The sequence below is a fragment of the Aquarana catesbeiana genome, linkage group LG01 (genome assembly GCF_042186555.1).
Source record: "Aquarana catesbeiana isolate 2022-GZ linkage group LG01, ASM4218655v1, whole genome shotgun sequence".
Lineage (NCBI taxonomy): Eukaryota > Metazoa > Chordata > Amphibia > Anura > Ranidae > Aquarana > Aquarana catesbeiana.
This window is the reverse complement of record NC_133324.1, coordinates 631,386,798-631,458,886: the sequence shown is the minus strand read 5'-3', so window position 1 is coordinate 631,458,886 and position 72,089 is coordinate 631,386,798. Positions and strand designations below refer to the sequence as shown.

The following is a 72,089-nucleotide window of genomic DNA, read 5'->3' as shown; positions in this document are numbered from 1 at the left end:
CCATGTGGTGATCCTGGTCATCCAATCTGGAAAAAATATTACCAACAAGTGGACTGACTGCATCTTCTGAATTCATGGCCTTCGCCTACTGTCAGAAACCGTGAATCAGAGAGAGACAGAAGTACAGTTAATCACACTTGTTTAATAATAATAAAAAGGTAAACAGAGTAAGTGTAGTCAATACATAGCCAGAGTTCAGTAACCAGATCGGGTAGTCAGCCAATGCCAATGTCAGAGAGTCAGAGATCAACGTAGTAGTACAGCAAGCAGGATCAGGAGCCAGAAGGGACGTCAGCCAAGCAAGTCTTCAACAGGAATGCAGAAAAAAATCTCTGAGATGTGACCAAAGGCGAAGGCAGAGATGAAGTGAGCTGGACAGCTTTAAGTAGCCAGGACTGATGAGCAGATGATCATCAGCTGAGTCACTGTGGAGAGAAAGGAGCTGGCAATTAGCCGACAGCTGAGCAGCCAGCTCAGAGAAGGAAGGGCTGAGCCCAGCCCTGACAATGGCCTCTTCCTCTACAGATTTCTCCTCTGAACCAGCAGTGCTCCTTAGGCGTTCAAGGGGCTACGCAAGCACTCAGGCAAAAGGATGCCATGCGGTGCTTGAGTTGGCCTGCTTAGGGGACAGGAGCCACACTGGGGCAGAGTTTCTGTCAGCTCTGCTGGGGCAGGCTCAGAAGTGGTTGACGCCATGCCAGCTTCAGCCAGGAACGGTTGTATGAGACAATGGCACCAACCTCCTCTCTGCCCTCCGACAGGGACACTTGATCCATGTTCCCTGTTTGGCTCACATCCTGAATTTGGTGGTGCAGCAGTTCTTGAGCAGGTATCCAGGCTTACAGGATGTCCTGAGGCAGACCAGGAAAGTCTGTGGTCATTTCCACCAGTCATATAATGCCAGTGCTCGGCTGGCTGACCTTCAAAGAGAATGCAACCTGCCCAAGAACCGCCTCATTTGTGACATGCCCACCAGGTGGAACTCAACGTTGACAATACTTCGGCAGCTGCACACGCAGCAGAGGGCCATCAATGAGTACCTGTGTGAGTATTGCACCAGGACAGGACCAGTAGCTACTGATCAAGGATGCATGCACTGTCCTGTCACCATTTGAGGAGGCCACGAGGATGGTGAGCAGTGACAGTGCATGCATCAGTGATACTGTCCCTCTTGTCTTCCTGATGGAGCACACGGTTCGTGGAATAATGGACAGGGCACTTGAGGCAGAACAGCGGGAGGAAGAGGAGGACTTCCTTACCTCTCAAGGCCCCCAGATAGTATTCCTGCGGGCCCACCGATCACACAGGAAGAAGAAGAGGAGGAGGAGGATTGTGTCAGCATGGAGGTGGAGAATAACACTCAGCATCAGCAGCAGTCTTCAAGGGATCATTTTCAGTCCCCAGAAACCCATGGAGTTGTACGTGGCTGGGAGGAGGTGGGTGAGGATCATGTGATCCTTAGTGACTCAGAGGACTCAGGAACGAATGCCTCTGCAAACTTACGCTGCATGGCCTCCCTGATCCTGCAAAGCCTGCGAAAGGACCCTAGGATTCATGGTATCAAGGAGAGGGTTACTGGGTCTTGAGGATGGACCACTGGCCAGAGCTTGCTCAATATGCAATTGAGCTACTGGCCTGTCCTGCATCCAGCGTTCTTTCAGAATGCACATTCAGTGCTGCTGGAGGCTTTGTAACCGATCACAGAGTGTGCCTGTCCACAGACTCTGTTGATCGGCTCACATTCATAAAAATGAATCAGTCTTGGATCACCAGCTACCAAGCACCTGATGCTGATGTAACCGATTGATTTTTCTATGGATGTGGGATCCTTGAAGACTGCATATGCTAAGTGACTATCCTATTATGCTGAGTGACTATCCTATTCCTCCTCAATCTTCATAATGATAGCTTCTAAGAATATGTTTGATTCAGGGCACCACCACCACTGCCTAAGTCCCAATTTTTCCTGCCCCTGTTTAACAGGGGCGCATCATTAAAATTTTTGATCAAATATTTAACAGCAGGGCTCCTTCCTGCGCTCAACAAGAGTATCTGTGAGGGGTTGCAGTGTTGTGGCACCACCACCACTGCCTAAGGCCCAATTCTTCTGCCCCTGTTTAACAGGGGCACGTAATAACAATTTTTGATCTAATATTTCAGCAGGGCCTGTTCCTGCGCTCAATAAGAGTATCTATGAGGCTTTAAAGTGTTGTGCCACCACCACCACCACTACCGCCTAAGGCCCAATTTTTCTGCCCCTGTTTAACAGGGGCATGTAATTACAATTCTTGATATAATATTTCACAGCAGGGCCCGTTCCAGCGCCCACCAAGAGTAACTGTGAGGGCTTACAGTGTTCTGGTACCACCAACACCTAAGGCCCAATTTTCCGCAGAGTTTATAGGGCAGGCGGTATAGTATATACAGGCGGTCCCCTATTTTCAAACATCTGACTTACAAATGAGTCCTACTTACAAACGGAGGGAGACAACAGAAAGGGAGAGGAAATCTATCCCTAGGAAGGGAAATTCTCTACGGTAAGAGTTAATATGGGAAATAGGTGTCTCCACTGATGCTTTATCACCAATCCTTGTTTTCCTAATAACCCAAAATTTTCTAAATCCAATTGTCATTGGGACAGAAAGTGAGGTGAAATCTTTTGAACAGGGGCACAGACAGCAAAACAAATGTTACAGGGGTGATGATAACCCTTGACTATGTTATCCAAAAAGCTTAAAAATTGATTTTTTTGGGCTGGAGCTACACTTAAATGTACCTGTTCCAAATTACAAACAGATTCAACTTAAGAACAAACCTACAGTCCCTATCTTGTTTGTAACCTGGGGACCGCCTGTATACTGCTGTTCAGAGTATATAGGGCCTGGGGGCCCCACACCTTTTTTTTGTAAATTTGGGTGCGGCGTTTTTCTCAATGATTTCATCTATATATCTATATTGCCGGGACCCGACATTACATTATAGCTGCAAGCAGTTTTAAGTGACTTTTATTCCTTTAGAAATGCAATTTTGTGCAGGGACTGTTCTAAACACGGGAAAAATGCGCCACTTTACAGGTATACTATAGTCACCCCCCCCAGCACGATATTTAAAGGAATATTTCACTTTTATTGTTTCACTTTAAGCATTATTAAAATCACTGCTCCCGAAAAAACGTTTTTTTGCATTGATACATGTCCCCTGGGGCAGGACCCGGGTCCCCAAACACTTTTTATGACAATAACTTGCATAATAGCCTTTAAAATTAGCACTTATGATTTTTCACGTTCGTGTCCCATAGACTTTAACGGTGTTCGCACAAATTTTTTGCCTGTTCACATACTCTGCCGCAAACCGAACCGAGGGGTGTTCAGCTCATCCCTAGTGAACACACTCACTGTGTTCATTCATAACTGAAGCATAATAAACCATGTTTACTATGCTTCCATTTGTGAATGAACAGGATGCCACTCAGCACAGAGCACCTTTCATTCATTTAGTGTCCAGTGCAGCTGAGGCTGCAGAGAAAGGCATTGGGTGCACACTCTAATGCAATAGGCTGCACACACCTAAGCCTCAGGAGTTAGCATAGGAGAAGAAAATCAACCACGTTTTGATTGCCCCTGGCAACTTTTATTTCCTTCAGCACCAGCTGCAGGGAACGGGGCACCATTCGACTTCGTGCGTTGCTCTGGTTGAGAGGGCATTCTAGAAGCTGGATGTTTTGTAAAAAGGACTGGAGTTCTTCAGCAGAATGGCAGACATATTTAGATCCTTGGTAAGTGAAGCGAATTGAAAAAGTTAAGCCCCATTGATAGGTGATTTGACTTCGCCGACTGGTCGCTACCTTCTTGACTTCTGGAGTGCCTTACAGCTCCGACACTTTTTGAACTCCCTTCCGCCCCTGGACAGTTTCCAACAGTTGACTCCCTTTGAACAAATTTGTGAGGAGACGGGTTCCCTCCCCCACTCACTCTCACAAATGTACATGCTGCTGATTGTTTCACCTGATGACTATGTTCCCCCTTCATGCGGAAGTGGGAATTGACATTAAATGGGACTTTTTCTTCGACACAACAAAGGCGAATTATCTGTTTTACCTTAAAATCATCCGTCTGTACACGTGCCCAAGAAACCAATTTTAAACTTCTCATGGGATGGTACTGTATGCCCTCAATACCTTATAAATATTCTTCAACCCCTGACAGTTGCTGGAGATGCCAGGAAGAAAAGGGGACTTTACTACATATTGTTTGGTCCTGTCCAAAATTTGAACATTTCTGGAAGGGTATACATTGTATTTCTCAAAAATTAACCGATTACACCATCCCAGAAGACCCTGCTCTCTTTCTCTTACATGTCTCGAATATTCCTGAGAAAACATCCAACAAATCAGTTTTACGCCATCTCTTTAATGCCACCAGATCGTGCATTAGGCTGCATTAGAGAGACTCACAACCTCCCTCTTTCAGTGGTGGTTGGTGTCAGTAGAGAAGTGAGCAGTGTCAGTAGTTTTTTTTTGTATTCTTCACTTCCTCCCTCCCCCCTCCTTACCCTCCTTAGATACCTTACTCCCATCCTTTGGTTTCGAAACATTACTTTTGCATTTCCTTATGGCATTCCACTGTGCCACAGAGACATTGTTATAGAAATAACCTGTTTTTTCCAAATACCGTATGACACTATTTTTAGCCTATAATATTTGTCACCTACGTTTTTCTGATTAAAGGGACACTAAAGGTTTGTTTTTTTTTATTTTAAAATAACAAACATATCATACTTACCTCCACTCTGCAGCTCGTTTTGCACAGAGTGGCCCCAAACCTAGTCTTCTGGGGTCCCTCATGGCTCTCTCAGCTCCTCCCCGCATCAGATAAACCCCTGGGAGAAGCGCTCTCCTGGGGGTACCTTGTGGGCACGCTCCCGAGTCCAGTATTCGGCGTCCACAGACGCCGAATGCAGGACTCAGCCCCGACCCCCGGTGGCCGCGTCATTGGATTTGATTGACAGCAGCGGGAGCCAATGGCTGTGCTGCTATCAATCTATCCAATCAAGAGCCAAGAACCCCCTACAGAGAGAGAGCGCATTCCCGTGGTACAAGTTCGAGTTCGAGGGTTCAGGTAAGTAAAACGGGGGGCTGGGAAGCCGGTCATGGACAGGTGTTTTTTCCTATGCATTAAGGTGAAAAAAACACAAACCTTTAGTGTACCTTTAATGTTAACTACCTAGTTTTTCATATACTACTCTATGGCTTGTAATGTGCATTATCTTATCATGACAATGTTTGTACCTTTGATATTGCACAATAAACATATTGAAAAAAAGAAAAAAATGTATACCAGACCAATATTCTAGGAATGCAGTTAGTGTGGCCAGGAAAGGGGAGCATTGAGCCTGCAAATCCACTTTCTGAGTCATTCCAGGAGTGACTTCAACATTGGCAGGGTACTTTGCCTCCCCCACTTGCAAGGCACCTCATCTCCACATCCTGTCCTCCAAAAGTGATGTAGGGGTTTGCAAAGGAGACTTATTGGATTCTGAAGGTTCCAGTTTATTATAAGGGGGCCCCCAGATATTCACCGGCCCTCAGGAGAATGAGTACAGTGTACTCAATATTACTCACTACCAAAAAATGTCAAAAATAAAGACAACCACACGTTGAAAAAGTCCTTTAACCCCTTGCCTACCCACTCACAGTGTATCTACTCTGAGTGGGCGGCACAACCAGACATGGCAATGTATCCGCTCGTCGTGGTGTATTTCTTAGTTTGGCAGTGCCCGTACTGACCCGTGCTGTGATTGGACATAGCACGAATTTAGAAGCAGATTTGAGCCAATGATTTCAGCTGATCGGCTGTGTCCAATCACAGTTTGCAAACACACAGAACTCTGTTTACAGAGAACAGTGATCTGGCTGTTTCTTCTCTCTGAAAAGCAGGGAGGAAAAACTGCCATTTCAGTAAGTAGAAGCAGCACACATGACACATTGTTAGTGTTAGGCAAACAGTTAACCCCTTGATTGCCCCTTGATGTTAACCCCTTCACAGCCAGTGCCATTAGTACAGTGTTCAGCATTATAACTGATCACGGTATTACTGTTACTAGCAATGTTAGTGTCAGTTCGTCAGTTAGTGACCCTCCCAGCCAGTGTCTGTTAGCACCAGATTGCCTACTACACTATCACAGTCTCACTTTAAGTCGCTGATCATCCCCATTCCCAGTATAGCGCCTATAGCTGCATAAATTCCAGTATATATACCATAGTTTGTAGACGCTATAACTTTCGCACAAACCAATTAATATACACTTATTGGGATTTTTTTTTTTAGACATGTAGCAGAATACATTTTGGCCTAAATTTATGAAGAAATTTGACTTTTTTTTATTGGATTTATTTTATAACAGAAAGCAGATAATATTGTTTTTGTTTTTCTGTGTTTTTCATTTACAGTGTTTAATAAAAAATTTAAAAAAAAAACAGTGGGGATCAAATACCACCAAAAGAAAACTTTATTTGTGTGAAAAAAAATTATATTAATGATATAAAATTTCATTTGTGTACAGTGTTACATTTGCCAGTTAATATAGCGCAGTCATGAAGGGGACAAAACCTTCCAATGGTCAAGTGGTCGATAAAAATTCAATTTAAAAAAGGAAATGATGTATTTGTAAATCCATTGTCAATCATTTTGTCTATCATTTTGATGATCCAGCATCAATCATTATGACCTGCTGGCCAACGATGTTGCCCCACCACCACGATGACCTGCAGCTTGATGACGTTGACTCACAGTCATGATGACACACAACCTGAACCCGCCCCAGCACTACTGTTGCAAAATGACAAAACCTTGTCCAGCATTTGTTTGTAAACAAATTAGCCGGAGATACTGGGCAACGTCATTGACCATATTTGGTCAAAGAAGTCACTTAAGATCTCCAGTTGGTTTGTTTACAAAGAGAAGCTGGCCAGGGATCTGTCCTTGAGTAGCTATGGTTTGGTTACTGTAGAACTGGCTACATTTTGACAGTTTGTTTGTTAGTTCATTATACTGTGAACCCGAAGGCTCTTCCCTAATCAGGACCAAGAGAGAAAGTGGATCTCCCCAGCTGGAACACAGACAGCAGTAAAAACCTAATAGGAGTTCTAGCACCTCGCCACTCTATCCAAAACAGAAAAAATACTTTAGATCTATTTTAAATCATTTTCCATACCACGTGGAACCCTACTCTAATGTTGGAGTGGATGTTTAGATGAAAAAGCAATTAGGTAATATTTGCATCATCTGGTATATAATGATGTTTACACTTAAGACTTTTTTTAAGCACAAAATAACATAAACAAGCGCCACAGCTGCAGAGGATTACCAAAGCGTTTGACTGCTGAATAAACGATGACAAGAGCATTTCCGCCAAACCTTCATACATTTACATTCCAGTCCCAGTTATAAAATGACAACAAAAACATCCTGACACGACATACTGTATTTTATGAAAATCAATGTGTTATTACTTCATATGGTAATGCTTTTAATTTTTAGGAATGCACCGTATTGCACCATATCACTGTAAAACAAATGTATACATTGTATACTTATATATTATGAAATATAATGCGTGGAAGAAAACTACCTAAATTGTTGCAATTGCTAAAAGCCGAAACAAGAAGCAGGAGCGGCATCAGCAGCCACAGTTATCACACGTGTAGGAAAGAAAAGGGCTGACCAGACAGGCAAAACATATCAGTGCATACTGACCCTTTGTCAGACCTACCTGCTGTAGATCGTTAGCAGGTTTATATTACTGAGGGACTACATTGCCCAACATGGTAACCAATAACCCAACATAGAATTAAAGGGGTTGTAAAGATAGTGCTCACAATCGCTGCCAGCCCCTCTGCTAGGATAACATGTAGTATACAGTGTATGCTGTATTTTTTAAATTCTCCTTTTAAAACCAGTAAGGTCCATATATATTTAGACACAGGCACAATTTTAGATTTTTTCAGGTATTTTACCAAAACATATTCAAGCTATAGTTATATAATGAATATGGGCTGAAAGTGCACACTCTCAGGTTTAATTTGAGGGTATGTACATCCAAATCAGAGGAAGGGTTTAGGAATTACAGCTCTTAAGATTAGCCAGCCCCCTTTTTCAAAGGACCAAAAGTAATTAGACAATTGAATCAAAAGCGGTTTCATGGCCAGGTGTGGGCTACTCCTTCGTTATTTCTTCATCAAGTAAGCAGGTAAAAAGGTCTGGAGTTGATTATAAGTGTGGTGTTTGCATTTGGAATCTATTGCTGTGAACCTACAACATGTGTTCAAAGGAGCTGTCCACGCAAGTGAAACAGGCCATTGTAAGGCTTCAAAAACTGAACAAATCCATCAGGGAGATAGCAGCAACATTAGGAGTGGCCAGATTAACAGTTTGGTACATTCTGAGGAAAGAAGAACGCACTAGTGAGCTCAGCAACATAAAAAGGCCTGGATGTCCACAACAGTGGAGGATGATTGCAGGATCCTCTCTATGGTAAAAAAAAAAAAAAAACACATTCACAACATCTAGACAAGTGAAGGACACTCTCCAGAAGGTGGACGTATCATTGTCAAAGTCTGCAATCATAAGAAGACTTCATGAGAGCAAATACAAAGGGTTCACCAAAGGGTTCACCACAAGGTGCAAACCATTCATAAGCCTGAAGAATAGAAAAGCCAGATTAGACTTTGCCAAAAACATCAAAAGCCAGACCAGTTCTGGAAAAGCATTCTTTGGACAGATGAAACTAAGATTAATCTGTACCAGAATGACGGGAAGAAAAAAGTGTGGAGAAGGCTTGGAACAGCTCATGATCCAAAGCACACAACCTCATCTGTAAAACATGATGGCGGCAGTGTGATGGCATGGATGGCTCCCAGTGGCAATGGGTCAAGTACATCTCTAAACACTGCAGAATTCATCCAGCTGCTTCTGTCTTCTGTCACATCATCAATAAACACCAAATGACCCATTGGTGTTTAATGATGACGTGACAGAAGACAGAAGCAGCTGGATGATTTCTGCAGTGTTTAGAGATATACTGTCAGACCAGATTCAGCCAAATGCAGCAAAGTTGATTGGTCGGTGCTGCATAGTACAGATGGACAAACATCCAAAACACACTGCAAAAGCAACCCAGGAGCTTTTGAAGGAAAAGAAGTAAAGTATTCTGCAATGGCCGAGTCAGTCACCCAATTGTGCATGCATTTCATATGCTGAAGGCAAAACTAAACTCAGAAAGACCCACAGACAAAAAACAACTGAGGACAGCTGCAGTTAGAGCCTGGCAAAGCACCAGAAAGGTGGAAACCCAGTCTTTGGTAATGTCCATGGGTTCCAGACTTCAGGCAGTCATTGCCAGTAAAGTATTCTCAACAAAATATTAAAAATGAACATTTTATTTATAAATATATTCATTTTGACAATTACATTTTGAGCCCCTAAAAATGGGGAGGGGGGCTGTGTAAAAAATGGTTGCAGTTACCAAAATTTGTACTTGCTATTTATGTTCAACCCCTTGAATTAAAGCTGAAAGTCTGAATATGGTATCAGAGCTCAGCAGCCATGATAAACCATGATCGGTTTACAGGGGGAAGGGCAGAACCAGGCAGGTTCAGCTAGGTATTTTATGTGATAAAAGGGGCCAAATTACACAGCAGAAGCACTGTGCTGTTATTCATGCTTTAAAGCAGGGATCTCCAAACTACAGCCCTCCAGCTGTTGTGAAACTACATGTCCCATGAGGCATTGTAAAACTCTGAAATTCACAGACATGACTAGGCATGATGGGAATTGTAGTTCCTGAACAACTGGAGGGCCATAGTTTGGAGACCCTTGCTTTAAAGGAACAGGATCCTTTTTTTTTTTGGGTAACAAACGCTTTAACAAATAAATGCAGGGAACTATACATATATACTGTACATATATATAATTACATATGTATAAAAATGGAGAGGGAATACTAACTGATTTTTCAAAACAGGATTTGTTTTTTTTAAATGTGTAAAAAATATGGAAATATATAAAAATGAAGTCCTATAAAATGATACAGACACAATGAAATTCTGCTGGCGGGGGGCATTAATGAAACAAAATAATACAAAATAATTGGCTACTGATAACAATGCAACCATAGAATAACTATATATATATATTGTGGTAGTGTGGTACGCCACCAGTGTATTGGTCCAGGATTCTCAACCAGGCAGGTTGAGGGGCTCCAGGGTATGTGCTTGTTTGAGAGGAAACTGGCTTTTCAGTTTCCTCATTATTTAGTAAGATCCACTTTGGGACCTAGAGCCCAGGGATTTCTTAGAGATCCATGTGGGATGAAATCTCCAGTCCTGGGTCCGGGTTTTGAGACTCACCGGCACACTGATTGTTCAGGTGTGTGTGGGCCTGATAGCAGAGTCAGGACCATGGTTCTGGGCTCCGCCCTACTGAGGAGTACAGGCTTGCAAGGGAGAACCCAGAGAGTGCAGGTGTACACTGGCGTAGCTAGAGAGTGCAGGTTGCACTGTGAAAGCCAGAGAGTGCATGTGTGCACAGTGGAAGTCAGAGACCCAAGTCTGAAGGTCAGAGCAGTGAGGGGCTGCTATCTAAATGGACGGTGTTGGCAAGGGAATAGTCTGTAGGAGACAGACGAGAGCCTGAAGTGGAAGGCCTGAGCAGCACTGCTGTATGTATAAGCCAGGAGGCTGAATTTATAATTATTTTGTATGCACGGTGAAAACCCCTGCGAGGGAAAACATTTGATTTTGTTTTTGAACTTTTCTTAATAAAAGTGGGCCAACAAGCCCTGAAATTGAATTTCTGGTGTGGACTGTTCTTGCTAGCAGGTGCTACACTTGAGCTAAACAACCCCCAAACTTTACAATATATATATATATATATATATATGCAGTGGGGACGGAAAGTATTCAGACCCCCTTAAATTTTTCACTCTTTGTTATATTGCAGCCATTTGCAAAAATCATTTAAGTTCATTTTTTTCCTCATTAATGTACACACAGCACCCCATATTGACAGAAAAACACAGAATTGGTGACATTTTTGCAGATATATTAAAAAAGAAAAACTGAAATATCACATGGTCCTAAGTATTCAGACCCTTTGCTCAGTATTTAGTAGAAACACCCTTTTGATCTAATACAGCCATGAGTCTTTTTGGGAAAAATGCAACAAGTTTTTCACACCTGGATTTGGGGATCCTCTGCCATTCCTCCTTGCAGATCCTCGTAAACGTTGGTGGACAGCCATGTTTAGGTCTCTCCAGAGATGCTCAATTGGGTTTAAGTCAGGGCTCTGGCTGGGCCATTCAAGAACAGTCACGGAGTTGTTGTGAAGCCACTCCTTCGTCCCAGTCTGAGGTCCTGAGCACTCTGCATATATATATATATATATATATATATATATATATATATATATATATTATATAATATACACACACACACACACACAGCGTATCTCACAAAAGTGAGTACACCCCTCACATTTTTGTAAATATTTTATGATATCTTTTCATGTGACAACACTGAGGAAATGACACTTTGCTACAATGTAAAGTAGTGAGTGTACAGCTTGTACAACAGTGTAAATTTGCTGTCCCCTCAAAATAACTCAACACACAGCCATTAATGTCTAAACCACTGGCAACAAAAGTGAGTACACCCCTAAGTGAAAATGTCCAAATTGGGCCCAATTAGCCATTTTCCCTTCCCAGTGTCATGTGACTCGTTAGTGTTACAAGGTCTTAGGTGTGAATGGGGAGCAGGTATGTTAAATTTTGTGTTATCACTCTCAATCTCATACTGGTCACTGGAAGTTCAACATGGCACCTCATGGCAAAGAACTCTCTGAGGATCTAAAAAAAATAAATGTTGCTCTACATGGTGGTGGGAGTGTCATGGTCTGGGGCTGCATGAGTGCTGTCAGCACTGGGGAGTTACAGTTTGTTTGAAGGAACCATGAATGCCAACATGTACTGTGACATACTGAAGCATAGCAGGATCCCCTCCCTTCGGAGACTGGGCCGTCGGGTAGTATTCCAACATGATAACGACCCCAAACACACCTCCAAGATGACCACTGTCTTGCTAAAGAAGAGGGTAAAGGTGATGGACTGGCCAAGCATGTCTCCAGACCTAAACCCTATTGAGAATCTGTAGGGCATCCTCAAAGGGAAGGTGGAGGAGCGCAAGGTCTCTAACATCCACCAGCTCCGTGATGTCGCCATGGAGGAGTGGAAGAGGACTGAAGTGTCAACCTGTGAAGCTCTGGTGAACTCCATGCCCAAGAAGATTAAGGTAGTGATGGAAAATAATGGTGTTCACACAAAATATTGACACTTTGGGCCCAATTTGGACATTTTCACTTAGGGGTGTACTCACTTTTGTTGCCAGCGGTTTAGAAATTAATGGCTGTGTGTTGAGTTATTTTGAGGGGACAGCAAGTTTACACTGTTATGCAAGCTGTACACTCACTACATTGTAGCAAAGTGTTATTTCTCAGGGTTGTCACATAAAAAGATATAGTAAAATATTTAGAAAAATGTGAGGGTGTACTCATTTTTGTGAGATACTGATTATATATATCAGAAAATAATAAAAATATGATAATAAGCATAATAGTGACAATAATAACTAGAAAAGCTACAATTTCTGGGGAAATTGTGTGAAGTGTTCTTGCCTCCACCAGTAGTCTACAACTGGAGTGGGCGCAGTACCTGGGAGGAGTGGCTTGAGTAACTGTTGTGTGGTTGGAGTGGCTGGAGTAACTGTGGACAGGTTGGACTGGGAAGAGTAACTTTATGGAGTGGGCAGAGTAACTATGTGGAGTGTTTGGCGTGAGTAAAGATTGTAAACATTACACTAACCAATTGATTGATCAAATTTAAAAAGTGCACATGACAAGCTTGATAGAGTGAGAAATGCATTTCAACTTTTATTTATTTATATAGCACATTTAATTGCAACACTGTTGCCCAAAGTGCTTCACGGTTACATTAAAACATTAGCAGCATTATCAAGCCTAGCAGATGAAGGTGTGACCACATGCATTTGGGGGGTCTCAGCATCTTGACGTAGAATGGAGGTGAAGGTGTGCTATCTGTTTGATGATAATCAGTGTTTACAACCACTGTTTCCTGGCAACGCTCATGCCCTGTTTATGCTTCACAACCACTGCTCAAAACATAATACACAGGATCATGATAGCTGTAATAACTTGCAGTATTTCAAACGGTCGTATTTTATAAACTATAAATCCTACAGCGAAGAGCTTTATATTGTGAGAATCACAAGACCCAGACCTAGATTTTGATGTATAGAATGTCTCTGAAATATTAAAAATGAAGGCACAGTCTCAGTTTAGATATTGCCCTTCAAATTTGAAGTGGCTAGAGTGGAGTTTCAATTAATGTCAATGGACGGCGTTAATTGCAAACAAATGGTCATATTGTGAAAACTATAAAGACTATGGCTTAGTCGTGGACATGTTTAGTGGCAGCAGGGATAGCTGAACGTTTTGATATAAAATTTGTGTAGGTGGGCTTGAAAATGAGGGAGTGGTGGCAGTTTAGAAATCATGTCCTGATTTTTCAGCTTTTGTCACCTCCCACTCTAGTTTTGAACATTTCGCCATTCATTCCTATGGGACCAATTTCGCCGCAAAAACGACGATATTTCGTGAACCATTCGGCGAAACGTTCCACAAAGTAATAGCACAACAATCAGGAATAATCCGCACATTTCGGTATATTACTGTCTATGTAGTGTAAAAACTGTGGGAGGAGTTAGGGTGGTAAATTTGGCTATAATGAGAATAATAATATATATGTGAGATAACAGTAAGTGATCTTGCTATGCTATGCAAGAACACTTATAGTTACATAGTTACATAGTAGGTGAGGTTGAAAAAAGACACAAGTCCATCAAGTCCAACCTATGTGTGTGATTATGTGTCAGTATTACATTACATATCCCTGTATATTGCGGTCATTCAGGTGATTATCTAATAGTTTCTTGAAGCTATCAATGCTCCCCGCTGAGACCACCGCCTGTGGAAGGGAATTCCACATCCTTGCCGCTCTTACAGTAAAGAACCCTCTACGTAGTTTAAGGTTAAACCTCTTTTCCTCTAATTGCAATGAGTGGCCACGAGTCTTATTAAACTCTCTTCTGCGAAAAAGTTTTATCCCTATTGTGGGGTCAGCAGTACAGTATTTGTAAATTGAAATCATATCCCCTCTCAAGCGTCTCTTCTCCAGAGAGAATAAGTTCAGTGCTCGCAACCTTTCCTCATAACTAAGATCCTCCAGACCCTTTATTAGCTTTGTTGCCCTTCTTTGTACTCGCTCCATTTCCAGTACGTCCCTCCTGAGGACTGGTGCCCAGAACTGGACAGCATACTCCAGGTGCGGGCGGACCAGAGTCTTGTAGAGCGGGAGAATTATCGTTTTATCTCTGCAGTTGATCCCCCTTTTAATGCATGCCAATATTCTGTTTGCTTTATTAGCAGCAGCTTGGCATTGCATGCCGTTGCTGAGCCTATCATCCACTAGGACCCCCAAGTCCTTTTCCATCCTAGATTCCCCCAGAGGTTCTCCCCCCAGTGTATAGATTGCATTCATATTTTTGACACCCAAATGCATTATTTTACATTTTTCTACATTGAACCTCATTTGCCATGTAGTCGCCCACCCCATTAATTTGTTCAGGTCTTTTTGCAAGATTTCCACATCCTGCGGAGAAGTTATTGCCCTGCTTAGCTTAGTATCGTCTGCAAATACAGAGATGGAACTGTTTATCCCATCCTCCAGGTCATTTATGAACAAATTAAATAGGATTGGTCCCAGCACAGAACCCTGGGGGACCCCACTACCCACCCCTGACCATTCTGAGTACTCCCCATTTATCACCACCCTCTGAACACGCCCTTGTAGCCAGTTTTCAATCCATGTACTCACCCTATGGTCCATGCCAACGCACCTTATTTTGTACAGTAAACGTTTATGGGGAACTGTGTCAAATGCTTTTGCAAAATCCAGATACACCACGTCTACGGGCCTTCCTTTATCTAGATGGCAACTCACCTCCTCATAGAAGGTTAATAGATTGGTTTGGCAAGAACGATTCTTCATGAATCCATGCTGATTACTGCTAATGATATCATTCTTATTACTAAAATCTTGTATATAGTCCCTTATCATCCCCTCCAAGAGTTTACATACTATTGATGTTAGGCTAACTGGTCTGTAATTCCCAGGGATGTTTTTTGGGCCCTTTTTAAATATTGGTGCTACATTGGCTTTTCTCCAATCAGCTGGCACCATTCCAGTCAATAGACTGTCTGTAAAAATTAGGAACAACGGTCTGGCAATCACCTGACTGAGTTCCCTAAGTACCCTCGGATGCAAGCCATCTGGTCCCGGTGATTTATTAATGTTAAGTTTGAATAATAATAACTTAATAACAATGCTTCTTTTCTTTGTCTTAGCCTTAATCTAATGGCATATATAATATGTTAAAAAAAGTGATTGTGGCAATGCCCCACAGTCTCCAGATTCTGGACCAGAATCTTTAAACCTAATTTAGTCGGTGACAGGCAGGCAGGTCCCGAGATCATCAGAAAGCCAAAAAGACTAATCTCTTACATGATACTGGCGGGCGAGAATTGCCATTGCAAGACATCTTGCAATGATAACCTCACATGCATCCGCCACAACAATCAAGCTAAATTTGATAATATTTGGGATCCTTGGATACGATACATGTCAGTGGACTAATGAGACCTTGGGAACCTCTCCTCTCCCTCTCCTCTCCTTCCCTCTCCCCTTCCCTTTCCTCTCCTTAGGAGTCCTTTAACCAGACAATATCATCTTGCCCTAAATGGAAAAATTGTCAGTGTCTTTTTTACATACATATCCTCATAAACAGAAGGTCTTTTGAAAGGCTTTATTATCCCTAAAATTACTAATATTCCAAATAAGACTGGGTGTACTGGTGAAGGTGTATAGAGGGGCTTAGGAGCTTCAGAAGTTTCTTGAAGATTGAAGCTGTTTTTGGACTTGTTATATATAACATTGGATGTATTATTACAACTGGATGTATTTATATGCACTTAGTGGTTGGAGGGATATTAAAAAACTAGGTATTATTAATTGTATTGTTTTATGATAGGAGCTTTATCAAATATGTTATTGACATTAATTGCAGAATAAGGGAATAATTATTTAAATCTTTCTTTTTGATAGAAATTTAGTTTTATATGAAAATGTATTGAAGGAAGGGCACATACTGCTTGCTGTTTGCAGTCAAGCCAGCTGGTGGAAGTATTGTGTTTCCTGAACTGCAGCTATGCAGTCTTATGCAAAGACCGGGATTTCCAGGATGTCACACATACAGCGTCAAGAGGAAATAAAAATTAAGTAGAACTGAAAACTGTGTCAGTTGTGTGGTAATCTCCTGTACAGCTAATTGTTCAATATACAGAAAATATTACTTAAAAGCAGACCTTTCACCAACAATTGAACTGTCTGCCATTCCCCCCCCCCCCCCTTACACAATTACAACGAATTTTCCTGCTTGGTGTTTCATAGATACTTTTACCTGTATTCATGCTACCATTTCCTGATTTGTTTTGCCTAGGCGAGAGTGACCTACCCTTGGTCTGCCCACAAGCCCCCTGGGATATCCACATCACAAATTTGCGAAGCTGTGGGGCTTTTAGTTCAAGTCTTGTGAAGTTGCTTAAGTATCGCATGATTTTGCGCCTACTATAAAGCAATGGTTTGTTTAATAGCTTTTTTGCCATAGCGTCCTTGCGTGACCTGATGCTCATGTCAATCAGCAACCACTAAATAAAATGATAGCCACTAAAATCTTCACATGAGAGATGTAGTAGGGCATCGTCAGAGGTCAGCTGTAAAGGATCAGGAAGCAGAAGTTGGCTTCGAATGCTCCTGTATCCAAGATGGCAGTGCAGAAGAAAGAAGCACTGAGAAAATGTTGGCTGTAAGGAGGATATAACCAATTATCTCATACTTTATTCACCTTTAGGTAATCCCTGAAAAACCATCTCTTTAGAGAAGTCTATCCTGCCTCTAATGCCTCATACGCATGATCAGAAATTCTGCCAGCAAAAGTCGGATGTGAGCTTTTGGTCAGAAATTCCGACCGTGTGTATGCTCCATCGGACTTTTGCTGGCAGAATTCCAGCCAGCAAAAGACTGTGAGCATGTTCTCTATTTTTCCGTTGGAAAAAGTTCCTATCCGAAAATGCGTTTGTCTGTATGCAATTCGGACGCGCAAAAAATCATGCATGTTCGGAAACAATTTGATGCATGTTCGGAAGCATTGAGCTTAATTTTCTCGGCTCGTCGTAGTGTTGTAAATCACCGCGTTCTTGACAGTTGAAAGTTCAGAGAACTTTTGTGTGACTGTGTGTATGCAAGGCAAACTTGAGCGGAATTCCGTCGGAAAAACCATCCAAGTATTTTCTGACGGAATTTCTGATCGTGTGTATGGGGCATTACTAATAAACCATCAGCTCATCCCCCACAGTTATTACCTTCCGTATCATTTGACCCTTCCTTTTAGATTGTAAGCTCTAACGAGCAGGGCTCTTCGATTCCACTTGTATTGAATTGTATTGTAACTTTACTGTCTGCCTTCATTTTGTAAAGCGCTGTGCAAACTGTTGGTGGTACATAAATCCTGTATAATAATAATATTGTTGGTCTGCATGGGCTAGTAAGTGTGTATTTTTATGGTTAGAGTATATAAACATTTATTGTTAGAACTACATTACATTTTTAGCATATACCTGGAATGTCCTCTTTAAATCTCTGTGACAGATTTAATACTACATATAGGCAAATTCTACAATCATTACAGATATCTTACAAGATCAAAGTGTCTTGATAAAGTAGTGTAGCAACTGATCAGACTCTCCTTTTTTAAATTTCCGCAACTCTACCCCAAGCTACATCACCAAATAGTCTCAAAATACCAATCAAACTGTTCTCTTTGCTCCAACCATGACCTCCTGCTTACAAGCTTCCTTGTCACTTCCTCCCATGCTCACATCCAGGACTTATCTACAGCCTCTTTTGGAACTTCTTACTTCAATTTATCCAAATATTTCCTATTCTGTGTGCATTTATGCAATCCCTGAAAACCCATCTCTTCAGGGAGACCTGTTCTGTCTTTAACTAATAAACTGTTCTTTTACATTCTCTATCAGCTCATGCCTACCAGTTATTACATTTTTTATCACCTGACCTTCCCTTTTAGGTTGTAAGCTCTCACGAGCAGGGCCCTCTGATCCCTCTTGTATTGAATTGTATTGTGACTTTACCGTTTCCCTCTATTTTGTAAATGGCTGGGTAAACTGTTGCCACTATATCAATCCTGTATAATAATAATTCACAATGCATAAACTTTTAACATTTTTGCCTTGGTGTTTGAAACTGGAAAGCCTAATGCCGCGTACACACGGTCGGACTTTCCGGCGGACTTGGTCCGGCGGACCAGAGTGTGCCGGACAATCCGCCCGTGTGTAGGCGCCAGCGGACTTTTCCGGCGGACTTTTTCCCCAAAGTCCGCCGGACCAAGATTTGAAACCTGTCTTAAATTTATCCGCCGGACTCAGTTTCGGGCGGAAAGTCCTCTCGTCTGTGTGCTGGTCCGACGGAAAGCCCGCTCGTGTGTATGCTGGTCCGACGGACCAGATACGACGCGAGGGCAGGGTATTGCATCTCGCGCTCGCTGCAATAGGAAAAACAGATTTTCCTATTGCGGTGAGCGTGGGGCATACCAGGCCCTTAGGTCTGATATGGATTATAAAGGGGAACCCCCTACGCCGAAAAAACGGCGTGGGGTCCCCCCTAAAATCCATACCAGACCCCAATCCGAGCACGCAGCCCGGCCGGTCAGGAAAGGGGGTGGGGACGAGCGAGCGCTCCCCCCCTCCTAAACCGTACCAGGCCGCATGCCCTCAACATGGGGGGGTGCTTTGGGGGAGGGGGGCGCCCTGCGGGGCCCCCCACCCCAAAGCACCTTGTCCCCATGTTGATGAGGACAAGGGCCTCTTCCCGACAACCCTGGCCATTGGTTGTCGGGGTCTGCGGGCGGGGGGCTTATCGGAATCCGGGAGCCCCCTTTGATAAGAGGGCCCCCAGATCCCGCCCCCCCACCCTATGTGAATGAGTATGGGGTACATGGTACCCCTACCCATTCACCTAGGGAAAAAGTGTCAATAATAAAACACACTACACAGGTTTTTAAAATAATTTATTAAACAGCTCCGGGGGGGGTCTTCCTCCGGCTTCGGGGGTTCCTCCGGTTCCTCTTCTCCCGGCGTCCGGTTGGTTCTTCTCCGCTCTCTTCTCCCGGTGTTCCAGTTCTTCGGCCGGCTCCTCTGCTGTCTTCAGGTAGCTCTCTTGCCAGCAGAGGTCCGGGCTTCTGGGCTTCTGGGCTTCTTGGCTTCTTCCCTCTTCTCTTCTCCAGATGTTGACACGACGCTCTCTCCGGCTGGACTGCTCTCTGAGGGCTCCGTTGTGACTTATATAGGTGGAGACCCCGCCCCCTAATGATGTCACAGTCCCTGGGCATGCTGGGACTGTGACGTTTTAGGGGGCGTGGTCAACATCGCCCGGTGACCACGCCCCCTAAAACGTTTAGGAGGGGGGGGCGCTCGCTCGTCCCCACCCCCTTTCCTGACCGGCCGGGCTGCGTGCTCGGATTGGGGTCTGGTATGGATTTTAGGGGGGACCCCACGCCGTTTTTTCGGCGTAGGGGGTTCCCCTTTATAATCTATATCAGACCTAAGGGCCTGGTATGCCCCGCGACGGGGCTCGCAAGGTGTCAATCTTGCCGATAAAAGCGGCAAGATTGATTTCCTTTTCTAGTTCCGTCGCACATGAGTCACGTTCAAAATGAACGGACTTGTCCGTGTGTGGGCAATTCTGAAAGTCCGCCGTACCTCCGGCGAAAGTCCGTCGGAAAGACGGGCGGACTTAGCCCGCCGGAAAAGTCCGGTCGTGTGTGGGCAAGTCCGTCCGTTTTAAAGTCCGGCGCACCTGGCGGACAAAGTCCGTCAGAAAGTGTGCCGGACCAAGTCCGCCGGAAAGTCCGACCGTCAGGGCCGGATTTCCCACAAGGCCACCGAGGCCAGGCCTCGGGGCGGCAGTGGTACAGGGGCGGCCCGGCACCGCTCCTGCAATGACTTCTCGGCCGCCCCCCACACTAACCTAGCAGCATGCAGCGCACCCGGGCACCAGAGAGGTGGGGGCGCTCAAGCGCTAGAGTGCTCCTCTCCCTCCTCCTACTCTCTGTGTCCAGACGCGGCTCCCTCCGCTCCCACCGCCGCCGCTGCTGTTTTTTTCGAGGCTTCAGCCTGTCCCCCCTCCCTCCTCCTGTCAGAGAAGGAGAGCAGCCGCTGGAGATCGGAGCGGCTGGTCTCTGTGCGGGGGGGCCGGGGGGGTGCGTGTTCTCTTGTGTCTCTCACTCCCGCCCAAGCCTGTCTCCATCTGTTCCATCTGTTCACTTATGGAGGGGGAGTTGTCCTGGGAGGGGGGGTTGTCCTGGGGCTCTGTACTAGTGAAGGGGGGGTTGTCCTGGGGCTCTGTACTAGTGAAGGGGGGGTTTGTCTGGGGGGGTTGTACTAATGAAGGGGGGGGTTGTCCTGGGGGTCTGTACTAATGGAGGGGGTGGGGATTGACCTGGGGGGGTTTGTACTAATGGAGAGGGGGTTGTCCTGAGGGGGGTTTGTACTAATGGAGGGGGGTTGACCTGGGGGGGTTTGTACTAATGGAGGGGGGTTGTCCTGGGGGGTATGTACTAATGGAGGGGGGTTGTCCTGGGGGGTTTGTACTAATGAAGGGAGGGGGGTTTGTCCTGGGGGGGTCTGTACTAATGAAGGGAGGGGGGTTTGTCCTGGGGGGGTCTGTGCTAATGGAGGGGGTGGGGGTTGACCTGGGGGGGTTTGTACTAATGGAGAGGGGGTTGTCCTGGGGGGGGTTGTACTAATGGAGGGGGGGTTGACCTGGGGGGGTTGTACTAATGGAGGGGGGTTGTCCTGGGGGGTTTGTACTAATGGAGGGGCGTTTGTCCTGGGGGGTCTGTACTAATGAAGGGAGGGGGGTTTGTCCTGGGGAGGTCTGTACTAATGAAGGGAGGGGGGTTTGTCCTGGGGGGGTCTGTACTAATAAAGGGAGGGGGGTTTGTCCTGGGGGGGGGTCTGTACTAATGAAGGGAGGGGGGTTTGTCCTAGGGGGGTCTGTACTAAGGGAGGGGGGTTTGTCCTGGGGGGGATCTGTACTAATGAAGGGAGGGGGGTTTGGCCTTGGGGGGGTCTGTACTAATGAAGGGAGGGGGGTTTGTCCTAGGGGGGGTCTGTACTAATGGATGGGGGTTTGTCCTGGGGGGGTCTGTACTAATGGAGGGGGGTGGTTTGTCCTGGGGGGGTCTACACCCAGGAAAGTACACCCAGGGCTCCAGAGGGAGAGGGCAGTGCTGAGGGAACACCATCAGAGAGAGAACACCGCTGCCCTGCGCCACCAGAGGGAAAGCCACACAGCCTGGCGCCATCCCTGGCGGAGAAAGGAATGGAGTCATTGCAGGAATACAGATCTGGGTGCTACCCAACAGACTCGCCACGGGCAATTCAGAGTGAGCTGACTCCTGATCAGAGGGAACCGTTGCTGTATCGCTGGGTCAGGTGAGAGGGCCTATCGGCCATTATCTACTAATGTCCATAGGAACTGCAGTCTCTGACCGTCTCCTGTATCATGTCTGCAATCTCTGACCATCTCCTGTACTATGATTGCAGTCTCTGACCATCTCCTGTACTATGTCTGCAGTCTCTGACCATCTCTTGTATCATGTCTGCAGTCTCTGACCATCTCCTGTACTATGATTGCAGTCTCTAAACATCTCTTGTATCATGTCTGCAGTCTTTGACCGTATCATGTCTGGGGGCTCTTTCTGGTGGTGTGTGTGTGTGGGGGGGGGGTGCATTGAAGGGCCCGGCCTTGGGGCGGCAAAGGGAGTAAATCCGGGCCTGCCGACCGTGTGTACGTAGCATTATATGCAGTGTAGCTGATCTAAACTAGACAGGCAAAGAATATTGTGAATGTTCACCCTATTTTAACTGGGATTTACTAGTAACCATGCTGTGTCTGCTTGCGTCTTTACTGCTGATGGCTATGACATGTTGAGGAGCAACAGCGCCATATCTATGATGAGACAGCTTGCGAAGGTGTACCCAGGGTAGCAGTATGTAAGAAAACAGCACCAAGAATACAGCATTAAAGCTAATGTTTACTTTTTCTTTTACTTCTCTCTATGTTTAGTCAGCTTTGGACAGTTCTGGATAACTTCCACAGTAGCACTGGAGAGATGGAACTGAGGGAGATGCTGCTATAAGGAGTTATAGGCATATCTTAACTGCCATCCTATTTAACCTCAGGTTCCTTATCTGTGGATGGTAGTGTCCAATGGGAACTCTCCATATAATGTAGATTATAGCACAGCTGAACCCAGTAGTACATTAAAGAGACCCTGTTACCAACTTTTACAGATAAAATCACAGAAAAAAAAGTATAATTAATACTTACTGTATCTCACAAAAGTGAGTACACCCTCACATTTTTGTAAATATTTTACTATATCTTTTCATGTGACAACACTGAAGAAATGACACTTTGCTACAATGGAAAGTAGTGAGTGTACAGTTTGTATAACAGTGTAAATTTGCTGTCCCCTCAAAATAACACAACACACACAGCCATTAATGTCTAAACCGCTGGCAACAAAAGTGAGTACACCCCTATGTACGCTGTACACTCACTACTTTACATTGTAGGAAAGTGTCATTTCTTCAGTGATATAATAAAATATTTACAAAAATGTGAAGGGGTACTCACTTTTGTGAGATACTGTACTTGCTTTTTCGATGTAATACATTTTTTTATATTCGCTTGTAATGTGTCTTTCAAGTAGACTACTACCAAAGAGTAAATTCCTGTGCACCTCCTTCAATGTCATTGCACTCTCCTCTTCTGGGAGTCTCTAATTACTATGTGATGACCCAGCTCCTCTACTCCTCCCCTCACCTCCCTACATGACCTTTTATGTAGCTGCCAGGGAGAAGTGAAGGGGGATAACATAGAGTGACCCTTGAGTGATAGCTCTGAGTCTTTGGGAGCTGCTGATGTCACATTCAAAATGGCTGCACCCAGAAGCAGTCTCAGGGTTTTTGAATATCTACACAAGGGAGGCTTTTACAGGTAAACAACATAATAAGTTAAATGCACATACTGTATAGTCTCATGGGAGGATTTTTGTTGGAATGAATAGTCTGATGACAAGGTCTCTTTGACATGTAAGTGAAGGAAAGCTTTTTTTTGTTTTGTTTTAGATAGGTTATGAAAGGTTTTTACTGCTTTCTGTGTCCCTGCTGAAGAGATTTCTCTCTTTATTTGTCCCGGAGACCACTGTCACTGAAATAGAAGTAGATTGGAATTCAAAATTTTAGAGATGTCATCAGAGCAAGAGTGATGGAAAACTTGGACACCTCTTCCTATGACAACTCAGAAATTCCGCTCACTTTAGAGAGATTGCTTCTCATTTCCTTTTGCATCTCCAGGACAGGAAGTGAAGGGAAATCTCCTAGCTCCTAATTATTTTTATTTCTTTCATATGAATATGATTGTTAAATACCAGATACCTCTTCCACAGTAATTGTAGGTTTTTGTTTTTCTGAAATTGCATTTGATTTAGAGATTACTACCACGTTAGATGTCAAAAGAGTTTAGTAGAGTTTTATTAAATGGAATTTGTAAGCTGTTTCAACATCTAACAAATCAAACATGTTTTTGGAAAAGGTTAAAGTTACAACAAACTAATGAGTATGTTTAGCAAAACACACATAAACCTCCCATTTGCCCATGTGTTACTGTACAGAAGCAGTTTGTGAATACATTTATTATGATGTATAATGATTTTTTTTTAAAGAATGTTCATGCTTTACCACCAAATTACAGTTTGGTGTCTCCAACTTTTTGTTCATAGCACCGATCTTCAATTCTAAACTCTTTAAAAACCAAGATATAAACACGGGATTCTTGGGCTATAGAACTTTACATGAATAATATGGTACAGAAATCCAATAATTTTGACATAACAATATTAGCATAGATGCCTATAATTGTCATTGGCATCTTGAAACTCCAGTTAAATAGGAAAAAGTACATATGATCAGTTTTATAATTATTGCACAATTACTTTTCACAGATAAAACATGTTTTTGTGTATTATTTTATAGGACCCTACAAGCTAGCTTTAGGTCCTCAGTAATGCCCTCTAAAAATTCCTTAGACATCTCTCATTACTTACATACATTTAACAATTATCTTTGGAGCTTTTATTTCCACCTTGGTTGCATCTCTCAGTCCTTTAGAAATCTTTAAGTATTTGTTTAGTCTTATAGGGAAAGATTTTTTTTAAAGATGTATTTTCTTTCATGAAGTTTTCTTCCATTGATCACCCACATTCTTCTATCTGCAGCATTCTTCTTCAGCTTCTGTGATGATCTGGATTTTTCTTCAACCCCGCTCAGGCTGTTTTTCTTCATTTTAACCTTTTATTATATTCATACTTTCTACATCACTAAACTCCTTCTGTGCGTATGTTTTTTTAATTTAATACATTTCATTGGGCTGTGCATCAATGTTTTGTAAAGGTTTTGATTACCTTTTTTCTCCAGTACATTCTTTAGGGACTAAAGGGTAATTAACACTCACAGTCTCTGGGCACCTTTTTCACTCATGTCTCTGGTGAGCCTGAGAAAGAAAACCGTTGTCTTCAAGTTGTATTTAGTCCAGCTCTCTTCTTTGTCTCTGTGATTGTGAATACCCTTATATTTTTTTAGCTTCCTTATCACTCAGGACTCCAGCGTTCCAGATCATTGTCCTCAACCATCACCAGCTTGTCATCTGTGAAGTCTGTTCAGCCAGTTATTTTTTCAATCCTTTTCATAACTTAGTTTTGGAACTTGTACAGAATGGCCCTAAAGAGCTCTGATACAAGGAATGAGTGCCTCCATTTGACCCAGTTTACATTGGGATTTTGTATTATAGTGTTTTTCGTTGGGGGCTGGTTTTAACCATGCCTAAGGAGCCATCCCTGCCTACGGTTTGTTTGACTCTTCTACCTCAACTTGTTAAACTTAGTTGCCCCTACCAGTAATATAAGCTCTTATAAGTATAGCTCTTTGGATCATATCGGAACCTTTTCAACTCAAATGTATTTATTTCACAAGTGGACTGGACCTAATTTGAACTGTATTAACATTTTTTGAAGAGGACAAAAAATGATAATAAAATGCATTTCCTATTTACAAAAAAAAAAAAAATCTGCTCTAGGGTACCTCCAGTGCTGCTCACGCAATCAAAATATAAGGGCCTTGGTCACATGATCTCTGCTAAAGTAGAGGATAAGTTAATCCAAACTGAGACATGTACTTAAAATAGAGTTCTACTTTCTCTATGATTACAGCCACACATTTGTAAATGACGTTAACCTTGTAATGCTGTTAAGCACACAACATGCACTTAGAGCATATATGTCTACCTCTGCGGGCCTTTGAAGATTCTCTTATAGCCACAGAGAAATGTTCAGCATTTTGTCATTCTTGTAGAAGTCAAAAATGTCTGGCAATGAAGTTCTTTAGTTGGTACTTTAGTAAAATGATTTGATGACTATCATGATTGGTTGGTCACAATTAATTAGGCTGGAATAGGTGAATCAGGTGACAAAGCATTGTAGAGCATCTGGAGACAGAATCAAAAATGAAAAACCTGAAGTTAAGAGAAAGAGAAGGTTATAAAGCAGCCTGGAGTTGGGAAAAGGAAGATAACTCATTAAAAAAGATCAGACCAAGATAAAACAGTGATAGTGGAGAGACATTAGGGTATAGAAGCAAACCTAGTGCATAAAAAAATTAAAAACAGGATAAGATGAATAGAGGGAGCCAAATTGCTTCCATACAGAGTGGAACAGGGCAGAGGCAAGGATGCACAAGGTATTAGCATTAAAGTTTCTGTTGAATGGACCTCTTTACAGGCGTGGAGTGTTTCCAGACATACAAGCCTATGTTGACCCCCCGTAACAGGTGGTCAATGCTCTTTGGTAAGGGCACATCCTATTTTTTGGGTGGTGGTCGCACAAGGTGGAAGAAGTTGGTGATGCAACATTCAAACTTTCACTATTGTTTCATGTTTGTGACTCTTGGACTCACTTGTTTATATTATTTATTTACTGTTTATTTCATTTAAGCGCAACATACTTGTTCACCTATTTCATTTTTGTGATAATATCTCACTTGATTGTTGCAGCTGCGATTTTTGTTTCTGTTTATCATAAGCGCAGTTTATTTTTAATTTTTTTTTTTATCCAATATGACATTGTATGCTCCTTAAATGACTTAATTTCAATTTCCAGACAGTTCATTAACAACTGATGATTTGATGTACATCATTATCTGTAGTAACTAGGCATATACAATAAAATATTGCTTGAAACGTTAGTGGGAAAAATAATTTAATGGTGCTAGCATATAGCTGGGTAGGAAAAAGTTTATAAAGCCAGTGATATGGGTGAGACTTTCAATCTAAGACTGGGTGTGAATAGTCATAGAATCAAGAAGAGGATGAGGAAGCAGAGAAGAAGCATATTTCTCACTACCTGCAACCGCCCACCGCCCTGTCAAAATTTTATTGCTCTCAGCAAAAACATGTGTTATCAAGAGGTTTACTCCAAAGCTTAGGAAACTTCCGCTGGTGGGCTGAAAAAGAAAAAAAAAAATCTCCTCCCTTATTGTGCGTCTGCAACTGGAACTGGAGCCAAACCAGTGATCTAGCAGGACTGGTTGTATAAATGACTCTGCGGCTCAGAGGTCACAGCAGAACTGAGAGTAGCATTCCTGGGTGAGAGGGAAACCTGCCTGAACATTGAGTCTGATTAGTCATTCCGCTGAGTTCTGTAGCACTGCTTCATCCACAGGCTCTCCCAACTGTTGTAAGTGCCAGCCAAGAACAGACTGACTCAAGGGTTTTCAGCCTCTTCCCATCAGCTGACGGCATGGATTGTTTCAGGAGGATATCCAGTGTCATCATTTTCCTTAGTAAGTATGCAATGCACCTGATAGCTCAGGAATACAAACTTTTATACGTTTTTCCCCAGTTTATATTCCTTCTGTCATAAACTGTAGAATGCCGCCATACCTGGTGAGCACCATTAATTTAAAACATGCACATAAAATTAACTTAGTTTAATACATTCAGAATAAAAAAATTGATTATAATATCACATACATGTAAAAACCATAAAAAGTATGAAGATTAAAAAAGAGGTCTGAACCAATGTCATATTCTGTAATGTCAAAGCAGAGACAAATTAAAAGCACTCATTAAATAATAATATGGCACAATTAGCATTTGCAATAATTTAAGTGTTATACCTACTATTTATGATCAGTGCATTTAATACTTATTTCTCTATAATGTTAACAAATTCCATTGTTATGTATGGAAGTGCTGTATGCACATTGTGAGTACTTACAGAAACTGGAATATATGATTTTTTTTATAATAGCTAAAATAAAATAGTCCTTGTCAGATTCTCAGTTTAGTAGTGACTTTTGCAAAGTGTTCTGGCATTTCAGTAACTTTAGCATCAAATGCACATAACCTCTTACAGTATAACGCCAACACTTTCCCCTTTTCCTAACTCAGTAATAGTAGTAGCGCTACTACTACTACTACTGAGTTAGGAAAAGGGAAGTGAGGCTGCTTTTGTTGAAAAAGGAAAATTTTGCACTAAGATTGGCTGTACAGTATATTCATGCTCCAACTATACAAGCACATGTAGTTATGGACTAACCTGTTTTGAGAGAAATATGGAAGCTGTCATTGCTGACGTAACTTTCTTTAAATGCTAATTGCTGGTGGTTGCTATGCTTTAATACTTTGTCTGTCACTGAACGAGTATCAGTGACAGACTGATACTTGCCACATGCTTCCTCTGAGTCATTGAGTGAAGCCAACGACAGCCAGGAAACTAGCATTTTTAGCAGGTCGACAACAGTATCATTACATAAAAAATGTTAAGGTACAATAGTCAGATCCAGCTAACAAGTCTAGCTTTCAAACTACGTATATAGTCAGCTTAATACTGTATTTCTTAAAAGCATAACAACTTCCTCTTATTCTTTTAAGATAAAACATATTATGGTGGCCATACATGTTGCAATAAAACTGACTGATTGATGTCTGATTCAACAAAATGACTGAATTGGGCATTGATTGAGCAAGACAAAAATGGCATGGCCGAGCGATGAACCACATATAGTTTCTGCCCAGTTTGATTGGTTGTGGCAGAATAAAATAGATTGTACGTGGTTGATCTATTGTCTTGTTTTATTGATTTTGTATGGTCCTTCTCTCTGCTATTATTGATAGACTTGGGTCAATCAAAACCACTATTTGTCACTTATGGGTGCCAACTTTGTCTCGTTCACTCGATGTCTGATTCATTTGTTTTGTCGAATCAGATATTAATTGTTCCATTTGAATGGAACATGTATGGCCACCTATAGCATATAAAATGATTTTGAACTTTGGTCTGTGGTGCAATCTGAATGCATTTTTTTTGCTTTATGTGTGTTTGTATATATATATATATATATATATATATATATATATATACACATCTCAAATATTTTACTTTGCAAAGAAAGTGTTCACTTTACAGACAAGGTGACATTCATTTATTCATTTTATTTTATTAATTTTATTCAATGTATTCACTTTAATTATCCAATCATGTACGAGTAAAACCTTTTTTTTTTTTGCACATGACTGAATGCTCAGTGGGAACACATCTTAAACATTTTCATAAACATTTACTATGCAAAGTGAACATTCTCTACTCCTTTAGTAAATCTCCCCGCTTATGACTTTGGTATGGTGCAATGGAATGCAGGGAGGCCACTAAAAATTCTGGCTAAATGTATTTGCTTACCAGGGATGTTGCATTTCAAGTTCCAATGTGCAAGGACAGATGTGCTTGTATACTGTGTGACTGTAAAAGTACCTGCCATTCAGATAGGGAAACATTATAGCAAGGTTTCACAGCAACACAGTAGCTTAGAAACAAAGCTGGTTAGGTTGAAAATGACAAATTGATGAAGGTATAGCTCGTAAAACCTAAGCAAAAAAGTGATTTATCAGTGTCATCTGACGCCTCCTAAATGCGTGCAAACACATTATACAATACTGTGATGTCCATTCACGACTAAATATTTTTGGAGGCATGACAGTGCTTGACAAATTTGGCAAGTCTTGCCTCCCATACATTCTTATTCTGTGCATTCTTAAACTAGGTGTCATTTTTCTACATGTCTGGGATAAGCCTGTGATGCAATTAAAAAAAAAAAAGGGTGCAGTATATAAACTATACTTGGATTTTTCGCTAAATACCACTTCTTTTTAGTGTAATGTCTATCTGAAAGTCATTTTTGACATGATTTTCACATTTTTACTTGCTTGCTTTATCATATTGCCTTAGTTGTATTTTTTACCCGGATTTATAAATGTCCTCTCTGCTAGCCATTTGCTTATCAGGGAATGTGATCAGCATCCCTGCTTAATGGCTGCTGAGATAAGCTCAGTTAGCATTATAGAAAGTTTTCTTTTTTTTAGTCAGGCCAGACATGACTTATAGATATAGACCAGTACTGAGAGAGAGGTGCAGTTAAGTAGAGTCACTGTCACTATAAGCAAAACATTTCATCTGCATATTGAATAAGCAAATATACCTGTTTCAAGTATTACAGTATCTCACAAAAGTGAGTACACCCCTCACATTTTTGTAAATATTTTATTATATCTTTTCATGTGACAACACTGAAGAAATGACACTTTGCTACAATGTAAAGTAGTGAGTGTACAGTGTACTGTCCCCTCAAAATAACTCAACACACAGCCATTAATGTCTAAACCGCTGGCAACAAATGTGAGTACACCCCTAAGTAAAAAGTCCATATTGGGCCCAAAGTGTCAATATTTTGTGTGGCCACCATTATTTTCCAGAACTGCCTTAATCCTCTTGGGCATGGAGTTCACCAGAGCTTCACAGGTGCCACTGGAGTCCTCTTCCACTCCTCCATGAGGACATCACGGAGCTGGTGGATGTTAGAGACCTTGCGCTCCTCCACCTTCCGTTTGAGGATGTCCCACAGATGCTCAATAGGGTTTAAGTCTGGAGACATGCTTGGTCCATCAGTCCATCACCTTTACCCTCCTCTTCTTTAGCAAGGCAGTGGTCATCTTGGAGGTGTGTTTGGGGTCGTTATCATGTTGGAATACTGCCCTGCGACCCAGTATCCAAAGGGAGGGGAACATGCTCTGCTTCAGAATGTCACAGTACATGTTGGCATTCATGGTTCCCTCAATGAACTGTAGCTCCCCAGTGTCGGCAGCACTCATGCAGCCCCAGACCATGACACTCCCACCACAATGCTTGACTATAGGCAAGACACACTTGTCATGTCCTTAGTCTGCTTGTCTTCAGAAAACTGTTTGCTGCTTTCTTGTGCATCATCTTTAGATGAGGCTTCCTTCTGGGATGACAGTCATGCAGACCAATTTGATGCAGTGTGCGGTGTATAGTCTGAGCACTGACAGGCTAACCCCCCACCCTTTCAACCTCTGCAGAAATGCTGGCAGCACACATACGTCTATTTCCCAGAGACAAGCTCTGGATATGACGCTGAGCACGTGCACTCAACTTCTTTGGTCGACCATGATGAGGCCTGTTCTGAGTGGAACATTTCCTGTTAAACCACTGTATGGTCCTGGCCACCGTGCTGCAGCTCAGTTTCAGGGTCTTGGCAATCTTCTTATAGCCTAGGCCATCTTCATGTAGAGCAACAATTCTTTTTTTCAGATCCTCAGAGAGTTCTTTGCCATGAGGTGGCATGTTGAACTTCCAGTGACCAGTATGACAGAGTGAGAGCGATAACACCAAATTTAACACATCTGCTCTACATTCACACCTGAGACCTTGTAACACTAACGGGTCACATGACACTGGGGAGGGAAAATGGTTAATTGGGCCCAATTTAGACATTTTTACTTAGGCATGTACTCACTTTTGTTCCCAGCAGTTTAGACATTAATGGCTGTGTGTTGAGTTATTTTGAGGGGACAGCAAATTTACACTGTTATACAAGCTATACACTCACTACTTTACATTGTAGCAAAGTGTAATTTCTTCAGTGTTGCCATATGAAAAGATATAATAAAATATTTACAAAAATGTGAGGGGTGTACTCGCTTTTGTGAGATACTGTATATATTTGAAAAATATATGAAAATTTAAAAAAATTATACAATTATATGTAAAAAAAAATAATAAAAAATATGGAATTTGGAAATCAGTTTTTTTCATATATTATCACTAGGGATGAGCAGAGTGATTTGGGGAAAAATTGCTAAATTGCTAAATTCCCCATTAGAATATTTTTTTTTTCTGAAGCAGAATATTTCATTTGTACTCATTGAGCTGCTTTTCCCTTATTTAGAAGGCAGAAGATTGTTGGTGTATTTACAGTAGTATTGTTTTTGTACTGTTTCTTTAAATGTTTTATCTTACTATGAATTTCATTTTCTATTTTTTTTTATATAAGACCTTTATTTCTTTTTTTAAAAAAAAGAGATCCAAGCAGAAACTGCATGCTTTCCGATCATCTCTCTCTAATTGAAGCTACACACTACCTATATAAGCAAATCAGGAAGAAAGGAGAAGTACCACTTCAATCTGGCAATACTGTGGCGATACCATACCCAAAACACAGCATAGATTTATATGTATGACTCTAGGCACAGGGCTTAATGAAAAAAAACTGACAGCTCCAGAGGAGCCCCTGTACTAACCATGCAATGTTAGTACAGCAATCTCCCCTGCTGTGCTATTGTGTTCTGACAGGGGGACATCCCCACCATCCCCCCAGAACACTCTGGTCAGTGCTCTCAGCCATTGGGAACTAATTGTCAGACCTTTTTCAGTCATGCCCCATCGACAGAAGCCAGCTGAACAGCCAGCTTCTGTAGGACCAGCTGCAGTACATAAGGGCTGAATGTTGTCCGGTTTCTTTTGAACCGGCCAATGCTGCCCGACATTTGGGCCATTAGGCTTTAGACTGGCCATACATGAAAAAAAGCTCTATTTGTGGGAAAAAAAAGGACATCAACTTTGTTTGGGTACAATGTCACATGACTGCGCAGGAAGTGGGTAAATCCTTACGGGGCTAGTTGAACAACAAAAAAAAAATGAATCATAAATTGAGTGTGTGGATGGGGGACCCCCCCCATGGAACAATTGTATTCCGACAGCAGGGAGGCTTCCCCACTGTCAGCTTACACTCATCAGCACATACGGCTATAGCTGGTGGCACTGATTGAGTGAAAATGTTCCAACAGGCTGGTTGCACAGAAGTCGATTGAAAGATCTTCTGTACAACCTGCCTGCATATATATGGATCGAAATTTACCCGAGCCCTGCTGAGCTGGCTGAGTTTCAATCCATTTATGACTGGCTTTAAACTACTGCGAATTTACTTGTGACAAAAGTTCTAGCAAACTGTGTGAACATTGTTGAAAAAGATATTTAACATTCTGTTATCTATTTCCTGCAGTTGACTGTCAGTTTTGACATTGAAAGTTGTCACAAGTGCTAATTCTTGAATTACCTGTATGGGTTCATTCCTATAGAGAGGTATGATAATCAAACCTAGATAGGGGCTTAACAATCTAAACCACATACAAGTATTTCCAGCCTATTTAATGAATTGTTCGGGTTTTTGAAAGATCAATCTACCTTCAAGTTGCTACAGCATCAGTAAAGGTGTATGATGTAATTTAGGCATTGCGTGCCCCTGCATTTACAGTCCTAATATAGATAAGGAGGCAGGTCCAGAAAATGCTTGTAATCAGATCTATGTGAATTGCAGGTGGGTAAAATCCAGGAGTGCCCTGTTTATCTCACATTCCTCAGTACAATAAACCAACAAAACTGAGCTAAGTTACTAGCAACTGAAAATGAACAGGAAACTGCAGTCTGGGTTGTAATAAAGCTATTTAAAATGGCATGCTGTTTTTTTCAACAGTGCCTTGATAAATGAAATCATGTCCATACTTGTCATCTATTTCTTTTTATGTTGGTCACTCAGGCTTTCAGAACTAAAACACTTCAGCTAATGACAACAGGGGGGATAAAAATGGTAATACCTGCAATGCAAAATCAAAGGGTTAATGACCAAAGTGTCTGAGAACCTGAATTAGTTTGATTACTAAACCTGGCTACATTTTTGGACACTGTCGTATTTAATTACAGGTTGCAAATTTCATCACTAACCAAACCCTTATTATGCATGATATAGGCCAGTTTCTGTTTCCTTGGCTGGTGTCCTTATTCACATACCAACAGAAATCGCTACAATTGTTTCTGTAATTACCCTACTGTTTGGCTTTCATAATTTTAGAACAAGATATCCCGTGTGAATTCCTGCGTTCTGTATACTTGTGCACTGAAAACAATGATACAACACAGCTTAAAAAACGCATTGTCAAATTTAATAATGTCATAGACAGACATTAAATAATTATAATACAAATTTGAGAAAAGTAGCTGGTAAAATATATATATAGAATATCTATCTATCTATCTATCTATCTATCTATCTATCTATCTATAGATAGATAGATAGATAGATAGATATAGAGAGAGAGAGAGAGACAGAGAGAGACAGAGAGAGAGAGAGACAGAGAGAGAGAGAGAGATTTATGTAGATATACATCTATTTAGATATATATTTATATATTGTGATATATGGGGTAATTAGCTCAGTGGTAGACAATGTCTCACTGCCTGTGATTAGCGCAGCGCAGTGGCGATTTCCTGGTGGGCTCTGCATGTGGGGTGTGCAAACACGCCTGAGCTCATCCTTACCTCTCAATAGGGGAATCTCCTGGCACCCATCTGAAGTTCTCCTGTTTCCTAGCTTGAGAGCACACCTGTCCCTTTACCAGAGCAGACCTGTCTCTTAGGGCCCTTTCACACTGGGGCGGTTTGCAGGCGCTATTGCGCTAATAATAGCGCTTGCAAACCGACCCTAAAGTGCCACTGCTTTGTATCCAGTGTGAAAGCCCCGAGGGCTTTCACACAGCAGCGGTGCGCTGGCAGGACGGAAAAAAAGTCCTGCCAGCAGCATCTTTGGAGCAGAGAAGGAGCGGTGTATTCACTGCTCTTTCCCCGCTCCTGCCCATTGAAATCCATGGGACAGCGCGCCTATCTGCAGAGGCACTTTGCGTTGGTTTGTAACCCTTTCTCGGCCGCAAGCGGGGGTTAAAACCGCCCAGCTAGCGGCTGAATACCGACAGTAAAGCGCTGCTAACAATAGCGGCGCTTTACCGCCGACGCCGCCCCAGTGTGAAAGGGGCCTTATCGGGAGCACTGAACTATTCCCAAGTCTTTCATTATAAGGGCTGTGCACGCCTGCCCTCACAGCCAGCTGGTCTTCTGCAAGACCTGGACACTGGGTTGGAGATTTCTCTCCTCCCAAAACCCTTAGAAATCTCCAAACTTCGGAACTCAATCCAGGAATACCAAAACACAGAGAAAGTTAAAAAAACAGCTTTCTCCATTCAGAATCAATAATCCAGAGCTTTTTTTTTTAAGAACACTTTCCAACCCTACTTACCTAAACCTTTTGTTGGCAAATTGCAGTTTCCTTTCATCTTCCGGGAACTGACCTCTGCTATTGAGGAAACAGATTGCTGGCTAGTTTATGCTAAAATATGCTACATATTAATAATATGAACAAACGTTTTCATAAATGTAAATTAAAACAAGACTTGAACAGCAAGCTTGTTAAAATAATTGTAAAAGGCTCTTCCAAGGTAATGCAGAACTTGCCTTAGTTTATCATTAACCTGACAATTCGTCTTTTTTAATTTTGTTGTAAGAGGTGATACATAAATAGAATGTTGTTGCATTACTTTCACCTTGGTATGATCTACACAACTATAAGCACATGCTCGTAAAGATATCAAAAATGACTAAAATGTTTGAACCAAGATGTTGAAATTCTTTTTAAGGGCTCTTTAAAAAAGTGTCAGCCTTCTAAAGAATGATCCGTGGCTGATCGATCTTCACAGGGAGTTTGACAGGCAGTGAGAAGTTGTCGCCTCCTCACCCCTGGTTTTAAACCTTAAGCACCCACACCATTATCGTTTCAGGGCAGAAGCACAATGGCTCAATTTAGATGAATGGGTTGCATTTTTCTGAGAGTTTCAAATTACCTTAAATGTTGGTAAAAAAAGAAAGCAAAATTAAGGTCCTTTTTGGCAGGGTTATGAAAGCTCCTTTCAAATACCACTGACCTCTTGTTGTACCTAAACACATATTAGCCTAATTATTTACTTTTTTCCAGGAGAAAGATAAATAAAGTGAAAAACAGCAATATAAAAAAATGAAAAGTGACAGTATAAATGACATACACAGAGTGAAAACAATATAACACTAAATTAAATCAACTATAGACAGTAGAAAAAATCTTATTCTCCATAGTAGCACCCTCTCACCCCCGGCTAACAGGGACCCCCAGTTTGGTGGGATATTTCACTTCAGGGTTGCATTCTTGCCTTTAACGGGGGGGGGGGGGGATTGGGGCACTTTAAGACAGTTTAACAGAGTTTAATATAGGACCAATAAATTAAAGATGCTCAAAAAGTGTATCACCACTCACAATCAATACAGAAAAAATGACCTTTTGGTCCTAGTCTTGCACTCTGTAATATAGAGCAGCTCCAGTTGTCATCAGAAGAAATCTTTAACCCTTCCTGTTCCATATCCCCTGGATATTACCTCTAGCAGGAAGCTTCGGGCCACAGGCTTGGGCATCTTTATAGCACATCCACCCCAAGCAGCAGGACAGGAACACACAGCAGTACATCTTCCCCAGGCAGAGCCTGGGTGGCAAGAGAGGTTTCCAAGGTCACTCTCAAATATTTCTATCCTTCCCCAGCCAGCACGCACCTCTGGCAATAAGTCTTCTAGTGGTTGGCCAAGGATTCATAAATGTTCATAGCTACGGTTATTGGATCCTCTAACCTTGTTGCCTGGGGCACTTTCCAGCAGCAGGAAGAAACAAACAATAACACTACGCTTAAGGGAAAGCAAAACTATCCATGCTCAGGCTGACTACAGCCCAGCAACACTGACTTTAGACTAGAGGCAATACTGCTTAGGGCAGGATCCCAACATAAAGGGGGAAAAAAAAAAAAAAAAAAAGAGTCATTTTTTTTTTCAAACTTCACTTAAGCAGCTCAATGAGCTAAATTATACGTTTCTGCATCTACAAAATTTTACTGATACTGAAATTGGTGATTTCACCATAGAATCAATGTCGCAAAAAATCACTCCGCTCATCCCTACATTTGTGCATAACTGTAAAATCACCTTCCTTTTCTGCACCCAAATCTCACCATGGTACACGGTTGCCAGCATCACTTCGCCACAACACTGTAGAATTATGTAAGTAATACTGTATATACTGCATGTATATGAAACGCTGTAGCAGTCCGTCTGTAATGCTACCCACTTGGTGAGAACAATTACCTTTCTGCCATGTCATCATCATACTCACATGGCCTTTTAAAAATGACAAAGAGGGACATCTATTCTAAGATTTGTCTTATCAGTGATTTTCTATAACAGTGCTAATAACTGTAATCCTCTGCTATTGTAATTACATTCCACAAAACCACACAAGTGTTTGTTGTTCTATTCAGAATGACATTCCATTAAGAAAAGCGTACTGTATTCTAGAGTGCTGGGAATATGTTGTAATACTGTGTAGTCACTGTTGTCACCATGTAAGTCATTTACTACCCAGAAATGACAGCTAATTAATTTACATTTTTTTTTATCCAGTTTTAAATTGACTCTTTAAAGGAAACCACAACTAAGAAACATACTTACACCATTCCAATGTGGTAATTCACACAGTAACACATTGGTGCAATGCAGTGCCATTCATGCTGAGTGGCACCCCGGCACACTCACATTGCAGTGCAGCAATGCACTAACATGTGTTGTGCTGCTCTGCCAAAAATGCGGCATGCATGATTTTTGGTCTGTTGTAGTACATTAAACAGCCCATTGAAATCCAGCAATGTGCATGAGAGCAGCTGCTGTCCCAGCTCTATGCCTCCTTATTGGCCCAGCGGGAGCCATTGTCAATTACAGCCAGGTAAAAGGAAGTGGGGGGCGAGGCCAACCCCACTCTGTGTATCTTATGGACACACAGAGGCGGCTTTAGAGGGATCGTGCACGAGTACACTCATAGCAAACAGCTTGCTATGGTAACACTCAGTGTGTGTGTGTGTGTGTGTGGGGGGGGGGGGGGGGGAGGCCAAAGCGCTGGCAGGGGACCTGAGAAGAGGAGGATCAGGGCTGCTCTGTGCAAAACCTTTACACAGAGCAGGTAAGCCTAACATGTTTGTTATTTTTTTTTTAAACTGAGCCTTTTATTATCACTTTAACTATTTTTGAGTAATTGAATGAGTGGCTGAGCTAATGCTTTCCCAGACCTCTCCTTCCCACTGTGCCAATTGACCAGAGCTTTTGTATATCACTTCCAAGAACCACAGAGGTAAAGACAGAGTGGTCAATCAAGGCAGAGTCAAAAGAGGTGAGATGAGTGCCAGGGACAAGTGGGATAATGGGATAACCTAACAGGCAACTACTGTCAAGTTCTCTTCTCATGCCACTGACTTCAAAAACATTTACATGTTTAGTGTTCGCCAATTACTTAAAATGATATATATATATATATATATATATATATATATATATATATATATATATATATATATAAAAATAAAATATTAGGTGACTGTTTAAAACCTGCAATCTTTATTTTATGCTAAACATAGCTGTGCTGCCCTTTAGACTATATTGCTGTTAAAGGTCCTAAATCTGTGTTGTAATAATGTTGTGAATCAAAGTCCGAACATTCAGTAAAAAAGTAAGACTCGGATGACTTTATAGTTATAAAATGATTTATAGCACAGTAGATAGTTACAGTTATTTATGCGAGTATATGATAAAACTCATGTGACATCAGTGATCGATAATGCTTCCAGGTTGTACAGTATATGATAAGTTCATGTGCACAATATACAGTCATGTGATCTATCAGGCTTTACAGGCATATGGGAGTATGGGGTGGAGGAACTCTAAGCTACATTGACAGCTCCCAATTTCTCATTGTTGGAAGCTTTAAAGCGCTGACAGATCAACACGGATGTAGAAAAAATAGGGCTTGGTTCTCACTTTGATCTTACCTTTTACCTAGAGTTGTGAAAATGATGACACACTTCTTAATATAGTTAACAGTTTGCGTAACTCTTTGCATCCTATTACGTGCTTTGAGATACAGAGCAAAATTAGGTTTTAAAAATGTTTTAAATTGTTGTAGCAATTCTGGTCCTAACATTGCGAAGATTTAAACAATATAATTGTTTAAGATAAATGCCAACCAAATTTTAAGAACTCCATAAATATATTACATTTTCAGAAAAAATGTATCCTACTGTGTAGGAACACAATTTTTGTCAAGAGACCAGGGTCCAATAAAACCATTAAATAATAAAACCAGTGTCTGTTACTAAAACTGAATGATTCTGATCTTTAGGGCATGGTGATAAGAGTATGTCAATAGAGATATTACTAATCTGTAGCAGTCAATTGCTGGGCCCAAGCAGAGGTAGTGACGTCACCGCTACCCTTAGCAACCAAAACAAGCCAATACCTTGAATTTCAGTGCTGGCATCAGTGAAGGAAGGAGCTGCAAGGGAGAGCCGGTAAGGTGAGTATACTGTCACTTTACCTTGCATGGGCAAGGTGACAGTATTTCTTTAACCCTGACCATTTACCTATAAAGGCAGCCTGACCCACAGTGCAGTTCTTGACTTTAATAAACAATTGCCTTTTCAACAAAATGTTCAAACTGGAGAATTGCCTTCATTTGGAAGTCAGGTGCACCAAAGTTATGTAAAGAATTTATTTGAAGTTCGAACAGGAATCGCATATATTGGATAACAGATCTATTGTCTGTGGGTAGCTTAACAACACAAAGGAGGCAAAGGAAATTTTTGACTTAAAGTTAATGCATAAACAAACTAATGCTAAACATCTTGCATTGTAACTATGGAGAGTATGTTATTGGTTACAAAGCATGGAGCTAGTGTTTACCTGGGATAAACACATCCGGTTATTAGCTTGCTAAGCATTGATAACCTTCTGACTTGTTTCAGTAAACCCATTACATCTACATAGCATCCACTATTCATCTTGTTGTCACAGCATAACAATAAAGCTTTAGCTGCATGGGTGATTTTTGATAATGAAAATGTGACAGAGAACTGTCCCTGCCACCAGAAGAGCATGATTTTTTGTAACTCACAACTTTTAAACTACTTGATACACCTGTTCAGTGTTAGTTGCCTGGCAAAGTACAGATAAAGCATTAAAGGCTTTTTAACATAAAAGTGTAATCTTCATTTCTCCTTTTTTCCATCACAGACAAAATTAAACAAGTTGTGAAAAAGCATCCTGTGTAATATTTCAGATGCACAAACCTCAATTTCCCAATTCAAGTAAATTGAATAGGGCAATTTACAAAGCACATTATATGTTGCCAAAAATGCATCGAGTGCTTGCATTGGTCCAGAGTTGTATCTGCAGGTACTTGTATAAGTCTTTAAATTGCCCCTCTTATGCCTGTGGAACCTATTTGATAGGTCCAGGCTCTACATGGAAACTTGATTTTTTGCTTGAGTCAAAATGATGTCCATCCTGTCACTAAGCCCTGTCTTCAGGGGGCAGTAGTGATCCTGTCACACAACAGTTCTATTGCAAATGATGGGTTTTAGCACCATCAGGGGCAGAGCTTAATTTTTGTTTTGGTAGACTTTGAGGCCAGATTCATAACCTAGGCTTTGTATCAAAGGGACTTCACAGGGATTTAGGGGTGTCACAAACTGCCTGTACATCATCACTGCTGTTATCTTACATGTATTGTAGATGCACTTTAAACATTTATGAACAGTTATTAAAAATTGCCACCATTCTATAGCAAAGTGCATCACTCAAACAAATCTAATACAGTTATGAAAGGAAAGATTCGCCATCCTATACAGTGTCTTGCACAGGAGAATCAACATTTCTTTAAAAATAGACCTATTGGGTGCACAAATATCTCCTAGAAATTTAAATAATGATTCAGATAATTTGATAACAGACACTCTTCCATCCTATAATTAAGTCTTTGCTTTATGTCCTAAAAGAATTGGCATTTTTAACCAATCCTTCTCTTTAAAAAAAAAAGTTATGCGCAGTGTAACTATGTTTGTTTGCCTGGTTTGTTGTATACTCTGTTACGCTGGTAGGCGTATTGAGAATATGATTAAAGCAGTGCCACTCCCATATCCTATCATTAACTTTTCTACAAGGGTAAATATTGAATTTCTCACACATTATAGGCTGACACCAAGTTTCTGACTTTACAGTCAAAATTACTTTACAAATAACTACTGAGTGTTTGATATATGTACAACAAATTGCTGTTTCCTAGAGTGCCGAAAAAAGTACAGTACACAGTGTGCAAGGCAGGCTTTACCAGTTACAATGAGTTTCACTATATGTTGTTTTTATGTTGTGCTTTTTTTCCATACATTTTAGTTTTTTATGCCTATGCTAATCAAAAAAAACTTTCCGAAAGAATTGCACCATCAGCCCCAATCTAAAATATGTTTCTTTTCCACTTTATATTTGGCAACCCTTTTAAGTCCTCATGCACACGGACGTTTTTACAGCTGCTTTTTTGAGCTTTTTTTGCAGCTTAAAAAGGCCTGTCTATGTTAGTCTATGGCTTCATGCCCACCTAGGCATTTTTGAGCTGCAAGTGGCATAGGCGTTTTTAAGCTGTAAAAAAAACCCAGGACCAGTGGGTTCTGAAAGACGTTTTTCAGCTGTAAAAACGCTCTAACGCTGAAAAACGCTGAAAAACGCTCAAAAACGTCATTCACCAACGTTTTTTAGCGTTTTTGATCCATTGAAAAAAAAAAAAAAATTTGAAAAAAAAAAAACGCTCAAAAACGCTAACGCGGAAAAACGCTCAAAAACGCTCAAAAACGCTATTGCAAAAACGCTGAAAAAAGCTGAAAAAAGTTTAAAAAAATCACTGCAAAGATACTGGCGTTTTCATAACGTTTTTTTAACAGCCTGTGTGCATGAGGGCTAAATGTTTAAAAGTGTAGGTGGTTCTTCTTGACAGTATTGCTTTTGTTTTACACGGAAGGACATAGAAAAGTAGATGGCTCAAAGACATGAAGAATCAAGATTTAAAATTGTATTGGAATAGAGGAGACGGAAAAGGAGGGGGTATACCTGTACAGTGTCTGAATGGCAACTGCGGGCATATATTAGAAGTTTCTTATTATTGGATTTAGTTGAAGACAAAGAAAGAATCACTGATTGCAATTTTTGTAAATTACCCATGAACTAGAAGCTTACTGTTATCGTAATCTATAAAAATCACAATCTGTAACACAATATTGTATGCACAACACATATTTCTGTAACACTTTGCAAAGGCAGTGGCCCAGCAAAGTCATTTGAAATCAGATGCGGCCTATTGCAACTACTGAAGCCCAGTTTACTGTACGTAAAAGCCTTAGCAGTAAAAGGGATTTTCATTAAGAAAAATTTAAAGGAAAACGGCAACTACAGGGATGTTGTCTGTTGCGGCCAATCATATGTCTTATTATAACCTCTGGCAAAATGAAACAAGGGATTTGATTGGGCACCATGGACAACCCTGCTTTTGTTCATGTTTTCTGCTATTTTTGTTTTTTTTGCCAACATTGGTTTCAGAAATGAAATAAGTACTGAACTGAAAGTCCCAAATTAAACAAATATTATTTTAATGTGATAATGTCATTAACGTATAACTAAAGGCAAATCTTTTTTTTTTTTAGTTTTGGACAGAGCGGTGAGGGATTAGAATGTTTGTCATTTATTATTGCTATCTTTGCCTCCCAGTAAGGATATTATTTGTCTCTCTATTTGTTCTGTTTACCATTATCATTGAAAGTGAAAGTAAAAGAAAATCCCAAATTTTGGGTTGTCCCCAGAAAAGTAATAAAAGGGGAAATCTTCCAATGGGGACACTTGTTCTGGTGACCTGGGTGTCCCCAAGGAATTTCCCTAATTTGAAAGGATTTCCTCACATTTCCTGTTTTGTCTATGAGACAAGAACAGGAAGTGGAGGTAAATCTACCCAATGGGACACAGTTGGTGAAAAAAATCTAACAGGGGTTATAACCCTCCCTCGTTCTATCCAAAATGGAAACAAAAAGTTTTGCCTATAGTTCTACTTTAAATTTATTTTATAAGTATGTTTGTCACATGCAATGTACTGTGATATTTATATGCTGCAATATATAAGCAAATAATTTAACAAATATCTTTTTTATAGGTTTTCATATGCTACAGCTTGTTTGTGGGACAACAGTTGGACCATTGTGCAAACCTGGAGAAAACTGTACAACTGAAATGGGTAAGAAAAGATTATATCTTTTAATTATATCCTTGCAAAATCACACTAATGATTAAAGTACAGTTAAATGAATGACTTAACTTAATAATTGTGCAATAATATATCCAAGAGCACCTCAAAAACAAGTGTTTATCTGTCTAAGCCAAACAATTAGTGCATATAGATATACATTTCAGCAAAATTTTCTTTGATTGTTTAGTGTATAATGGTATATCTGTGCCCAAAAAATACACCTAGACATGAAGGGAATGTGCAAGTCAGAATTTTTTTTCGATCTGAATGCATTCTATGCATTTAGATAAAAAGCCTTCTGTGTGCAGCAGCCCCCTCAGCCCCCGCTAATATTTACCTGAGGTCCCTCGCGGTCCAGCGATGTCCACGAGTGTCTCAGCCATCTGAATGGACACAGGGAGCTTTGACTCAGCACGGGTGCCCTCATAGCAAGCTGCTTGCTGTGGGGAAACTGAACAAGAGGAAGAGGCCAGGAGCACCAAAGAGGGACCAGAGAAGAGGATTCGGGCTGCTCTGTGCAAATCCACTGTAACAGAGCAGGTAAGTATAACATGTTTGTTAGTTTTATAGAGAACAAAAAGGACTTTACAATCACTTTAAATTAAGGACACTTCTGCTGTAGGCCTGTAATGCTAACCACCGATCCTTCATAATTATACATTATATTCTAATTAGAAGTGGAAAAGAAATGTGATAGCATTTTCTTGAGAAAAATCTGTACCACTCTGTTCGTGATTTGAGGCTAGGACAGAGGTTCACCTTCCAGCAGGACAATGACCCCAAACACACTGCTAAAGCAACACTTGAGTGGTTTAAAGGGAAACATGTAAATGTGTTGGAATGGCCTAGTCAAAGCCCAGACCTCAATCCAATAGAAAATCTGTGGTCAGACTTAAAGATTGCTGTTCACTTGCATAAACCATCCAACTTGAAGGAGCTGGAGCAGTTGTGTAAGGAGGAATGGGCAAAAATCCCAGTGGTAAGATGTGGCAAGCTCATAGAGACTTATCCAAAGCGACTTGAAGTTGTGATAGCCGCAAAAGGTGGCTCTACAAAGCATTAACTTTAGGGGGGTGAATAGGTATGCACATATAATTTTTCTGTTATTTTGTCCTATTTGTTGTTTGCTTCGCAATAAAAAAAAAATCTTCAAAGTTGTGGGCATGTTCTGTAAACAAAATGATGCAAATCCTCACACAATCCATGTTAATTACAGGTTGTGAGGCAACAAAACCTGAAAAATGCCAAGGGGGGTGAATACTTTTGCAAGGCACTGTATGTAAGAAAATCAGTTAAAATGCCTTTTATCTTCATAATTTTTCATAGTAAATATACAGTTTAAACATATGTTATACTTGTAAACTTGGGGTGGCTGGGCGGATCTTTATTACAGATTTTTTTACCTTAATGCAGAGAATACATCAAGGTAAAAAAAAAACCTTAAGCCTTTAGAACCATTTTACAAATTTTCCAACATTCCCAAAATTCAATATTGGCATGGGGTCATTATTACAGTCAGTCAAAAGCAATATTATTCTTATAGTACTGTTAATATAATTGTGTTTGCATGTTTATTTACAATGCTTTTTTGTTATCAGTGAAAACAACTGAAAATCCACATGGATTCACACTGAAGGTATCAAAATGTGCACCAGAAATGAGAAACTACTGTATCAATGGTCAGTGCTTGTACCACGAGGAGGCTGATGAACATTACTGTCAGTAAGTAGCTATTATTCCATAGGAGTGTGGAGAAATTACAAAAGTTGTGTTGATGTCAAGCATCCAATCGTGTGCAGGGAAAGATCTTCTTCGTCACATGATTGGATGTCTCATGCAAATACATTTTTTTACTTTTTCTTATTTCTAATAACGTAGAATGTTACTAAAGGCAATTTTTTGTTGTTCTGTGCAACAATACTGCAATGAAAGGTTACTTTCCTCTTCTTTTGGCAGTTCCTGTCAGCACTGTCAGGTTCTTTCTCCTTCAGGTGCCTCCTGTAGCAAGGCTTGAGTGCTAAAGAGGCACCTGTGCATGTTTGCTCCTGTTGGGTCTTCAGCCAGGCTGTGTGCATTCATAGACACACATAGCCCCAGTAAGCCATGCCCTTTTCCCTTCTCACAGGCATTTGACTCATGGCAGGAGGAGCCTATGGCTCCACTGCCTCAGTTTCTTCTGCCGAAGACAGTGCTGGAGCAGTTACATGGAGCCAAGTAGGTGTTTAGGTACGTGGGGGGGGGGGGGGGGGGCAGTTAGTGAGGTATATTTTGCCTTAATGTGGAGAATGCATTAAGGTAAAAAAAAAAACCTTTAGATTCTAATACCACTTTAAGGCTGCTTTCACACTGAGGCACTTTACAGTGAGGCGCCTGTAAAGAGCCTCTCCTCTCACTCCAGTGTGAAAGCCAAAAGGCTTGAGTGGAGTGGTGTGCTGGCAGGTGTGTTGGCAGGATGCTAAAAAAACTCCTGCAAGCAGCATCTTTGAGGCGTTGTAGGAGCGGTAGTTTCACCGCTCCTAAAGCGCCCCTGCCCATTGAAATCAATGGGCATCGCCTCTGAAGTGCCAGCTAAGCTTTGCGGGGCACTTTTAACCCTTTTTCGGCCATTAGCAGGGGTTAAAAGCACACCGCTAGCGGCCAAAAAGCAGCGCAAAAACAACGGTAAAACGCTGCTAAAAATAGCGACGCTTTACTGCTGATGCCCCCAACGCCCCAGTGTGAAAGTAGCCTAAAGCTGAACTTTAGCAAAAGTAAATGTTGTCTAAATATGAGGCATGTGTATCCTTACAACATACTTTAATCTGTATTCAAGCTATAAAAAGAGGGGTTATTTATATAACTTTATTTATTATGCTTTTTATCTATTAAGAAAGTATTGCTGATGACCTATAAGTTAGTTACAAGTCCGTGACCTGGATGTGGAAAAATTTCCATAAATGTGGTACATTTATTTTACTGCTATATTTACTTGCAGTGAAATGAAGAAATAATATTATGATAACTATATGTGTATAATATTATATAATATAATATAAAATAATAAGATATGGTGAGACCCTTAGGTGACCATTTGAATGATCCATTATCATTTTTTTTGTTCTCTAGGTGTGAGAGAGGTTATCTAGGACTTCGCTGTGCTCATTCAGAACTTGTAAAGCAACCTCTCAATGAAGAATATTTGGCGCTCATCGTCTTTTTAACATCTATGTTGCTTTTAGTAACTGCCTTGGCTTTGTTCTTTGCACTTAAGTGGTAAGTGATTTCATTATAACTCATTTTTAAAATACACTTCAGGGAAAACCTACTGAGGGAATATGTGCTTTGCTATCAGATGAGAGAAAAGTACTATTTTGAATAAAAAATGGCACCATAGAATAAAGAGACATCTCTCTGAATGAAAGTAAAGCTTTCTCTGATTGGACAAGGTGGAGAGGCAGGTGGCTCATGTGATTTAACTGGATATCTCATAATAGTCTAGCATTTAGCAATATATATCATAATAGTCTAGCAATCCAGTTCCCCGGTAGACCTATGTAGCAATAAACTTACAGTAGAAGTATAGGCAAAACTTTTTTTTTTATATTTTGGATACATTAAAGAGGGTTATACCCCTGTAAGCCATCTGTGTCTTATTGGGGAGATTTTCCTTCATGTCCTGTCCCATAGCCAAAACAAGAAGTGAGAGGAAATCATTGCAAATAAAAGTGAAACCATTGGGTCCCCCAGGTCACCAGAACTAGTGTCCCCATTGGAAGATTTCCCCTCTATTACTGTTCTGGGGACAACCAAAAATGTGGGATTTTCTTTTAATTTTACTTTTGATGATAATGGTAAACAGGATAAATAGAGAGGGTGAATTTCCCTAATGGGGCAGAGGCACCAATAAAAACCTATCATGTATTCTAATCCATCTCCACTCTCGTAATCCATCTCCACTCTGTTATCTGTTTCGATAGCTTCACCAGATCTTTTGAAAGTATTCGCTAAGTATTTACTAAGTATTTACTAAACGACATTAAAGTATTCATAATAACTGTAATGATGGCTGTGTTCAATTATAAGAGACGTAAAGTAGAAGCCCAGCCAAAGCTAAAAAGAGGGTAAATCTAAAACTTTACATTTGCACCTGGATAGGGAAAGTCTTGTTCTAGGGGCATCAGTCAAAGCTGGAACTACCTTCAGTTTGAATGATTTTCTCTCACTAATAACTAATATCCTAGCAAGTTTCTTGGATGGGAATTGAAGATGAATCACTTTACAAGAGACCTAGACAACAATAAAAAGCATTTAAATACTCAATTCAAAACATTAAAAAGAATGCGACTGGAGTTGTACTTTAAGGATAGTGCGTATGCAAATGCTGATGATCTCTTAAAAAATGAAAGGTCAATGGTATGCCACCCCTCAAATAATCTTTTGTGGAAAATGCAAATTGTAAAGAAATTATATAGCTGTTGAAGTAGCCCAAATATGGGCTTATTTACATGGTGCTGAAGTTGTTTAACAGTATTGATTCAGTGATTCAGGACATAAATTGCTTTAATTTATATATATATATATATATATATATATATATATATATATATATATATATATATATATATATATATATATATAAATATATATATATATATATATATATATATATATATATTACAAAGCAAATGATCACTCTCAGGAAAGTAGTAGCCTGACTAGTAGTGAACTGCAGCAGTTAATTATGTGTGCTTGTTTTCTCTACAGGTACAAACTTAAAAAATCTCCACGGCCTGACCAGAAATACATGGGAGTCAATACCCCGCTTGCATAGAATCTTGACTTTCCATGAAGGTCAAAGAGAAATTAGTGTTCCCAAAGCAGCTGGTGCTCTCAACTACATTTAATGTAAACTATTCATTTCGTGAGTTTTTGTATTGTTCAATATTTATATATTTAGATTTATTTTGTGCACTGCAGGTCAACCATGACTTATTAGTATTGCTGTTAATATTGTTATATGTATTATTTGTGACCATCACCTAAGAGGACATTTGTAAACATGTAAATATTTTACAGAATTGAATTTTTGTATCCTCGTTTTTTTTATGGAATATTTATGTGTCTTTTTATTTGTTGTAAATTATTTTGTAATGCCTGGAGTGCGACTGGCCACAGTTGGTTTGATGCTTACATTTTAAGCATCATTTGTACTTATTGACCTAGTTTTGCTTAACTGGGTGCTGATAAGGAGGACAATAAATATATGGAGTTGCTTCTTATTGCACAGGTACATTTTCCAACCAGTTGGAAAATCTCCCAGCAAGCAGAGCCTAATTTTTTAATCTAATGGAGAAGAGTAAAAAATAAGAAGTACCACATGGGAGCCATAATCAGTAGAGTATTATGGGGAGATCAGGCACACATTTGTCACACAGTATGAGCATGGCTAGATACAACCCAACCTAAAATTCTCAGGGACATACCTGCCCATCTATAGCAAGTCTAAATGTTATCCCGTGTCTAGAGAATAAGATGACAAAATACAATAATACACAGAATAATGTACAATTTAGTTGTTCCTCAGTCATAATATTTGTTACCTAATTAGTTTACCTCTAAAATTGTCCATACCCTGACAAACTGAGTAACCTAAAATAACATAAATGTAGGCTGCCCAATCTGCAGCACACCTGGGCCATCACAGTGCTGACTGATCCAGTCTGTGTGCAGAAAAAAAGCGTGCTCATACATGTACCACATAGTAGATATTTGAATGTGGGGGAAAGTTCATACATAGTTAGATTAGGTTTAAAATTACTTAATATGCATGATAGTCAGTATGCCTATGGACATGTTGACTGATGTTAAACACACGCAATTATTTGGAAAAAAAAATTCCAAAAAAAAAAATCCCAAAAACAAACTCTTTTAAAAAGTATTTTTAAAAGGGAAAATGTGCCAAGCATGCAGTGGTGCATTTATTGACCATTGTGCCTGCTAAAACCATACAGGAGAGTTATGGTAGCAAGCCGCTTGTTAAGATATTAAGGAATGTCAAGCGTGAATCTTTCCTTACTTTAATCTTTAAGTATGGAAGGAGTTGTAATGGACATACTGCATGCCTGGATGGAGAGATTCTTTCTTTGACATAGGGGATCAGGAATGTTTTAAATATTCCACTAAGGTGGAAATCAATATGATAATAATGAGTTTTTCTGGCTGTTCTAAGCAGATCTGAGACACTGTATTGGTTGCTTGGATGCTTAATAGTTTTGAAGTAAGTGAAGGTGATTGCATGTGCCCTAAGGTAGGGCAAATTTTATATATGTAAAAAAAAAAAAAGAATGTACACTTTTTGAGCTATAATAAAAGCTTATTCTTCCTTGTTTGTAATTACTATTAAAATAAATGGTAAGCAAGCATTTAAAGGAAGAGAATTACATAGGTTGCTGTACCTTTTCTGCTTTAAAAAAAAACTAGATTCTGGTTGTCATGTTGAACCCCTGGCTTTAATATTTCCACTGATCTTGAACAAGTTTGACCTGTACATCCATATTCTCTACAAATGTTTTACTTTATGCACATTCTCTGTTTTGTTTATTAATTTTATTATAATAATTTAATGTTATCAAAGACTAACTTGTTTCTTTGATAGTTCAAAAAGCCAAAAACACTGTAATAATATTTATTAAGCTATCAATTGACACAGTCTAGATAATGAGCCGTTTTTCTATATGCTCAATATGCATGTTCCCAGGAATGGAATGCTAGCTTTCAGGAAACAGCAAGCAGAAAATATGCAGTATGTAAGTGATCACCAAAAAAGTAGTCTTCAGATACTAAAAAGATTGATTAGATTCTATCAATAACTTTATTACTTGGATCATTATTACATACAATGTAATTGTGCTCCAGAATATGGCTACGATTTACATCTTATGCCAGCTAAGAGACCTGGGTAAGACCCCACTCATCTAGGACAACCATCCTCAACCATTTTCAACTGGGTTCCTCCAGAGGTTGCTAGTGGTTCTTTGAACTGTGGCTAATTAACATCCCATCTGCTGGTTCTTGCGTAGCTCCATGGCAAACATCACTTAATGGAGCCAGCAGCATTACACCAAGCCTCTTTTTAGTTTTTTGTATGGGTGGAAGTCTGACCACAACTGTAAGGAGGACATTTTTCCATCTTGCCACCATGTAAGGGACACTTTTCTCACTAGCCACCAATGCAAGGGCCATTCCCCCCACTGGTTTGATTTTAGCAAGTGTTCCTTAAGACCTGAAAATTATTTCAAGGGTTCCTCTGGGGTAAAAAGATTGAAAAGGGCTGATCTAGGAGATCTTTGAACTTGCAGTGCTAAGCAATTTCAGACAAGTGGTAGGTCTTGGAATTTTTGCTAGCTGCCCTCTGAGTGACATTTTCCAGTATGGCACTGCCGAGACTGTATGGCAAACTCTCAAACATGTTTGAGGTCTGCGGAGCCTTAAAAGTATTAAACCATATGTTAAATTGAATTTGACATGCTTTTCTAGTGTAACCATAATGCTTTTTACAGCTTAGTTAACATAGTTGCATTGCTAGAATGCTTTATGATTGTGTTAATAATAAACAAATTTTATGCAGGGACTACAGTTCGCTAAAACAATCCATGTATGTATGTTATTTAAAATAGTTTAGTAATCACCTCCACAGGGAAACAACTATTTGTACACTGATGCAAAACTGATGAAAATTCAACATAGTAATTACATCTGTTATGTTACATGGGTACAGGAAGGTTTTTTAGGATGTTGACAATACAGTTGGGCCATCCTAAAGCAGAACTGTAGCTTCATTTATGCATTTATACATATGTTCATTTTACAATTTTGAGGAATAAATGTACTTTAATGCATATTTGCAAACACATTGTCCTAATGGTTACATGTATATGTTTCCTAGGTGGTTTGCATGTGCAGCAGCAGGATCCTGGAAGCCCCATGACCTCTGCTTTGATCTATTCTAGCAGCCTAGCCCAGAGGTTATGGGCTTTTCCCTGCCTTCCCCTGTGTATATCAAATGGGCCTCCCTCTGTGCAAAGGGGCAGAGCACAATGTTACCTAGATCAATGTAGCTCCTCCAAGTCTCCTACAGAGATACTGAGAAGTACTAGGAAAAATGGATGACAATTTGTCAGGGCAAATTAATTTGCTCAAAGATTGGGAAGTGGCAATAACATTTATCATAATTATAAGGGCCTGTTTTCAACATAATACAGTTTTCATGTAACAAAACAGTACAAATAGCACTAATCCATAACAATTGAATGAAAAGTGTTTTGTAATTGTTGCAATATGTTACTTTACTTTACACATTGCTTTAAAAAAAATAAAAATAAAATGAATTTAAACATACAGTGTACTGCAGACGTGCTGCTTCATCACTCTAAAATCCTGCCGGTTTTTCTGTACTAGGGACATGTAATACAACAGAATCAAAATGTACCTAAATGTACCCAAAGGCAAAACTTTTTTTTTTTTTTTAGTTTTGGACATAGCGGAGATGGATTAGAATACTTGTCAGTTTTTATTGCTGTCTGTGCCCCCTTTAGGGAGTCACCTTCTCTATTTGTCCTGTTTACCATTATCATTGAAAGTGAAAGTAAAAGAAATTCCCCAGAAAAGTAATAGAGGGGAAATCTTCCAATGGGGGCACTAGTTCTGGTGACCTGGGGGTCCACAAGGAATTCCCTTCATTTTCTGTATTTCCTATTACTTCCTGCTTGGCTAAGGGACAGGAAGTGAAAGGAAATCTCCAAAATGGGAAACAGATGGCAAAAAAAATCTGACAGGGTTTATAACCCTCCCTTGCTCTATCCAAAATAATAATAAAAAAAAAAGTTTTGCCTATAGTTCTACTTTAATATGGTTGTCATTTGTACTGTTATTTACACTTGCCATTATCTAAGACGGTTGTGTAAGCATATTTGAATAATTTGTTCAGATAAAATAATTGCTGTTGTTGATAGGGAAAAAAAGGAAGTTAACTAAAACGTTATTTATACAATGACAGTTTTTGTCATATGATTTGTTCAAATTAAACAATTTGCAATCGTAGCTTATGTGTGTGTGCTCTTTTTTACTGAAAAATTCTTCTGGCCTTAGGCCCACCTCAGATAGGAAAAGAAATGTCCACACAAGCAGCCTTTAACAATGGTGTCAATATTAACCATGCTATACTCCACCAACTAACTCCAACCAATTGAGGGACTTCACTAAAAGAGGTACTAGCCCCTGCTTACACGCATACAAACTGACCGGGATGGTGGTTGTTTCCACAGTAGTAGGATACATGACCGTGCAAGAGATTTCCTGAATTTCTTTTTCAGTGTTGGAGTCAGATGGAGGAGAAGGGCTGCCGGATTGTCATGCAATTCAATGTCAGTGAGTTTAAATATCATTGGGATGATTGATTGGTTGAAATGGTTTAAGAACCGAGCATTCCAGGAAAACATAAAGGAGGGTGCTGGGGTATTGGTGGCAACCCCATCAAATTGGGTAGCCATAAGGGCAGAATTTATGGAGAGGTGATGGAACCCTTTACCAGCTGGACAGTAGTTTAAAACCCCTTTGCATTCTGCTGGATTTGGAGTCTTTGTGTGTAAAATATGGAATATGTTGTTTTTGTTCAGGGATAAAAATGATATCAAGGTCCCATTCCCACTTCTAAAGGTACAGTGTGTAGGAGGAAAAAAGCTTTCAGGAGGGGAAATGAACAGGGAATAAGAGATAGAGAGTCCATGCCTCAGGGAAATTACTTCAAATGAAGGTCATGATGGAAATATATGGGGTATGCACAGGCAGTGTACCTTTCTGAAAGATCATTTTAAAAATTGTATCAGTGTCTCCAGGATTTATCCCCCTTGCCATGGAAGGTTACAAAACAGTATGTTGGGAAGTTGAATCCAGTGCTTAAAGGAATTAATATTAATATATTACACCCTGACAGATGTACAGCTTTGTCATATCAGAGGGGTCTGCCTCTCAAGGGCTTGGATTTAGAAGATAGGATATAGTTTAGTCTATATGCTTTTTAGTGCACAGAGAAATTGACTGAACTCCACCTAGACTGATTTTGGAAATGTAATTCGAAAGAAGATCCTTAACATTCGAAGCAGATACAGTAATCTAGGAATTACATTCATTTTAAGGCATCTATTCTGACCAAACCACTAAAAAAGTGCTGAGTCCCACCAACGATGGTCCAGTCCCAATAAAAGAAGAGGGGGTTTGTAGTCTTAATGGAAGTGGTAAGGTGATTATCGAAGTATTTAATACTATGGGTGGCCCACTTAAATGGGAAATGTATTTATATCTTGAGTAGTCTATCTTGAGGGATGTTGATATTTACAGCTTCCAAATTTTGGAGGTTAAGCTTAAAATTAGTATGATGACCATAGGCTTTTAATTTAGCCTGAAGGTTAGGCCGAGAGGATTTAGGTTGGTTTAGATAAAATAGCACAGATGGCCATATATGGCTAGTTTTTTTTTGTTCAACCAGCAGGCTGAACAAAAAAACAACAGATTCCACCATCCACATAAACGAGGTGGATGGAGAAAACCCCCCTGCTGAGACATTGCATTCCACTCCGCTCCGATCTCCAGTGGCAGAAGCTGTATGCAGGAGACAGCCGACAATGGCTGGGAAATGCTTGGGAAGTGACGCACCCATAGAGTTACTATGGGCTTCCATTGTTGGCTGCCTCTTCTGCACCCCATTACACAGAAATGCCGCCGCTGACAACTCATACCAGAGCGGCTTCAGAAAAGGTATTTATAGTGATTTTTGCTTTACAAGGCTGGATAGGCTAGTCTTAGATTGTGGCTGCAAGTAGATTTAGAGATTCTAGTTTTAGGCTGAACTTCTACTTTAGGCTCCCTGAGACTAACTAGTTTTCTCCCTATGCTAGAATCACCATTGAGATATTTGTATATCGCTATCATATATCCTCTTAAGTCTCTATTCTCAAGGGTGAATACGTTTAATGTAAAAATAAAGAACAATGGTCATGGGACTTTATATGAGGCATGTCACTGAAGAAAAAAAATGCAGAGTATATAAAGTAGAAAATTTATTAGGACAATCAAGATTAAAACATTTCAAAATCTCAAAGTACATGATACAGTTCTTGAATGATAAGGCCATTGAAAGGCCATAGAAGGAGCTGACATATAACACGACTGGTAGAATGAATACATGATAAACAAGTGCATCATAATATTTGAATACGCGAATACATAATGGATATACGGTGTAAGAATCAGACTATATCCACATATATCGTTTCGTGGATCCTGTCCGCTCATCAGGAGTATAATGCCAAAGGCATTATAAATATAAATATTAAGCGAAAAATGTATATCGGTAAACATTCCTTATATTAAATGAGAAGGGGAGGATCTTAAAGGGACAAGAAGTCTGATACTTACATGTCAGCTCAAAAATTAGCCCAGCTTATAAGTGGGGAAAAGGGGGTGCCAGAAGCAGGTCTGAACTGGGGCTGAGGCAGGAACAACCGGTCCAGACCAGGGGAACAGCCACGGAGCAGGCCAGGTCTCCAAGTGTGGTCTATGTGGAATGAGGAGTATAGGGACACATCTAGCCCACAACACCGATCTAAAAAACATACATATGTATAATTATATATAGAAGTATAATGTGTATATATAAAGAGAAGTATGTGGATAACTGAAAGATGTCTTCCAACTGCCCAAGGACATCAAGGTGTGAACCAGAGTAGGAGGAAAAATAAAAGGAAAAAAATATAAATATACCACCACTGAACATGTGTGAAGGAACTAATAAAAAAGTGTGCATAGAATTAAATGTGTGTCAGTAGGGTCACACGTCCATTGACATACAGTTGCAATAAAAAGTATGTGAACCCTTTTGGAATAATATGGATTTCTGCACAAATTGGTCATAAGATGTGATCTGATCTTCATCTTAGTCACAACAATAGACAATCACCGTCTGCTTAAACTAATAACACACAAAGAATTAAATGTTACCATGTTTTTATTGAACACACCATGTAAACATTCACAGTGCAGGTGGAAAAAGTATGTGAAGCCTTGGATTTAATAACTGGTTGAACCTCCTTTGGCAGCAATAACTTCAACCAAACGTTTCCTGTAGTTGCAGATCAGACATGCACAACGGTCAGGAGTAATTCTTGACCATTCCTCTTTAGAGAACTGTTTCAGTTCAGCAATATTCTTGGGATGTCTGGTGTGAAGCACTTTCTTGAGGTCATGCCACAGCATCTCAATCGGGTTGAGGTCAGGACTCTGACTGGGCCACTCCAGAAGGCGTATTTTCTTCTGTTTAAGCCATTCTGTTGTTGATTTACTTCTATGCTTTGGGTCGTTGTCCTGTTGCAACACCCATCTTCTGTTGAGCTTCAGCTGGTGGACAGATGGCCTTAAGTTCTCCCGCAAAATTTCTTGATAAACTTGTTCAAAAGAACCGCAAGAATGTGTGAACACAGTCACAAAAGAACCCCCCAGAGAGAACTTGCATAGTGACTCCAGTTGGTGGACTGTGGTGAAAGTGGTGAAAGTTTGCACATTGGGGATAAATAGCCAAGGCTGTCCGCCAGACCGTCTTTCATGTTCCCTTCACCAGAGAGGCACTTTCACCACAGTCCACCAACTGAGATTTGGAAATGTTTTAATCTTAATTGTCCTAATAAATGTTCTACTTTACATACTTTCTGCATTTTTTTTCAGTGACATGCCTCATAAAAAATCCCATGACCATTGTTCTTTGTTTTTATGCTTATATGTATAATAGGGATGGAGGCATGTCATGGTGGTTATGCCAGGTCACACCTTGCTTTTTAAATACGTTTAATGCTTATTCATTAGTCGTTCCTTGAGCTCCAGCTCCTCTATTAGCTTTATTGCCCTTCTCTGGACTCCTTCCAGTTTCAGCATATCCTTCCTGAGGACTGCTAAAAAGAACTGGGTGGCATACTCAAGATCCGACTGAACTATTTTTTTAGTGGTAGATTTCCTTTTTAATGCATGCCAATATACTGCTAGCTTTGTTTGCTGCAGCTTGGCATTGCTGAGCCTGTGATCTAATAGGAGCCCCAGGTCTTTTTCCATTCTGGATTCCCCCAAAGGCCCCAGTGAGTAACTTGCATTCATATTCATATTTTTAGTCCCCAGGTGCATTACTTTACATTTTTCAACATGAAACCTAATTTGCCATGTAGTTGCCCATGACTTTATTGTATTGATGTCTCTCTATAAAGTTTCTATACCCTGCTGAAGTTATTGCCCTGCTAAGCTTTGTATCATCAGCAAACACTGAGTTTGAGCTATTCTACCAATATCTATATCATTTATAAATAAATTAAATAAAATTGCTTCCGGGACAGAGCCTTGGTATACCCCGCTTACCACCCCAGACCATTCTGAGTTCATTATATTTATCACCATTCTTTGGACGACCACTGTAACCAGTTTTCTATTCAGGTACATACACTATAATCCATACCCTCAATTTGTAAACTAAGTGTTTATGGGGAATTGTATTGAATGATTTTGCAAAATCCAGATACACCATGTCCACAGGTCTTCCTTTATCTAGATGACAGCTCACTTCCTCATGGAATGTTAACAAGAATTGGTTAAACAAGAATGATCTTTTTTTAATTCATGCTGATTATTACAAATGATAATGCTTTTAAAAGCAAATTCTTGGATATACAGTAGTCCCTTATCATCTCCTCTAATAGCTTACATAAAATCGATGTTAGACTGATTAGCCTGTAGTTACCAGGTATATAACATTTTTAAATATTGGTACCACATTGGCTTTTTCGCCAATCAGCTGGTACCAATCCAGTTACTAAGCTGTTCATAAAAATTAGGAATACCAGTTTCACTATAACCTGGCTAAGTTCTTTGAGGACTTTCAGGTGTAAGCCATCTGGTCCTGGTGCTTTATTTGTGTAGCACATGACCCCCGTAGGAGCTGCAGTTTATGTGTTCTATCCGTAAATCACATTCGCCACATAGCACATCGCAACCCATAGAAATAGAAACAGTCCATATTGTACTTTTCTCTTGCTTTTATTTGTATGACATGAACTGGGACAGGGAAAGGGTTTTCTGAGATGCTCTTTCACTGCTTCATAATCTTTCCTTTGCCTTTCCGTGCAAATACTTATGCGGCGTACACACGGTTGGACTTTTCGTCTACAAAAGTCCGACGGACACCGACGGACTAAAGCTGGCTGACAATCCGATCGTGTGTGGGCTTCCCCGGACTTTCAGCAGACTTTTCCAGCCGCAAATCTGACGGACTTTAGATTTGAAACATGCTTCAAATCTTAACGTCGTAACTACGCTGGACCCAGAAATCCGCTCGTCTGTGTGCTAGTCCAACGGGCAAAAACCCACGCTAGGGCAGCTATTGGCTACTGGCTATCAACTTCCTTATTTTAGTCCGTTGTACGTCATCACGTACAAATCCGTCGGACTTTTGTGTGATCGTATGTAGGCGAGTCCGCAAGTCCGCAAGTCCGCCAAAAGTACGCCAAAAGTCCGACAAAAGTCAGTCGAAAGTCTGTCGGACAGGCTGTCGGACTTTTGTAGCCGAAAAGTCCGACCGTGTGTACACGGCATTAGAGTAATGCGGATAGTGAAAAGTCACTCTGAATAACTTCTCATGGGAAAACTGGAGTAGTATGGTCTTTGAGAATAATTAAAGTGAATAGCAAAGAGCCACTCTGAATAACTCTTTGCATATAGATGGTCGGTAGATTTACTTTAGAGAATACATAGGCTGTTGTAGGAAAGAGTCACTCTGAATAACTTCTTCACCCGTAGACCTTTTTAGAACAATCTGTATCTCTATTTATGCTCGAAGCTCTACCTCCGCCTTTTGACCACTACTTTCCGTCTATACAGTACTTCCAAGTTTGGCTAAAGAAGACATTACTCTGAATAATTCCTCCCGCCTGACTGATTGGATTCCCTAGGCTTTGTTGAACCAAAAGTCACAGGCCATTGTCACCTGTCTCACTGACTTGCGTACCAACACCCCTCAGCCTCTGGTAGTACTGCTCTCCTGGGCTTTCACTCACTTGATCAACAGTCCATGTGCCACTCACAAATGATCGATCGCCCAGTCTTCTTCCGCTTAGTTGCTACTTCTTCCTGATGGTACCTCCATCCCTCCTCTCTGGTCTGGCACGCTCCCCTCCCCGCAGGGGGTGTCCAGCGACACCAGCGACTACATGCTGTGCGGTGTCTCTACTCTTTTCCTCTGCGTGGCCTGGTCCCCTCCTTCCCCGTAGGGGGGGCTCCGCTTTACTCCCTCCCCACAGGGGGGCTCTTTCTCTGATCTCTCTCTCTCTGGAACTCCCTACCCTGCATGCGACCCCAGCTTATATGAGAGTCCCGCCTCCTTCCAGACAAATTAATGATTGGCCAGAACTCCACACATGAGCTGCCTGCCACTCAGATCCCAAGTCCAACCTCTCTTCCAGAACCATTTCCACTGAAAGCACAAGGAGGCATCTCTGGGTCCAAGTACAGGTGGCCACACCCTGCACTACACTGACACTCCCAGTTCCCAAAATAAACAACCAGACTTGGAATAATAATGCAAGCATGCCTAAATTTACCTGAAACTGTACTCTGTCATTTAAACACTGAAAGCTCACCTACTTAAAAGTAGGTGACCGCTACATTTGTATTAAGTTTTTCAAGTCTTTTTTGGACACTGGCTTCTGTTAGTCACAAGGGTACGTTCTGTGCTGTGTTACTAACAATACAGTCCTGAATACTATACCTCTCCTTTTCCTTGTAAAAACTGAAGAAAATAATGCATTTAGTACAATTGCCTTCTCCTTGTCACTTGTAACCAACTTCCCCTTTCCTTTATTGGGCACATATGCGTTGACGTCGCTTTCTTACTATTAATATATTTTTAAAAATATGGGGGGATTTTTTTTCCTTACTTTCCTCTGCTATATGTCTCGTGTGGTCTTTTTTGGCTGCCCTGATTGTGCTCTTACATTTCTTAATGCATTCCTTGCAGTGTTGGAATGCTGACAATGATGATTGTCTCTTTTTATATATCCTTTGATGTTAAAGTTTAGCCACCCAAGTTTAACATTAGCTCTTTTATATTTGTTTCCCAATACATTAGCTAATGCCATTATTTATTATGTTCTTAAAGCACTCCCATTTTTCCCCAGTGTTCAATGTTTCTAGAAATGTACAGTGCCTTGCAAAAGTATTCACCCCCTTTGCATTTTTCGGGTTTTGTTGCCTCACAACCTGGAATTAATATGGAATGTTTGAGGATTTGCATCATTTAATTTACAGAACATGCCCACAACTTTGCAGATGTTTTTTTTTATTGTGAAGCAAACAAATAGGACAAAATAATAGAAAAAGTCAATGTGCATAACTATTCACCCCCCTAAAGTCAATACTTTGTAGAACCACCTTTTGCGGCTATCACAGCTCCAAGTCACTTTGGATAAGTCTCTATGAGCTTGCCACTCCTTACCACTGGGATTTTTGCCCATTCCTCCTTGCAAAACTGCTCCAGCTCCTTCAAGTTGGATGGTTTGCACTTGTGAACAGCAATCTTTAAGTCTGACCACAGATTTTCTATTGGATTGAGGTCTGGGCTATGACTAGGCAATTCCAACACATTCACATGTTTCCCCTTAAACCACTCAAGTGTTGCTTTAGCAGTGTGTTTGGTGTCATTGTCCAGTTGGAAGGTGAACCTCCGTCCTAGCCTCAAATCACACAGAGTGGTACAGGTTTTGCTCAAGAATATCCCTGTATTTAGCATCATCCATCTTTCCCTCAACTCTGACCAGTTTCCGAGTCCCCACCACCATGTTTCACTGTGGGGATGGTGTTCTCTGGGTGATGTGATGTGTTGGGTTTGTGTCAGACATAGCGTTTTCTTTGATGGCCAAAAAGTAACATTTTAGTCTCATCAGACCAGAGCACCTTCCTCCATACATTTTGGGAGTGTCCCACATGCCCTTTCACAAACTTAAAACATGCCATTTTGCTGAAAGTAATGGCTTTCTTCTGGCCACTCTGCCATAAAGCAGAACTCTATGGAGTGTGCGGCTTATTGTCGTCCTATGTACAGATACTCCAGTCTCTGATGTGGAACTCTGCAGTTCTTCCAGGGTTACCTTAGGTCTCTGTGCTACCTCTCTGATTAATGCCCTCCTTGCCCGGTCCGTGAGTTTTGGTGTGCGGCCGTCTCTTGGCAAGTTTGCTGTTGTGCCATGTTCTTTCCATTTGGTTATGATAGATTTGATGGTGCCCCAAGGGATCATCAAAGATTTGGATATTTTTTTATAACTTAACCCTGACTTGTACTTCTCAACAACATTGTCCCTTACTTGTTTGGAGAGTTCCTTGGTCTTCATGGCAGTGTTTGGTTAGTGGTGCCTCTTGCTTAGGTGTTGCAGCCTCTGGGGCCTTTCAAAAAAGGTGTGTGTATGTACTGACAGATCACGTGACACTTATGCCCCGTACACACGGTCGGATTTTCCGATGGAAAATGTCCGATCGGAGCGTGTTGTCGGAAATTCCGACCGTGTGTGGGCTCCATCGGACATTTTCCATCGGATTTTCCGACACACAAAGTTGGAGAGCAGGAGATAAAATTTTCCGACAACAAAATCCGTTGTCGGAAATTCCTATCGTGTGTACACAAATCCGACGGACAAAGTGCCACGCATGCTCAGAATAAATAAAGAGATGAAAGCTATTGGCCACTGCCCCTTTTATAGTCCTGACGTACGTGTTTTACGTCACCGCGTATAGAACGATCGGATTTTCTGACAACTTTGTGTGACCGTGTGTATGCAAGACAAGTTTGAGCCAACATCCGTCGGAAAAAATCCTAGGATTTTGTTGTCGGAATGTCCGAACAAAGTCCGACCGTGTGTACGGGGAATTAGATTGCACACAGGTGGACATCATTTCACTAATTATGTGACTTCTGAAGGTAATTGTTTGCACCAGAGCTTTTTATGGGCTTCATAACAAATGGGGTGAATACATACGCACATGCCAATTATCAGTTTTTTATTTCTGAAAAATAGCTTTATGTATATATTTTTCTAATTTTACTTCACCAACTTAGACTATTGTGTTCTGATCCATCCCATATAATTCAGATTAAAAAACATTGAACTAAAGGCTGTATTGTAACAGAATAGTTAAAAATCCAAGGGGGTGAATACTTTTGCAAGGCACTGTATCCCATTAACTACCTTGCAGTATTGAACACAGTTTACAAAAGCTGGATTTTTTAAATGTAAAATTCTTGAACCACCCTTGTGTCACCTTTTACTAAGTTGTCCTTCATTTCCACACCTGCAATCAGATTTGTGTTATTTGTAATTAGTAGATCTAGCAATGCTTAATTTCTAGTTGGGGCATCCACAAATTGACACATGAAGTTGTCCTGCAAGACATTTAAGAAATGACGAGCCTTAGATGAGTGAGCAGTTCTATCTGCCCAGCCAATATCTGGATAATTGAAGTCCCTCATTATAAGAGCATTGCCCTGCCTCGCCAACATTCCTAACTTTGACAGGTGATCAGACTCCTCCTCATCCTTCTGATTAAGGAGTCTGTATCATACATTCACTATTCATTTCCCATTTGTTGCTGATGAAAAAATTTCCAATATGTCTCTTTACAGTAACTGATCAAACAATTGACTTCTGCTGAGCAGGAACAGTCACACACTAATCAAAATTTAGACAGCCACTGCTAAAGCAGACCAATTGTGATCAGTGTATGGTCAGCTTCAAGTCATCTATGAAACCTGCAGCTTTATATTGGGTGGATCCACTTTGTAGACCATAGATGTTTGAGTTGGTTTTGATGCACAGTAAGGGTTCCAGGTAAAATATAAAGATCAAAGGGGAAAGGGAACAGCCTTGCCTGTTTCCATTGCTCATAAACAGTCAGACAAATCCTATCTCCTAACTCTCTGACCCTAACTCTCACAGGGATGTTGGCTGTACGGCAACCAGTTGTTAACGCTTGACACTATACCGAAAGTGACGATCCGAGGAGCACGATCTCTCGTTGGTGAGGTTCAGTTAACACATGCTGTGTCCGCCGTGACCACACTATGCCAGTACTTGCTGTTGTATGTGGATGTCTCTATGCTTCATTTGATCTTAGCTTATGTGAGTGCAATGTTTGAAGCTTTTTAATAGAAATACATTTTTCACAACGATACTGCACTATTGGAGCACTTTTATTTTATTACATATGGAGAGTCCATGATATCGGGTGTCACATCTGGATATCATTTGATGTTTAACCGTTGCAGGGTTGATGCTGTTTTGCCGAGCATGAGAGTGCAAGGTATCATTATTTGGTGAGTGCATAACCAAAGGGGAGTGGAAACACTGATTGCACGCGGTGAGGCGAAAGCTTTGAAGATTTTATATCAGGGCAATTTCATTTTTTGTTTGAGACATTTTGGTCTCATTTATGTACTGTTTAATCACGGACTTTATTCGTTATTTTTCATTTGTTCAATAATGTATGAGTTTTAATCACTATCACCTGTCACTGGGTTTACTGATTTATATTGTCTTTTTAGTCAGCGCTAATATTTAAATTAACCTATATTTTAAATACTTTAAAAAGGATCTAAATATGTCAGCTGTTCGGCTGAAGAACTCCAATCTTCTTTACAAAACATCCAGCTTCTGAAATGCCCTCTCGACCAAAGCAACGCACAAAATCGAATAGTTACCCATTCCCTGCAAAAATCAGCTAGTACTGATAGAAATAAAAGTCGCCAGAGGTAATCAAAATGTGGTCGTTTTTCTTCTCCTACACCAACTCCTGAGGACACTATGGACTGACTTTTTTCTTTTTGTTTGACTTGATGTCAGGCATTCTTATATATTTAACTTCCAGCTAACTAGATGTTTGATAAACTTTTTTTTTGTCTTACCAGTTTAGAACTCACTCGATGCAAACTTTTTTCTATTGTTTAACTCCTTACTTTTCTGCTGGTCTATTTCCTTTTTTTTACTGATAGCAGCGAGTTGTTCGCTATATTTCTTTACATAGCCTCAATCTTTGCTTACAGGAGACCAATTTTACTGAACAATCTATTCCTAAGTTTTTCAGCTCCTCTTATCCACAGTATATACAGCCTCTGCAGCTACCAAAGAATGAGGTGTTCTTACAGCTATTCACTGTACAACCCCATTTGTACTTTCATCTGAAATTTAAGATCCTGAAGGCCACTACCTCATTCTTATTGAGCACATTTTTGATATTGCTGTAACCATTGTATCATATTATGCTCCTAATAAACATCCATTATCATTTCTTTCCCATCTTTTTCACGTAATTGATACACACAAGTTAGGTACAGTGATATTATGTGGGGACTCAAACCAAGTTCTTTTTCCCTTCTTGGATAAAATTTCCCCCTTCTCCCTCCTCCTGTTCCGCCAAGCTTTCATTTCAGCAACTTATCTCTAAGCATAACATGTTAGACTCTTGGCGTGAGCTCAATCCAGCTCGTAAAAGCTTTACATATTACTCCCATCCACACAAATCATTTTCTAGGATTGATCATATCTTCCTAAGTGTTGGCATGGCCCCATAAATCCTATCATCAGTTATTACGCCCCTTTACGTGGTCTGATCATAGTACAGTTTGTACTACCATCTCCTCCCCTATCTCGAGATCCCAGGATTCATCTTGGTGCATTAATGATTCCATTCTAACTCACACATCCCATTGTCTAGATATTAAACATGCTCTCAATGACTATCTCATTAATAACACTTCTGCAGATATTTCCCCTCTCACTCTTTGGGAAGCCCATAAACCTGTAATTCGAGGTATGCTTATCCGGCAAGCATCATATCTCAAACGTGAGCGTAAGCTTCTTCACCAAAAATTAGAAAATTACTTCAATCTCTGTCACAATGCATTCCAAAATTCTCCCTCCCCTTCTACTAAAGCTAAGCTTGTTAGAATTCGACCTGTTTCTCACTGATTCTGCAGATAAATTATTACGTAAATCACAACACCTTTATTACCTCAAAGCAAACAAACCAGGTACCCTATTAGCTCGAACCTTACGCTCACTGCAAAAACCTATGACATCTGTGCTATTCAAACTAAACCTTGATTTATACACAAGCAATCCTGTCGAATTTTTATACACATTCCACTCAAATGTTGCTAAATTATATTAACCCAACCATAATTTTTACCATGCTGCTACTGATTCCCTTTTTTCACAAATTAACCAGTGTCCCATCTCTGCAACAGAAGTCATCACAGCTATTAAGGATTTAAAACTTCAAACTTTAAATGCCCCAAACCCAGATGGATTTTCTGCTTCCTACTACAAGAAATGTTCGGATATATTATCTCTTATCCTAACTGAGGCCTTCAATACATTTTTGGGGGGACACCCTTTCGTTTAGAATCCTTAATGGCCATAATTTACATGCTCCCCAAATCTAAATCTGATACAACCTCTGTCCTATTTTATCCTATTTTATTTCTTAACCACTTGCCGCCCGCCATATAGCAGAATGACGGCGGCAAAGTGGTTTCAATATCCTGACTGGACGTCATATGACGTCCGCAGGATATTGAGCTGCTGTGCACCCCCGGGGGCGCGCATTGCGGCAATCGTTGTTGCTGGGTGTCAGTCTGACACCCCGCAGCACCGATATAGGTAAAGAGTCTCTGACAGAGACTCTTTACCACGTGATCAGCCGTGTCCAATCACGGCTGATCATGATGTAAATAGGAAGAGCCGGTGATCGGCTTTTCCTCACTCGCGTCTGACAGACGCGAGTAGAGGAGAGCCGATCAGCTGCTCTCCTGACAGGGGGGGTCTGTGCTGACTGTTTATCAGCACAGCCCCCCCTCGGATCCTACCCAGGACCACCAGGGAAGCTGCCCAGGACCACCAGGGAAACCAGCCACACTGGACCACCAGGTATGCCCCCTAGACCCCCAGGGAAATACTAACCAGTGCAAAGGCAGCTGCTAGTCAATGCCCAGGCAGCTGATAATCAGTGCCCACTCCAATGCCTACCACTGCCAGTGCCACCAGGGATGCCTATCAGTGCCGCGCATCAGTACCGCGTATCAGTGCCCATCAGTGCCACGTATCCGTGCCCATCAGTGCCCATCAGTGCCGCCTATCAGTGCCCATCAGTGCCCAGCAGTGCCGCCTATCAGTGCCCATCAGTGCCACCCATAATAACCCATCTTTGCAGCCTTTCAGTGCCCATCAGTGCCCATCAGTGCCCACCAGTGCCACCCAGCGCCACCCATGAGTGCCCATCAGTGCCGCCTATCAATGCCCATCAGTGCTGCATATCAGTGCCACCCATCAGTGCCACCTACCAGTGCCCATCAGTGCCGCATGTCAGTGCCCATCGTCAGTGCCCGCTCATTGGTGCCACCTCATCGCTCCCGCCTTATCAGTGCCTGTCAGTGCCGCCTTATCAGTGCCCGTCAGTGAAAGAGAAAATTTACTTATTTACAAAATTTTTAAACAGAAACAAAAAGCAAAACTTTTATTTTTTTCAAAATTTTTGTTCTTTTTTTATTTGTTTAGCAAAAAATAAAAACCGCAGAGGTGATCAAATACCACCAAAAGAAAGCTCTATTTGTGGGAACAAAATGATAAAAATTTAGTTTTGGGTACAGTGTAGCATGACCGCGCAATTGTCATTCAAACTGCGACAGCACAGAAAGCTGAAAATTGGTCTGGGCAGGAAGGTATCTAAGTGCCCTGTATTGAAGTGGTTAATATTGACATTAACTTTTAGCTAAAATACTTGCGACCCGCTTGAATCAAATATTAGGTGAACTTATTCATAGAGTTCAAGTCGGGTTTATCCCCTCGCGCCAAGCAAGTGATAATATTCGTAGAGCTTCTTTACACGCCCATGTTGCTAAACCCAGATGTCTACCTGCGTGTTTTTTATCGCTCGCTATAAGAAAAGCATTTCACACTGTCTTATGGCCATAGAATATTTTCTTCAAAAATGGGGGTTTGGACCACATTTTTTGAAGTAGATTTCAACCTTCTAGGACAAGCCGAATGCATTTATTAAATATGCTGGTTTTAAATCAGACCCTTTCCCTATTGGAAGAGGCACCCATCAAGGATGTCCTCTCTCCCCGTTCTTAATTGCACTCCTTATTGAACCCTTGGCCCTTTTAATTAGATCTGATCCATAAAAGGTATTAAATTAGCTGGATGTCATCATAAAGAATGTCTTTTTGCACATGACATCTTACTCTTCATGTCATCTCCCCATATCACAGCACCTAATTGTTTGCCACCCCTCCCCAAAAAAAACCACCAGCCGCCACTGCTCACTTCTAAGATAACTGACTTATACTCAGCTAACTTCCCTCCATTACTAAAACAGGTTACTGAATTATTATCACAATCATCCTCTATCACTCTATCCTGGCTAGGCTATATGCCCAAGTTTTTATATCTATTTTACCCCCCCTTATCTGGGGTAAAAGAAAACCTCAAACCTCTAAATCCACTCTCTGTCTCCTGCAGAGGTGTAGGTCTCCCAAATATTTCTGCTTGCTATCATGCTGCACATCTTGCGCATTTACCAAAATACCATGCAATCAAAGAAATTCCTTTAGGGGTAACAATTGAGTCTTTTGACTGTGACCCTATTTTAGTATCCAACATGTTTTGGTTAAGACCAACTGATCGTACTTTTATTTGCAATCCTATCACAAAACATTCTTTATCCATCTGGGACAGATTCAAAACTTCTCCTTAAGACTTTGATGAGACACTATTATTGCCTTGGTATCTTAATCTATTTGCCATGACTATAATTTCTATTCATTTGGGATCGCATCACCACTTGTAACCCCGCCCCACCCATTTCCTTCCCCCCTTTTCTACTCCTATTTTTTTGTTTTTTACCTTTCTTTTAATATTGTGTGGTACTTATATAGACATTATCTTTTTAATATATACCTATTAGATTGATCTCCTTATTACTGCTCTTGCAAAATGAATCAATAGTCACTAGCTTACTTTTTTCCTTCTAATGGAATTTTCTAACGCCTTTGATGTAATACTTTATTAGTTTATTTGTTGCTCTACTCGTTACATTTTTACATTGTTATGTACTCATCCTGCATCTAAATAGATATGTTAAGCTTTATTGCTATTTGAATATTGTACCACCATCCTGGTATGTACTCAATTTGTCAATCTTTCTTATATTTAAAAAATAATAAATACATTTGACAAGAAACAGCTGGCAATGTATTTGGATTTATTACCCATTATGCCTTAACTTTTGTGAATCCTATGGATAAAGGAACAAAGGAGGGTTTCACACAGGACCCACGACATAGCTTTGTCTGGTTTCTTACTGTATTCATTCAATTATTCAATTATTGAATTTTACTGTATTCATTCAAGTATTCAATTTTGTGTATTCACAAAATTTTTTTTTGTTCCTGACTTGTCAGGTTTTTATTTTAAATACAAGCTGATTGACCAGTTGAGCTCCTAAGTGTTGAACTTCATTCATGCAGCAGTTTCTTTGTGTAGTGTTTCCAATGTACTGTATTGGTTTTTAATAATGCCACTGATATCCTTTTAACCCCAGTTGCTTTTAGTTTTGAGCACTGAGCTCTTAGGGTTCCCCTTATCATACACAATCAGAGGGGAGGTATCAGAGAGTGGATTCTTGCAGTAAATCTTTAGTTTCCCATTCAATCACCTTAGTGGCTTAGGGACTTGTTAAAGGGACTTGTTAAGGTTTTAGTGCCAGCTTTTGGTGGCCTCCTCATCAAAGAGAAAAAACCTGCACTACTGAAAGGCTCCAGACCAAATGATAAAAAAAAAGGACAAAACTCATTCATTATTTTATTCTAAAAACAGCCAATGCATTTTAGGGGTCATAAAAAACTCCCTCTTCATCAGAGGAGAGTATTTAGAGAAAGAAAAAAATATATATTGCAACTTCTGTGAGGTTAAACCAGAGAGATGCATATGAAGGTGTTACTTAGATGTATATGGAGGCTATACCAAAGAGATGCATATAGATGCTATACCAAAGAGATGCATATGGAGGACACATGTACACTTATGTATGTGCACATATGTATGTGCATGTTATCAATGATTTTTTAATGATTGTTAGACTTACGATTATACCAGTCACAAGAAGGCAATCAAATGTGGTTATTTTATAGATTTTAATCACCTGATGTTGCCAGGATGGAAGAGGTCAGAGAAGTAAGGGTCTTCTCATATAGACATGTCTACTCTGCTCAGCAGGGTATCCAAGTTAAAGTAAATTAATGTTATATTTCTACCGCACAGCATTGTTATATTTAGAATAACACTCCAAAACACATTCTGCTATATCTCCCAAATATGGAGATACCACATGTGTGAGATGTAGTTGGAGCCTAGCTGCATAGAGGGGCCCAAAACACAAGAAGCACCTTTAGACTTGCAAGAGACATAAATTATGCATCTAATTTCCTGACACCCTATCACATTTTGGAGGCTCTAGAGCACCAGGACACTAGAAACACCCACAAAATAACCACACTTTGGAAAGTAACACCCAAAAATATTTTTTAAGAGGCATAGCGATTCTTTTAAATATTTTATTTCTTGCCACACGTTTATGCAAAATAAAGAAAGAGAATTATATTTTTTTTAAACAAAGTTCTCACTTAATAAGATATTCCTAGCACACAGTATGGGAATGCTTAGAAATACACTCCAAAACACATTCAGCTACTCCTCCCCAGTATGGAGATACCACAAACGTGAGACTTTTTCAAAGCCAAGCCACATAGAGGGGCCAAAAGTCCAGTGAGAATCTTCAGACTTTCTAAATTATGCATCTAATTTCTTGACTACCTATCACATTTTGGAGGCCATGGAGCACCAGGACAGAAGAAACACACAATATGACTACATATTGGAGTGTAAGCACCCCAATGTATTTTTTAAGAGGCATGGTGAGTCTTTTGACGATTTTTAATTTGGAACAGGAACATTTTTTAAGTGTAGCTCCAGCCCAAAAATCTATTTTTAAGCTTTTTGCATAGTATAAGGCAGGGTTATCACACCTATAACATTTTTTTTGCTGTCTGTGCCCCTGTTCAGAAGATTTCACCTCACTTTCTGTCCCAATGACAATTGGATTTTGAAAATTTTAGGTTATTAGGAAAACAAGGATTGGTGATAAAGCATCAGTGGAGACAGCTTTTTCCCATATTAACTCTTACAGGAGGGAATTTCTATAGCTATAAGTGGAAAATAACGCTATATATATATATGTGACTAAACAAATTGCATTTAGTGAAAAAATAATGGATAATATGTAGTGAAAAAATGGTGTTTCTGTTTGGAAACAGAGACCATAGGCAATCAAAAAAATAGTATTAATAAATATATATACCTCAACATATGACCATAGGCAATCAAAAAAAGTAATATATATACCTCAACATATGACAATAAGCATATTATAAAAAATCAATGTGAATAAATATTAGAATAAATTTGCTGTTTTCTGTAGTCAGTGGAGCGCACGCAAACACAGCGGCGGTCACTGACCAACTCTGAATGCCTGTCTTGCATCTTCATTTTGTGAGTAGCGCTATTATGCGCAATTGATCCATTACTCCACATTATTACACCATATCTTATTTTGTTTTTTGGGTGGAATATGATGCCCGCGGCTCCCAAGGTTATATCTTAGTGTCAGCAGCCCAAGCTTCATCCCATCTCTTTGTATCTACTGCAGCATTTCAGGTGACTGTATGCAATCCTTTGGATAAGGAGCCGGAAGCCTGCTATCATTGCCGATTGGGTCTTTTTCTGAATGAACATTTATATCCATCCTGAATTTATTCTAATATTTATTCACATTGATTTTTTATAATATGCTTATTGTCATATGTTGAGGTATATATATTACTTTTTTGATTGCCTATGGTCATATGTTGAGGTATATATATTTATTAATACTATTTTTTTGATTGCCTATGGTCCCTGTTTGCAAACAGAAACACCATTTTTTCACTACATATTATCCATTATTTTTTCACTAAATGCAATTTGTTTAGTCACATATATACTGTATAGCGTTATTTTCCACTTATAGCTATATTCATATTTATATTGTGCCAGTTGCTAGCGCTGTTTTTTTTGTATATTCATGGAGTCTAAGAGCCAGCAGGTGTTCACCAGAGCCTCTAGTGGTGAGGATGGACTGGGCTGCAACTGGCTCCAGTTCGCGACCCCCGGGGTCTCCCAGCTTACGTCCACAGTAGGCTACAGGAGGACAGAGATAGTAAGGGAATAAGCCAAAGGTCGGGGTGACTAGCAGACAAGGATAAACATAGAACACGCCAAAGGTCAGGGTCACAAGCAGGCAGGAATAGTCGAGAACAAGCCAAGATCGGTAACTGGAATCAGACATAGAAGACACACGGAAGCTAAACACACAAAGGTTGATCAGCAAGGCAGGCTTGCAGTGCACAGGTTAATATAGAGTTCTCTGATAGGGGCTGGGGTGGAGCCATGCTTTGAGGAGAGATTATTTAAGTAGCCAGGTGAGAGTGGCTGGCCTCTAAAGGTGAACACATGGAGGAGAGGTAAGCTGACATACAAAGATTACTGCATAACCACGACAGCTTCGTTCAGTCAGAGGAAGAGCGGTGGAGAAGGTGGCCGGCTGACCAATGCCTTTAGACAATTTTTCATTCCTCAGCGCCAAGGTCTGATCCGTTCAAGCAACCATCGCCAGCGTCTGTATTACATGGTGCAGGAATATCTAGTGGCAAGAGCAGACTTGGAGACCTTTCCAACAGAGCATCCACTGGGTTACTGGGTGGTGAGGGTGGACCACTGGCCAGAACTTGCTCAATACGTAAATGATCTACTGGCCTGTCCTGCACATTCAGCGCTGCTGGAGGGTTTGTAACGGATCATAGAGTGTGCCTGTCCACAGACTCCCTTGATAGGCTCACATTCATAAAAATGAATCAGTCTTGGATCAGCAGCAGCTATCAAGCACCTGATGCTGATGTAACTGATTGATTTTTCTATGGATGTGGGATCCCTTGAAGACTGTCTATGCTGAGTGATTATCCTATTCTTCCTCAATTTTGATGATGCTAGCTTCCAACAATATTTTTGGTTTAGGATACCACCACCACTGCTAAAGGCCCAATTTTTCTGTCCCTGTTTAACAGGGGCATGTAATTACAATTTCTGATCTAATATTTCACAGCAGGGCCTGTTCCTGCACCCAACAAGAGTATCTGTGACAGGTTACAGTTTTGTGGCACCACCACCACCAAAAGGCCCAGTTTTTCTGCCCCTGTCCCAGCAGAAAGAAAGGACAAGTGTGCCCCACGGCCACATGCAGAAGATGCACCATGCCCATGACCAGCACTGTGAACTGTAGACACAGAGCCTGCTTGCCCTCTTTTAGTGGCCTATGAGCGTCTGCAGACGCAACTGCACTATGGGTGCACGGTGAATGAATGAATGAATGATTTGTAAAGCGCTGCAATGCGAACTGAATCGCCTCAAGACGCTAATGCGTTTTGTGCTGTCATCTTTTTAGAAGAGGAAGGTCTTGAGTTTTTTCCTGAAGGCCAGATGGTTTCCTTCCATGCGGATGTGAGTCGGAAGAGTGTTCCATTGCCGAGGTCCCTGGACTGCGAATCTTCGTTCTCCCCTTGCTTTGTTGTGGTATTTGGGAATGAGGAGGAGGTTTTGGTTAGATGATCGTAGATTGCGATTGGGTGTGTAGTGTTTTATTTTCTCTCTGAGGTATTGAGGGGCGTTACCTTGTATGCATTTGTGGGTGAGGCAGAGGGTCTTAAATGTGATCCGATTCTTTACGGTTAGCCAATGTAGGCTCCTCAGGGATGGGGAGATGGACTCCCAGGGTTTTTTTCCTGTTAGCAGTCTTGCTGCCACATTTTGTATGGCCTGTAGGCGCGCAAGCTGATATTGGGGTAATCCTATGTAGAGCGAGTTTGCGTAGTTGAGTCGGGAATTGATGATTGTTCCAACTACTGCTGCTTTGTCCTCTTCTGGGATGAAGGGGATGAGTCTGCGTAGCAGGCGGAGGAGATGGTGAGATCCGCTAACTACTGATCCTATTTGTGCATCCATTGTCATTTCCGAGTCAAAGATAACTCCG

General features: G+C 40.7%; 1 protein-coding gene across 1 annotated transcript; it reads left to right on the top strand.

Annotated features, from left to right (window-relative positions):
- The first annotated feature begins 26,770 nt into the window (after positions 1-26,770).
- On the top strand, positions 26,771-51,878 carry EREG (epiregulin). The gene is made up of 5 exons (XM_073601025.1): positions 26,771-27,224; positions 42,708-42,788; positions 44,399-44,522; positions 45,906-46,052; positions 47,544-51,878. Exons 1-5 carry the CDS (start codon positions 27,182-27,184, stop codon positions 47,608-47,610), a joined length of 462 nt encoding a protein of 153 aa, XP_073457126.1. The 5' UTR covers positions 26,771-27,181; the 3' UTR covers positions 47,611-51,878.
- Positions 51,879-72,089: the final 20,211 nt, after the last annotated feature.

What these genes read in the sequence shown, in the direction of transcription:
- EREG (XM_073601025.1), top strand. Translation starts at nt 27,182, where the DNA reads ATGGATTGTTTCAGGAGGATATCCAGTGTCATCATTTTCCTTA. An exon ending in AAACTGTACAACTGAAATGG is followed by an intron (nt 42,789 to 44,398) that starts GTAAGAAAAGAT and finishes TTTTGTTATCAG; the next exon opens with TGAAAACAACTGAAAATCCA. An exon ending in TTGTTCTTTGCACTTAAGTG is followed by an intron (nt 46,053 to 47,543) that starts GTAAGTGATTTC and finishes TTTTCTCTACAG; the next exon opens with GTACAAACTTAAAAAATCTC.